Genomic DNA, 72,089 nt, shown 5'->3' with positions numbered 1-72,089 from the left:
TGCACCCACAACAATTGAATATTGCATTGCAGACTTGAACCAAATAGTTAACTAAACACCACAACAAATGAACTAAACGTTAACTGAGCACCCATTGCACAATGTATAACATACTAGAAGATCAGACAGTTAACCAAACCAAGCATGCTTGACAACTTGGAAATATAGCAATTGTATTTGTTTCTCATGTATTTTGTAAAGGAAAATTTGATTTATTTCTCACATGGAAGACAATACAAAATTGCACCCTGAAGAATTGAACATCACATTAGCAGAATTAAACCAAACAGTTAACTAAACACGACAACTAATTAACCAAACAGTCAATAAGTGAGCACCATATTGCACGACATATAAAACATACACACTAGAGCAATAAATTGCATGGTAAAAATAGATAGCACAATTCACTAGAATTTGTTAAGGAAAGGCAGTAGCTAGCAAACTGAACATGGGTCCTTATAGTGAGCTAATAAGACAAGCTAGTCCTCATTGTCAGAGATATCGATGACGATTGGCTCCTTGGACATGAAAGAGGGCGAGGCCTCCGCATCGTGGGTGGCCTCGTCTTAGTGGTGAGTTGCCTGAGCCGCTCCGGGCATCAACCTACTGGCTCTCGAGTTGAGGTAAGCACGTGCATGCTGAGAAAACACCTCGTAGTCTTCGTCGAAGGCACCGAGGGTGGCCTCGAGAAAACGCCACGAACTATTGTTTAAAGTAGCCAACCGTGTCGCGGCGTCAGCGCGTGAGGCATCAATGGTGGCCTCGATGGCGAGGTGCTCCTCCATGATCTGGGGGTCGGCACAAATGGCAGCCATCGCGACCTCATCCGCTCGTGCGGCCGCGATTTGCTTCTCTGCTGCCAAATGCTCCTTGAGCTCCTGGCTATACTTTGTGCACCATGGCTTAGGGCGGAGCTTATTTGGTGGAGGGGTCGGTGATTTGGGTGGAAGGTGTTGCGCCGGCGGTCGGGGCATGTGGGATGTGGAAGGAGGAGGAGGATAGGGGTCGGGTGTGGATTACCTGCCTGGATAGACGAGGCCGAGCAGCGTGAAGGAGGGTCGCCGGCAAGGAGGCGGCGCTGCAAGCAAGGAGTGAAGGTTTCAACTTGGAAAGGAAGGTGGAAACAGGGGAAATGTGGCTTTTGGTAAGGGGGAGGGGGCGGGGAGGTAGATATTTCTGCGGAAGCCAATTTTTTTGAATCGGTTCAGCGAAAAAACTGGCGCGCAAAGTGTCATCAGACACGGTCCCTTATTCAGCACTGTGTATGATATGTGAACATCACAAACGATTCAGATAGCTTAACCCGTGTGTGATGAGTTTGAACGTAAAAAATTTTGGTTCGAATTTCCCTGGTTACAGTGGTCATCCACGTCATTGCATAATTTGCGTACACAAAGGAGACTACAACACCCCCACACTTCTTAATCGAGAAATTTCAGCAATTAAACAGAGCTAGCTGACCTAAACATTACTCTAACAAATTAAAGACCGTCACTCTTAATTAAACAAAACAAAGAGTACTACTACGGCTGGTGCTCGTCGATCTCCGCCGCCTCCTCCATGTCCAGCTCGCGCCTGACGATCTCCTGGGGAAGGGGCTCCATGGCATCCATCACACCATACTCGACAAGCATCTCGCCATCCACATCCGCCATATCTTTGGAATAGGCCGCCACGAGCTTGGCGTGGGCGGCCGCGATCTTGGCTTGGGCGGGCTCCGTCGTGGCAAGGTATGCCGCACAGGAACGGAGGGCTGCTCGAACGCTCTTGGCGATTGCCAAGTCTTCGGCCGTGGGTTGCCGACCATTGTCGCAGAAGCTTCGTTCGATTTGTGTGGTGACCGCCATGAGCTAGGCGTGGGTGGCCTAAACATGGTCGTGGGCGGCCTCCAACAGGGCTAAGGCTGCCGCTGCGGAACGGACAGCTGTTGTGCCGCTCTCACCAGTTGCTATCCCCGAGGCAGATGTTGCTGCCGCCACCTGAGAAGCAACAACGGCCGTTTGGGCTGCCTTGGCCGCCCGGTCACAGATTGCGGCCGCGCTCACAAAGCTTCTTAGCACGCGCCTCGCGGCTGCGGCGACGCTCTCGCCAGAGTGGGCCGCCGAAGTTGTCCTCACGAAGCGGGTCCACGTCCCCATCTTTCACCGGCGACGATTGAACTGTGAAATGATATTTGAGGAGCGAGCTAGTGTGCTTGACACGCCGGCTGTGGACTATAGCCGATGCACCTTCTCGCGTAAGGCGTATGCATACTATACACCGACGGTGCTCCAGGATATTTTGTACTGCATCTCACACAGTTGGTGATAATAAACCGTGTGCGATCTACTTGATTTTTCGTCTTGATTTGAATTACATAATGGGGTCACAGTTGCAAAGGATAGTGTTTGAATTGCTAGAACTTTTATTTGCAGTTAACATGCAACTATAGGTGTGTCGTCAAAAAAATTGGAATTATTCAGGGTTCGTTTGGACATTTTTATACATTAACTTGGTTTACTGGGCATTTTAGGTGCACAATTAAAAATTAAACTATATGCACATGCTCCGGTGCACCAAAATGGGTTGTAAAATGATATATTTCTCCATGGGTCCATGCTTATGTCCCATTGAAGAAATGGGGATGAATTTCAAACACCACGGCACCGTGGCTCTCCGGCAAACGTTGAGGTGCTTGCTCTTGTAATTGTAGTAAATAGAAAACTCGTCTAAAATTCATGAACCTTGGCATGCTATCCTGGAACGGCATCAACATGCTGGGGTAAAAAAATATTGTCCCATTTGGGGCAGGTTATGGTATAAGCTTCTCGCAAACCAGAGCTTCTCTCACAACAAGCCTGATGGTTTCGGTAGGGAACGTGCCACCTTGGGGGACGAAACGATATCTGTTGCCTCTTCTTACTTTCAAATTTTTTCTCGTGTCAACATAGAACAACAGGAGTGCTGTGCAATTTTTGGGATTTTTCGGGGTTCGCTTGGACATTTTTATACATTAACTGAGTTTTCTATGCATTCATGTGCATAATTCAAATTTGAACTACATGCACATGCTCCAGTGCATATAAACGGTTGAAAAATCAAATGTGTGTCCTTGGTTGCAACCTTAGGTCCCATGCAAGAAATAGGAATGAACGTCAAACACCTTTGCCACCGTTGCTCGGCTGCTAACATTGAGATACATGGTTTTAAAATTCTAGTAAATCGAAAACTCGTCTAAAATTCATGAAACTTGACATGCTATCATGGAACAACATCAACATGCAGTGGTAAAAATATTGTCAGATTTGGGGCAGGTTGGGGTATAAGCTTCTCACAAACTAGAGCTTCTCGCAACAAGCCTCATGGTTACGGTAGGGAACGTTTCACCTTTCATGACGAAACGATATCCGTTGCCTCTTCTTGATTTCAATTTTTTCTCTAGTGTCTACATAGAACAACAGGAGTGTTGTGTTAGACTTTGGAATTTTTCAGGGTTCGTTTGGACATTTTAATACATTAATTGAGTTTTCAAGGCATTTATGTGCATAATTCAAATTTTAACTATAGGCACATGCTCTAATGCATATAAATTGGTTGAAAATTCAAATATGTGTCCTTGGTTGCATGCTTAGGTCCCATGCAAGAAATGGGAATGGATGTCAAACACCCTGCCACCGTCACTCGGCCGCAAACATTGAGATACCTGGTTTTTAAATTCTAGTAAATCCAAAACTCGTCTGAAATTCATGAAACATGGCATGCTATCATGGAGCGACATCAACATGTCGTGGTAAATTTTTTGTCCCATTTGGGGCAGGTTTGGGTATAAGCTTCTCACAAACCAGAGCTTCTCACAACAAGCCTGATGGTTTCGGTAGGGAACATTTCATCTTTCTGGACGAAACGATATCTATTGCCTCTTTTGATTTCAATTTTTTTCCTCTAGTGTCAACATAGAACAACAGGAGTGTTGTGTTAAATTTTGGAATTTTTTGGGGTTTGTTTGGACACTTTTATACATTAATTGAGTTTTCAGTGCATTTATGTGCATAATTCAAATTTAAACTACAGGCACATGCTCTAATGCATATAAATTGGTTGAAAATTCAAATCTGTGTCCTTGGTTGCATGCTTAGGTCCCATGCAAGAAATGGGAATGAATGTCAAACACCCTGCCATCGTCACTCGGCCGCAAACATTGAGATACTTGGTTTTTTAATTCTAGTAAATCCAAAACTCGTCTGAAATTCATGAAACTTGGCATGCTATCATGGAGCGACATCAACATGTCGTGGTAAATTTTTTGTCCCATTTGGGGCAGGTTTGGGTATAAGCTTCTCACAAACCAGGGCTTCTCACAACAACCTTGGTGGTTTCAGTTGGGAACGTGCCACCTTTGGGGACGAAACGATATCCGTTGCCTCTTACTGCTTTCAAAAATTTTCTAGTGTCAACATAGAACAACAGGAGTGTTGTGTTAAATTTTGAAATTTTTCGGGGTTCGTTTGGACATTTTTATACATTAACTGGGTTTTCTAGGCATTTTATGTCCATAATTCAAATTTGAACTACATGCACATGCTCCAGTGCATATAAGTTGGTTGAAAAAAATCAAATCTGTGTCCTTGGGTGCATGCTTAGGTCCCATGCAAGAAATGGGAATGGATTTCAAACACCAGGGCACTGTTGATTGCCAGCAAAATGTTGAGATACTTTGTTTTTAAATTCTAGTAAATCAAAAACTCATTTGAAATTCATGAAACTTGGCATGCTATCATGGAATGGCACCCGACATGCTGTGGTATTTTTGTGTCCATTTTTAGAGAAGGCGCACTTGAATAACAACAAACAAAGGCATTTTGAAACAAATAGCTGCCACTCTAACATCGCAACCATTTTAGGTAGAACACCCATATGTAAACGGACAGCTTCCCTAGTAAGCCAAGGGAAAATGTGCCGAGCAAGATTTGTGCAGCTCTTCATCGCAAATGTTTTAGATAGAACACCTATATGCAAAGTGAGAGCTATGGTCTTCTGCAGTAAGCCAAGGGAAAATTTGCCGCACAGGATTTGTGCATCTCTTCAACGCAAACGATTCAGATTGAATAATCTATGCAAAGCGAGACTTCAGCGCTAAGCCAATAGAAAATTTGGCATGGTTTTTCCAGATGACCCGTGTGCAACCACGTACAGACAATTTGGTAAGATTTGCATCTATCATATTGGGTATATTGCCATTTGTCAAACTGGAAAGATTGACATTTGTTGATCTAGTAACATTGCCATTTGTCAATCCTTATGACATTGCGATTTGTCAAAATATGCAGCTAAAAATCACTAGCACTATCTAATTTGTGCAACTAAAATTCAGTAATTAAGCATAGATTTCATTCATAGATTAAGCAGTCGTTCTTAATTTATACAAACAGTTCAACTCGACAGCTGAAATGACCAAACTTTTCCCCAATTGTTGTCAACCACGTACTGAAATAGCTAGCTCAACTATATATACTAGCTAATTTTAAGTGCGTTGTACAGTTCCACCACATCTATAGTCAGATGAACTGAACAAAATAGCCCCTAAATACTACTACTACTACTACTACTACTATGGAGGGGCTTTGTACTACTTCCGGCAGCCTCTCCTTTGCCGAGCGCGCTCAGTAAGAGGAAGAGGGGGAGGAGCCTACCGACGAGCTGGACAACTGCAATATGGTGCCTGCCACTGCTGCACCTTCAGCGACGCTCACCTCGAACGCCCTCTGCCGCTCTGGGCGACCCCTCTCGAAGCGGCCGGACTGCTCATAGATCTCCTGATTCCTCGCCTCTATGTTAGCGTGTGTTGCGGCCACGGCTGCGGTACGGCTCTTTGCGTGCTCGATGAGGCGCTCCTCCTCCTCCCGCAGGAACTTGATGTAGTGTGCAAGGTCGCTGACGCACATGCGGGCCTCCACCTCCGCCTCCTTCCTTCGGGCGGCGGTGGCGGAGCGGGTGATGATCCCGGCGGTCGACGGTGGGCTGGCGGCCACGACGACCGACGATGGGGTGGCATCAACGACCAGCACCTCCCGCCTTCGGGCCGTGATGGCAGAGCGGGTGATGGCCACGGTGGCCGACAGTGGGGTGGCGGCCACGATGGCCACCTCCCGCCTTTGGACCGCGGAGACATAGCGGGCGATGGCCCTGGCTTTCGACGGTGGTGTAGCGGCAACGGTGGCCGGCAACAGCTGCCGACGGGCAGCGGTGGCGGAGCATGTGGTGGGTGTTCCGCGCACACCCAACAGGGACGCCACACGCACTACACTACGCCGGGGACTGCGCCGCCGCCGCGGTGTAGCCTCCCAGCTGGAGCTATCCTCTGATTACGGCGGAGTGGCAGAGCGACGATGACGGACCGGTGCCATTGGTGATTGTGGGAGAAGCAGACGAGATAAGCTACAGGGAGGGAGGGGAAAATACGACACAGGACTCGCCGGCTGTGAGGGTTTATATAGTAGGCTAGTAAGCATTGGGATTTTGGGGAATTTCACCAAGTCGGGCGGGAAGCTTGCGTTGGAACCTGCGCGGTTGTGTGGGAATAGGCTCACCACTGTTTGGCAAAAAGAACGCACCCGCGCGCTGCTCAAGCTTGTGCTCGAAGCCGTCCGCGGCAGCGGGGTGACAAGACATGCGAGAGGAGGACGAAAGGACACGTACACATACGTTTAATAAAAAACCTTTGCGATTTAATTACCTACTATACCCCCGTCCTGGTTTATAAGTAGGATTTAACTAATAAAGTACGAATTCATGTCGCCAAAGATTATATCGTTGGATTAGTATTTGAACATAGTTTTGAGTTATATAATTTTTGTAACATGCATTAACATTTTGTTGGTTAAATTTAAAGTTATATACCAGCAAGTGTTTGCCCACAACACACACGGCTTATTCCATCACAAACATCTCGGATGGATCAACTGCATGCCACATATCGCACATGCAACTCTAATCTGATTTGTGCTTGACGTCTCGAACATCGCTCACACAGTTCATCTTATTTGCCACGTATCACTATGCCGGCCTCTGCTCGCGTCCCTCGGCAAGCTCTGCTCGCCGTTAGGTGCCGCATCGCGCTATGCTCGCCATTAGGCGCCGCGGCATGCTTTGCTCGCATCCGTCGGCGCGCTCGGCTTGTGGACAGCTTTTCCTTGCGTGTTCAACTGCTATATGCATATATATGGTTGCTCGCCATTGAGGCGAGCGCAGAGCGCTCTGCTCGCGTCCCTCCGCGCGCGCTCTGCCAGTGGTTGGGCCTGCGCACGATCACGTCGGGGGCCCCATATGAATGCGGTTGCATCGCGCACGTTACCATGCGATGCAGTTACGTGCGGCACGATGGACTTACACAGTGAATTAGAACTGCCATCAGGGCGTGCCGATATTCCAGTCCGTCTGGCTTCCCCTTTAATTCCCGCGGCCATTATAACCTTAGTCTCTTCAACCTTTCGATCGCGCCCCACAACACAACAAGCACACCCACGATGACACATAGAGAGGGGATGTCTAGCGGCGCTCCAATGGCGTTCGTCGAGCATAAAGTGGAGACCCACGCGAGGGAGACAGATCTCTCGGTGGTGTACACCATCGACCCGGCCTTGGTGGATGACTACATCAACACCGTTGAGCAGTTGCTTGCTCGAGACAAGTACAAGGTGGTCGACATCGACCTCCAGTACACCGCCGGTCATCCCAACATAGATTAAAAGGTTGCCATCACCCAGTTGTGCGTGCGCCGTCATGTCCTCATCTACCACTACTGCATGGCGACAGAGCCTTCCGACCGTTTCGCCAGGTTTGTCAACAGCACCGACTACAAGTTCGCTAGGGTGGAAACCACCGATGATGTAAAAGCGCTCAGGGTTACGGGCTTGGCCTGCAAGAACCTTGCCGAAATCTGTGAGCACTACAGGGTCTAGGGCAGCACAAAGAAGGACTCCTTGGTTGAACTCGCCTCGGCCATCATCGACCCATACTACGACAAGATGAAGCAGGATGCCAACAGAACACGTCCCGTATCCTGGCACGAGGCCTGGATGCGGCAACTGGATGAACATCACCTCAGGTTAGCCGCCAAGAGCTTGTACACATGCTACGAGATGCACAGGCGGATCGTTGACATGAGGAAGTGCCTCGTTACCCTCGACAAGGCCGGATCGAGCCACAAGATGATCAGATGATCGTTTATCCTAGTTAATCATGCATGTAATATATAGTTTACTTTGGTGTGTGGAAATGTCATGTGTGTAGTAGCCACCTATGTAATTATGCATGTAATAGTTTACTTCGGTGTGCGCAAATGCCATGGTTGTAGTAGCCACCTATGTAAGTGGATGTTAAATTTGGTTATGCAACCATGTCCTTATAAGTGTGTGTATATATATATGTTGTTGTTCTGTATGCAATCCCATCGCACAACACACGTGTCTTATTAGCAGCAATCGTCTATGTTATTATCGGTCTTTGCACACATTTCTGATTACAGACCTATTTGCCGTGTATCACACACATCTTGTTATATTGAACCATTTCCGTTCTCTTGTCTCAACGCAAACAGTTCATCCGAGTGAACCGCATGCCGTATATCGCACACACCTTGACCTGGCTGACCGTGTCTTTTGTGTTGCCTAATCACAAACAGTTCATCCGAGTGAACTGTATGCTGTATATTGCACACACCTTCATCCGGCTGCCTGTTTCTTTTATTCCCCCTCATCGCAAACAGTTAATTGAACTGAACCATATGCCCTGCATCGCACACGCAACTAAAATCTGAACTGTGTTTGATGCATCCATCATCGCAAACGTTTTGCACCTTTTTTGACGGTTTTTTTACACCACCGTTTGCGATTATTGCATCACACACAGTTTCGTCGAAGGGTCTCTAATCGTGGTGCCGCGTTAGCAGCATCCTGCAGTAGTGTCTATTCATGTAGGAATATACCGCATCTTTTTATCCTTAATAGCAATGATACATGTGTGCCTCGCTACCCCTTCTATCACTTGGTGAGGACACCACACGATCGAAGCCATCACAAAGCACCTCTTCCCATTGTAAGAAAACTCAATCAATTTGGCCTAACTAAACCAAAGATTCGAAGAAGAAATACGAGGCTATAACAATCATGCATATAAGAGATCAAAGAAAACCCAAATAATATTCATAGATAGATCTGGTCATAAACTCGCACTTCATCGGATCCCAACAAACACACCGCAAAAAGTCATTACATCAAATAGATCTCCAAGAACATCGACGAGAACATTGTATTGAGAATCAAAAAGAGAGAAGAAGCCATGTAGCTACTGCCTACGGACCCGTAGGTCTATGGTGAACTACTCACGCATCATCTGAGGAGCACCAATGAGGATGATGAACCCCTCCGTGATCATGTTCCCCTTCGGCAAGGTGCCGGAATAGGGCTCTAGATTGGATCTCATGGTCCTGGAACTTGCGGCGGCTGGAATTGTGTTTCGTCGATTCCCCTAGGGTTTCTGGAATATTTGGGTATTTATAGAGCTGACAGGCGGTGGAAAGGACTCCCGTGGGCTCCTCCACCCGCCTGGGTACGCCAGGGGCCTCTGGCACGCCCTGGTGGGTTGTGGGCCCCACGGGCCTCACCTCTGGTGCTTCCTTGGCTCCCAAGTTGTCTTCTGGTCCAAAAAAATCTCCAAAATGTTTCGTGGCATTTGGACACCGTTTGGTACTGATATTATGCGAAGTAAAAAACAAGCAAAAATAGCAACTAGCACTGGGCACTATGTCAATAGGTTAGTCCAAAAAATAATATAAAGTTGCTATAAAATGAATGTAAAACATCCAAGAATGATAATATAATAAAATGGAACAATAAAAAATTATAGATACGTTGGAGACATATCAATAACAGTACATACGCATCGACCTGGTGGGTCCCAGCTGTCGGGGGTCATCAATTTTTTGCACGCAGTTAGGAGGCACTTCCTTGCGTGTGAAGGTAAAGCCGGTGGGTCCCAGCTGTCAGGGGGACGTTTTTTTGCGAAATACAGAGGCTCTTCCGGTGGGTCCGAGCTGTCAAGTGGAGGAATCATTGTTTTGCGAGTAATAAGGAGGCACTTCCTTGCATGTGGCCATGGACCCAGCTGTCAGCCTCTCCACGTACAGTACTCTTCGGATGGTTGTCGTTCGTTGACCACATTGACGATCTCGTACCGAGATCACCAAGGTGGTGGACGATGGCGCGACCTAGGAAGGAAACGACATGGAGCCGGGGAAGTCGCGACTGTGGATGCCCACACGGAGGGGAGTACGAGGGTTGACCGGTTCGGCTGCGGTTTGAGGCTGCCACCGCCGGAGAATAACATGGGGTTTAGGTGTGTAGAGGGAAGGCCTGACCAACGGTGGGAGTAGGGTGGGGCGGCGAGGCCTGCGCGACAGCACAACCAACCATGGGAGGCAGGAGCAGGCGGTCCCACCGGCGCTGGTTTGGGCGGTTGTTGCAAGAAGATCAGAGATTGAAGAAGCAACACGACCGTTCGATTAACATCCAACGATCACTGTTGCTAGAATCGTTTTTTGACTGAGTTGACAAAGCCATGCGTACGCGTCAACTTAGTAGGCCCACATGTCAGCCTCCGAATCAGGTGACTCCTAGCTGTCATGGGGAGGAATCATTTTTTCACGTAATAAGGAGGCAATTCCTTTCATGTTAAGATAAATCTAGTGGGCCCCACATGTCAAAAGGAGGAATCATTTTTTCGCGTAATAAGGAGGCACTTGTTTGCGTTCGGCCATGGACCATGGGGGTCCCTACTGTCAGCCTCTCCACTACATCCCTATTCCGATGGCTACCGTTTGATGGCCATGTTGAGGGATGGCCAAGCTAGCGGAGGGAGTAGGGTGGGCCGGTGAAGCCTGCGCCACATCACAGCCGACCATGGGAGGAGGGAGCAGGCAGTCCCGCCGGCACTGGTTTAGGCAGCTAGAGCAGGAAGATCAGAGATTGAAGAAGCACGACGGCTGTTGAATGGACATCCAACAGTCACTGCTGCTAGAATCGTGTGTTGACTATAACTTGACAAAGCCTTGCGTAAATAAGTCAGCCTCGAAATCTGTGGCGTGTACAACCCATTTGCTATTATTTTTATAATTTACAGCCCATTTGCTAATTCATATGGAATTTATTGCAGCCGATTTTGTACTTTTGGAATTGCTGCCATTTTCTGGTCAGGACGAGGGTTAAAAGTTGGAACTAAAAATATGCAAAATTTTCAAAATTTTGCATATTTTTGCTGGGGTACTAAATATTTTTAATCCCCAAATTAGGAGCCATATTAAAAACTAATTTTAAAATAAATTAATATTATGTTAAAATCAATGAAATATAAAATCTCAGTGAAGAACATAAACAACAAAACTAATTGCCCGTTTACTATTTTTCTTGGAATTTGCAGCCCATTTCATATTACTTTTAAGATTTACTGCCCATATTCTGGCCAGGCCGAATGCAACTCTCCTCGTCTTGATAGATTTATAGCCTAGTAAGTTGGAGAAAACAAATAGGCCTAGGTTGGCACTACAAAAAAGAACCACTTTCGTGATGATACGTGTTTGTCACAGTAGGCCACGTTTTCTGTCATGCATGTACATCCATGACGATGTTATGACAGAATCAAGATAGTCATACCTGTGATGTCGTAGAAGTGTTCCATGACAATACCAAAATTACCATCATAAAAGTGTCCACTTCCATGACGATAAATGGCGCGTCATGGAAGTGCTTTTGTCAAGGGTAACCGACACGTGGCATCCACCATAACGGGTCGTTGTTAAGCTATCGGGTTCCGGTTTGGATCTGATAACCCGTTAACAGCCCGAACCAATGGGGATTTTCCACGTGTAAAATTATCATTGGCCGGAGGAAACACATGTCGCCTCCGCGGTGGGCCAGAAGTCGTCCATTCAATGGAGGAGACATGCCTATGATACGTCGACACATGGAAGGGCCCAACAGAGGCCCATATAGGTTAAAAAGGCCGACCCAGTCAAAGGCCCGTTTGATTTACTTAGGTACTAGTGGGCCGGCCCACTAATGGCCTGGTTAAACATGCCCATTTGCGGCCCAATGCCAGATCTGGCCCGTTAATTGTTCGCCGAGTATTTGGCCCCAATTACGGCCCAATGAGATTTCGGCATGTTAGAGGCCCGATGTAGACATGGGTCCATTTCAGCTAGGTGTGTCTTTCGGCCTGGGAATAGCCCATGCTGCCCATGGGCTATATATGGTCCGACGCACATCCGCCCCACTAACAGCCCGTGATCAAGGTGGCAACAGTTCAGCCCAACGTGACTTTGGGCCTATTATATGCTTGTCATATAATTCGACCCATTGATGCGTCTACTAAGCTTTCGGCCTCTTAAAGGTCCATGATATCAGTGGGCCAACAAAGGCCCGTGATATGTTTCTTCGGCCTGGTAACAACCCATCATATAACTGGGCCAATAATGGCCCGATCTACATTTTAGCCTGCTAAAGGCCCGTGGACAACTATTGAAAATTGAGGCCCAACATGCATTTTGTCCTGCTAAAGGCCCATGGTATCTTCTGGGTCGTAACAAGCCAACAAAATATTTAGCCTGTTAATGGTCCAAAGCTACATGGGCCAAACTAAGCGCTGGGTCCACTAAAGGCCTAACTAAACTTTGGGCCCAATGAAGGACCATGTAAGTTGTGGGCCTGGCGCACAATGTACATGAAGGGCCCCAATGGCCAGGCAGCGCAGGCCCAAGAAAGTTGCGGGCCAGCACAATTGTGGCCTGCTAAAATGCAGGCCCGTTAGAGGTGAATGTTTCGGCCCGGTCGACTACATCGGATTTTCACCATTTTTTTGTCGGATAGCGAATGATGGCATATACGGTAACTAGTAGGAATTAAGAACAAACCTACTCTATACAATAAAGAAATTACGGCATAGTAACTTTGAATAAACCTACACTATACAATAAAGGATTTATGGTATATTACATCCACTGGGCATCGAAGTTCGCTACCAGTGATCATAAAGTGCAACGAAGAAGCAGATTACAAAAACTGGGCGCCATTGCAGCATAACAAAATAGTACTAAACCAAGACCACTTCCAAGACAGTTCAAAAAAGGTTAGCCTTGTGCGGGAGCTGCTGCGTGATACGTCTCCAACGTATCTATAATTTTTGATTGCTCCATGCTATATTATCTACTGTTTTGGACATTATTGGGCTTTATTATTCACTTTTATATTATTTTTGGGACTAACCTATTAATCGGAGGCCCAACCCAGAATTGTTGTTTTTTGCCTATTTCAGAGTTTCGCAGAAAAAGAATATCAAACGGAGTCCAAACGCAATGAAACCTTTGGGAGCATGATTTTTGGAACTAACAAGATCCAGGAGACTTGGACCCTACATCAAGAAACAAAGGAGGAGGCCATGAGGTAGGGGGCGCGCCCTCCACCCTCGTGGGCCCCCTGTTGCTCCACCGACGTACTCCTTCCTCCTATATATACCTACGTACCCCCAAACGATAAGGGACGGAGCCAAAAACCTAATTCCACCGCCGCAACCTTCTGTACCCACGAGATCCCATCTTGGGGCCTGTTCCGGAGCTCCGCCGGAGGGGGCATCCATCACGGAGGGCTTCTACATCAATACAATAGCCTCTCCGATGAAGTGTGAGTAGTTTACCTCAGACCTTCGGGTCCATAGTTAGTAGCTAGATGGCTTCTTCTCTCTTTTTTGATCTCAATACAATGTTCTCCCCCTCTCTCGTGGAGATCTATTCGATGTAATCTTCTTTTTGCGGTGTGTTTGTTGAGACCGATGAATTGTGGGTTTATGATCAAGTTTATCTATGAACAATATTTGAATCTTCTCTGAATTCTTTTATGTATGATTGGTTATCTTTGCAAGTCTCTTCGAATTATCAGTTTGGTTTGGCCTACTAGATTGGTCTTTCTTGCAATGGGAGAAGTGCTTAGCTTTGGGTTCAATCTTGCGGTGTCCTTTCCCAGTGACAGTAGGGGCAGCAAGGCACGTATTGTATTGTTGCCATCGAGGATAACAAGATGGGGTTTTTATCATATTGCATGAATTTATCCCTCCACATCATGTCATCTTGCTTAAGGCGTTACTCTGTTTTCATGAACTTAATACTCTAGATGCATGCTGGATAGCGGTCGATGAGTGGAGTAATAGTAGTAGATGCAGGCAGGAGTCGGTCTACTTGTCTCGGACGTGATGCCTATATACATGATCATACCTAGATATTCTCATAACTATGCTCAATTCTGTCAATTGCTCAACAGTAATTCGTTCACCCACCGTAAAATACTTATGCTCTTGAGAGAAGCCACTAGTGAAACCTATGGCCCCCGGGTCTATCTTCATCATATCAATCTTCCGATACTTAGTTATTTCCTTTGCTTTTTACTTTGCTTTTATTTTACTTTGCATCTTTATCATAAAATACCAAAAATATTATCCTATCTTATCTATCAGATCTCACTCTCGTAAGTGACCGTGAAGGGATTGACAACCCCTTATCGCGTTGGTTGCGAGGATTTATTTGTTTTGTGTAGGTGCGAGGGACTCGCGCGTAGCCTCCTACTGGATTGATACCTTGGTTCTCAAAAACTGAGGGAAATACTTACGCTACTTTGCTGCATCACCCTTTCCTCTTCAAGGGAAAACCAACGCAGTGCTCAAGAGGTAGCAAGAAGGATTTCTGGCGCCGTTGCCGGGGAGGTCTACGCAAAAGTCAACATACCAAGTACCCATCACAAACCCTTATCTCCCGCATTACATTATTTGCCATTTGCCTCTCGTTTTCCTCTCCCCCACTTCACCCTTGCCGTTTTATTTGCCCTCTCTTTTTCGTTCGTCCTTTTGTTTGCTCGTGTTGCCATGTGCCTTCCATATGCTTGCATCTTCGCTTGCTGAAAATCTATTGATATGGATCCACTTAAAGTATTCTACTTGGATCATATTTGATCCTTATGCGCTCGTGCTGAAACCCCAACTAGCCTAGTTGATGGGAAATCTTTAGATGAGCATGCTCATTTTGTGCTTCATCGTTTGTCTGAAAAAGGGAAGCTCTTATGGTATCATATAAATAGTTTGCTATGCTATGGTTGGAATCTTTGTGAAATGTGTGATTTTACTTGTTGCTCTAAGAACCCTAAAAAACACCTTCCCTACCTATGTGAGTTCAATGATAATGAAATCTTATCTTCTTATGCAAAGGGTGTTTATAGTTACTATGATATCGAACAAATTGAAGAATTTGTCGTTTTTAAGGGTGCTCATGAAGTTGCTTCTTTGATTGAAAAGTATGATTTTGCTCTCAACAAATCTGAAAATTCCGTCATACTTAAATATTGCAATGAAAACTGTGCCCATAATGTCTATGTCCAAGAATTTATTGAAAGAATGACCGTTGCTTTGGAAGAAAATAATGATATGCATGAATCTATAGATAATGATGATTCTGATGATTTGGTTGAAATATCCCTTGATGAACATGATGCTTGCTATTCTTGTGGCCATGATGCCAATATTTATGAAGACGAATTTGCTATAGTTCCTTATGTTAAAAATAAGATTTTTGCTATTGCACCCATGCTTGATTGTTCCCTCGATGAAAAGCATGATTTCAATGATTTTACTATAAATTCTCTTGATGTCAATTGTGCTAATAATATGCAAAACCCTAAGCTTGGGGATGCTAGTTTTGCTATGTCTACTACTTGTTGCAATGATCATGATTGGGGTGATTCTTCTTATGATCTTGAAAATTTATTTAATCCCCATGATGAATATGAGATTGATAATATTGTTTGCAATAATATTGAAAGTGGGTTTGGAAGAGTGTCAACTTTAGATCCCACATATTTGGAGAATATTCAATCTTATGAAATTTTTGATAAAAGTGGGTTTGGAGAGGTCATGACTTTAGTTAATGATAATCCCACTATTTCGGAAGAGTGTCAACTTTGCATGCATGTGGATCGTGTTGAAAATATTTTATGTGATAGCTATTTTGTTGAATTTGCTTATGATCCCACATGTAATTATTATGAGAGAGGAAAATATGGTCGTAGAAATTTTCATGATAATAAATTACCTCTCGTTATGTTGAGATTGCTACTGTTTCTTTCCGCTTCCTTGCATATGCTAGTTTTTGCTTGCTATGATAATTTGTTTGCCTATAAGAGGCCAATGCATAGGAAGTATGTTAGACTTATATGTGTTTGTCACGTGTTTCATGATGCTCTCTTTGTGCTTCAATTCTTGTCTTTCATGTGAGCATCATTAAAATTATCAATGCCTATCTAAAAGGCTTTAAACGATAGCGCTTGTTGGGAGGCAACCCAATTTTATTTTTAGTTTTGTTTGCTTTTTGCTTCTGTTTAGGAATAAATATTTGTTCTAGCCTCTGGTTAGATGTGTTTTTATGTTTTAATTAGTGTTTGTGCCAAGTTAAACCTACATGATCTTCTTGGATGATAGTTATTTGATCTTGCAGAAATTTCCAGAAACTTTCTGTTCACAAAAATAATTGTTAAAAATCACCAGAACGTGATAAAATACTGATTCCAATTGCTGCTGATCAATAAACAAATTGTCTAGGTCGATGCCCTATTTTGGCTGATTTTTTGGAGTTCCAGAAGTTTGCGTTAGTTACAGATTACTACAGACTGTTCTGTTTTTGACAGATTCTGTTTTTCATGTGTTGTTTGCTTATTTTGATGAATCTATGGCTAGTAAAATAGTTTATAAACCATAGAGAAGTTGGAATACAGTAGGTTTAACACCAATATAAATAAAGAATGAGTTCATTACAGTACCTTGAAGTGGTCTTTTGTTTTCTTCCGCTAACGGAGCTCACGAGATTTTCTGTTGAGTTTTGTGTTGTGAAGTTTTCAAGTTTTGGGTGAAAGATTTTGATGGATTATGGAACAAGGAGTGGCAAGAGCCTAAGCTTGGGGATGCCCATGGCACCCCCAAGATAATCTAAGGACACCAAAAATCCTAAGCTTGGGGATGCCCCGGAAGGCATCCCCTCTTTCATCTACTTCCATCGGTAACTTTACTTGGAGCTATATTTTTATTCACCACATGATATGTGTTTTGCTTGGAGCGTCTTGTATGATATGAGTCTTTGCTTTTTAGTTTACCACAATCATCCTTGCTGTACACACCCTTTGAGAGAGCCACACATAATTTGGAAATTATTAGAATACTCTATGTGCTTCACTTATATCTTTTGAGTTATATAGTTTTGCTCTAGTACTTCACTTATATCTTTTAGAGCACGGTGGTGGATTTGTTTTATAGAAACTATTGATCTCTCATGCTTCACTTAGATTATTTTGAGAGTCTTAAATAGCATGGTAATTTGCTTAAATAATCCTAATATTCTAGGTATTCAAGAATAGTAAAAACTTTCTTATGAGTGTTTTGAATACTAAGAGAAGTTTGATGCTTGATGATTGTTTTGTGATATGGAGGTAATAATATAAAAGTCGTGCTAGTTGAGTAGTTGTGAATTTCAGAAATGCTTGTGTTGAAGTTTGCAAGTCCCGTAGCATGCACATATGGTAAACGTTATGTTACAAATTTGAAACATGAGGTGTTCTTTGATTGTCCTCCTTATGAGTGGCGGTCGGGGACGAGCGATGGTCTTTTCCTACCAATCTATCCCCCTAGGAGGATGCGCGTAGTGCTTGGTTTTTGATGACTTGTAGATTTTTGCAATAAGTATGTGAGTTCTTTATGACTAATGTTGAGTCCATGGATTATACGCACCCTCACCCTTCCATCATTGCTAGCCTCTTCGGTACCGTGCATTTCCCTTTCTCACATTGAGAGTTGGTGCAAACTTCGCCGGTGCATCCAAACCCCGTGATATGATACGCTCTTTCACACATAAACCTCCTTATATCTTCCTCAAAACAGCCACCATACCTACCTATTATGGCATTTCCATAGCCATTCCGAGATATATTGCCATGCAACTTTCCACCATTCCGTTTATCATGACACGTTCATCATTGTCATATTGCTTAGCATGATCATGTAGTTGACATAGTATTTGTGGCAAAGCCACCGTTCATGATTCTTTCATACATGTCACTCTTGGTTCATTGCATATCCCGGTACACCGCCGGAGGCATTCATATAGAGTCATACTTTGTTCTAGTATCGAGTTGTAATCATTGAGTTGTAAATAAATAGAAGTGTGATGATCATCATTTTCTAGAGCATTGTCCCAAGTGAGGAATGAAAAAAAAAGAGAGAGAAAGGCCATAAAAAAGAGAAGGCCCAAAAAATGAGAGAAAAAGAGAGAAGGGACAATGTTACTATCCTTTACCACACTTGTGCTTCAAAGTAGCACCATAATCTTCATGATAGAGAGTCTCTTGTTTTGTCACTTTCATATACTAGTGGGAATTTTTCATTATAGAACTTGGCTTGTATATTCCAACAATGGGCCTCCTCAAGTGCCCTAGGTCTTCGTGAGCAAGCAAGTTGGATGCACACCCACTTAGTTTCTTTTGTTGAGCTTTCATACATTTATAGCTCTAGTGCATCCGTTGCATGGCAATCCCTACTCCTTGCATTAACATCAATCAATGGGCATCTCCATAGCTCATTGATTAGCCTCGTTGATGTGAGACTTTCTCCTTTTTTTTCTTCTCCACATAACCCCCATCATTATATTCTATTCCACCCATAGTGCTATATCCATGGATCACGCTCACGTATTGCGTCAAGGTTGAAAAAGTTTGAGATTACTAAAGTATGAAACAATTGCTTGGCTTGTCATCGGGGTTGTGCATGATGAGAGCATTCTTGTGTGACGAAAATGGAGCATGACTAAACTATATGATTTTGTAGGGATGAACTTTCTTTGGCCATGTTATTTTGAGAGGACATAATTGCTTAGTTAGTATGCTTGAAGTATTATTATTTTTATGTCAATATTGAACTTTTATCTTGAATCTTCCAGATCTGAATATTCATACCACAATTAAGAAGAATTACATTGAAATTATGCCAAGTAGCATTCCACATCAAAAATTCTGTTTTTATCATTTACCTACTCGAGGACGAGCAGGAATTAAGCTTGGGGAAGCTTGATACGTCTCCAACGTATCTATATTTTTTTATTGCTCCATGCTATATTATATTCTGTTTTGGACATTATTGGGCTTTATTATTCACTTTTACATTATTTTTGGGACTAACCTATTAACCGGAGGCCCAGCCCAGAATTGTTGTTTCTTGCCTATTTCAGAGTTTCGCAGAAAAAGAATATCAAACAGAGTCCAAACGGAATGAAACCTTCGGGAACGTGATTTTCGGAACGAACATGATCCATAGGACTTGGACCCTACGTCAAGAAAGCTACCAGGAAGCCACGAGGTAGGGGGGCGCCTACCCCCTGGGCACGCCCTCCACCCTCGTGGGCCCCACGTTGCTCCACAAACGTACTCCTTCCTCCTATATATACCTATGTACCCCCAAACAATCAGATACGGAGCCAAAAACCTAATTCCACTGCCGCAACCTTCTGTACCCGTGAGATCCCATCTTCCGGCCTATTCCGGAGCTCCGCTGGAGGGGGCATTGATCACGGAGGGCTTCTACATCAACACCATAGCCTCTCTGATGAAGTGTGAGTAGTTTACCTCAGACCTTCGGGTCCATAGTTATTAGCTAGATGGCTTCCTCTCTCTTTTTGGATCTCAACACAATGTTCTCCCCCTCTCTTGTGGAGATCTATTCGATGTAATCTTCTTTTGCGGTGTGTTTGTTGAGACCGATGAATTGTGGGTTTATGATCAAGTTTATCTATGAACAATATTTGAATCTTCTGAATTCTTTTATGTATGATTGGTTATCTTTGCAAGTCTCTTCGAATTATCAGTTTGGTTTGGCCTACTAGATTGATCTTTCTTGCAATGGGAGAAGTGCTTAGTGTTGGGTTCAATCTTGCGGTGTCCTTTCCCAGTGACAGTAGGGGCAGCAAGGCACGTATTGTATTGTTGCCATCGAGGATAAAAGTCAAGAAATTCTCATCGAAACATCGAGAAATTGTGCATATAGAAAACTCTAAAGAAAGAAAAAAAGGAGACCCACTCATCAACAAATGCAGCTTCCCAAATTGGGTAAAAGTGCAATCCGATCGCGGCGAATCCACTTTGAATTTGATAAATGTATTGCTTGTGAAGTATGTGTTCAGAACTATGAGACAGAATATTCTGTTTTCTTATTTACTCTTTACTTTATTTTTTCTATTTAAAGTTGATCAATTTACAGGAACTCTGAATAGTTGTTTGAATACCGAGTTACATTTCCGTACGATTCGTGCTAATATTGATCCTGAACACCACGAAAGAAAGCGTACTACTTTTCACCGTTATAGTTACGGCCGCCGTTCACCGGGGCTTCGGTCGCCGGCTTCCCTGTCATCAGTTCACCAACTTCCTTGAAAAAGGGTAGGGTGCCCCCTTTTTTTCCTAGTAAATAGTTCATTTTCTCATTTTCTATTGAATCGGATTCTAAAATCATTGCTTAAAGTGGAAACCCGCATAAAAGAGGACTCCACTTATAGACATTAAGGATATGCTTGAACAAAACGAAAGATATTATCGATAAATAAAAGCACGTCTTGCTGAAATGATACCCTGGGATGGATGTAAAGCCAAGCAAATTGCTTCCGCGCCGCCCTTCCTTTCAGGAAGAACGTGAAATTCTTTTTCCTTAAATGGGAGCGTTTATATCATATTGCATGAGTTTATCCCTCTACATCATGTCATCTTGCTTAAAGCGTTACTCTGTTCTTATGAACTTAATACTCTAGATGCATGCTGGATAGCGGTCGATGTGTGGAGTAATAGTAGTAGATGCAGGCAGGAGTCGGTCTACTTGTTTCGGACGTGATGCCTATATACATGATCATGCCTAGATATTCTCATAACTATGCTCAATTCTGTCAATTGCTCAACAGTAATTTGTTCACCCACCGTAAAATACTTATGCTCTCGAGAGAAGCCACTAGTGAAACCTATGGCCCCCGGGTCTATTTTCCATCATATTAATCTTCCAACACTTAGCTATTTCCGTTGCCTTTTATTTTGCTTTTATTTTACTTTGCATCTTTATCACAAAAATACCAAAATATTATCTTATCATATCTATCAGATCTCACTCTCGTAAGTGACCGTGTAGGGATTGACAACCCCTTATCGCGTTGGTTGCGAGGATTTATTTGTTTGTGTAGGTGCGAGGGACTCGTGTGTAGCCTCCTACTGGATTGATACCTTGGTTCTCAAAAACTGAGGGAAATACTTACGCTACTTTGCTGCATCACCCTTTCCTCTTAAAAGGAAAACCAACGCAGTGCTCAAGAGGTAGCAGCGGCCCTGCCTTATCCAGCCCAATTACTGCGGCCTCCTCCGCCCCGCGCGCTTCCCAAAATTCGAATCCCGCGAGAACCGCGGGCAGCAGAACAGCCTGTCAGACGAAAGATCTTCTCCATATTAGCACTCGAAGCTCTTTCAGCAAAAGTTCACTCGACAAAACCAGGAATGGACCAAGGCGACTGAAAAAGAAGTTGGTGTCATCACGCCGGTTCGTCGATCCAAACAAGACACACCCGAAGCGCGAAAAGTGAGTCGGAAGTATTTTCAACTCCTTCTCCACTCGAACCCTGATCCATTCGGGGGCTAATGATGAAGCTATGTACCTAGGGTAGGGTCATAGGCCTGACCTAGATACCCTCCCCAAGGACATCACCCTAAAGTCAGAAGCGTTCAAAGGATACCATGATCCACTCGACCAGAGACTTTCCACTTGGAAGGATCAACGCCACTCGACCGCGACAGAAACCACTCGACGCACAGAAGACCTAAAGTCACTCTACTCAGCAACGGTCGGGAGCATTTACTCTTAGACTTAATAGTCATTTATAGCACTTTAATACGGACGTTACCTGTAACGCTCCTTCTTTATGAACATTGAACCCTGTGTAACGGAGGGGAGCTGGGGTCCTGGCGCACTCTATATAAGCCACCCCCCTCCTCTGGGACAAGGGTTCGCACCCCTGTAAACACACATATACATAATCCAGTCGACCGCCTCCGGGCTCCGAGACGTAGGGCTGTTACTTCTTCCGAGAAGGGCCTGAACTCGTAAAACTCGTGTGTACAACTTCGACATAGCTAGGATCTTGCCTCTCCATACTTACCCCCCTATTCTACTGTCAGTCTTAGTACCACGACAATTACTGCGTTCCCCAACAGAAGGTTCCTCCTCTCAATTGCTTCACTTGAAAACCGAGGAAGAACTTTAACTCTCCCATCATGCTCATAGCAAATTCCTTAGTCATAAGATTCTCAAACTCAACGTTAATAGCATGTTTAGTGGACCCAAAGATAATATCATCAACATATATTTGGCAAACAAACAACTCTCCTTTTACCCTCTTTGTGAAGAGAGTGGAATCTATTACCCCAATCTGGAACCCCTTCTCGCTTAGGAACGCCGTAAGGTAATCATACCAAGCACGAGGTGCTTGTTTGAGTCTATAGAGCACCTTATGGAGTTCATAAACGTGAGAGGGGTGATCAGGGTCTTCGAAACCGGGAGGTTGCTTGACATACACCAACTCCTTAAGAGGACCATTAAGAAATGCACTCTTCACATCCATTTGATATAATTTAAAATCATGATGAGAGGCATAAGCAAGCAAGATGCGAATGGATTAAAGACAGGAAACGGGGGCAAAAGTTCACCAAAGTCGAAACCTTCAACTTGGGTGAAACCTTGTGCCACTAACCTTGCCTTGTTCCTTATTACTTGTCCATGTTCATCTTGTTTGTTCTTGAAGATCCACTTTGTTCCAATGACATTATGATGCTCTTTGGGTCTTTCCACAAGGGTCCATACTTTGTTGCGGGTGAAGTTGTTGAGTTCTTCATTCATGGCATCTATCTAATCCGGATCGTCAAGAGCATCTTCTACCTTAAGGGGCTCAACACAAGAGACAAACGAGTGATGCTCACAAAAGTTTGCCAAATTTCTACGAGTAGTTACCCCTTTTTTATGCTTCCATAGATGTTCTCGGTGAGATGTTGAAGATGCTTTAGCTTGGCGGACACTTTTTGCTCTTTGATTGCAAGCTCTTCTTCACTTGGTTTTGGACTTGAGGAAGAAGCTTGTCCTTGAGATTGTTTTAGCCTTGGAGACACCCTTCTCTTTGCAACCACAAGTTATTGCTCATTGGGAAGTGAAGATGATGAAGAAACTTGCGGTTGGGGTTGATCTTGATCACGAACTTGAGCTTGATCTTGAGCCTCAATAATTGGTTCTTCACCATTTGAATGAGCTTACCCTTGATCTTGCTCGGGAATATGATGGACTTGATCTTGTTCTTGGATATGTTCATGATATCTCGTAGCATCTTGTACAAGAGGTGCCGGTGATGACTTCCCTTGTGGAGACTTCACAAGAGGGGCTCTTAATCCTTCTTCTACTTGGACTTGGGGTGTTTCTTGTGGAAGAATGTGGACTATCCCCATCGTCCTTATAGCTCGTGAAGGATCCTCATCACCTACAACACTAGGAACAATTTGCTCCACACGAGAGCCGTTATCTTCATCAAACTCCACATTTACCGTTTCCTCAATGCATCCGGTGGATTTATTGAGAACTCGGTAAGCATGAGAGTTTGAGGCATATCCAACAAATATGCCCTCATAAGTTCTAGGCTCAAACTTAGCTAACTGGGATTTCTAGTTTAGAATGAAACACTTACAACCGAATACCCGAAAGTATTTGACGTTAGGCTTTCTCCTGATTAGGAGTTCATACAGGGTCTTGTTATTGAGCTTGCGAAGATAAAGCCGGTTTGAAGCATGACACACGGTGTTGATGGCTTCGGCCCAAAGCTTGTATGGAGACTTGTACTCGTCAAGCATGGTCCTAGCCATCTCACTAAGAGTCCGATTCTCCCTCTCTGCAACACCATTTTGTTGGGGAGTATATGGTGCGGCATATTGATGCTTTATCCCCTCTTCACTCAAGAATTCATCCATCGTGTAGTCCTTGAACTCTGTGCCATTGTCACTTCGAATTGCCTTGATTTCACAATTATGTTGACGTTGAGCTTCTTTGGCAAAGTTGATGAAGGTTTCTTGAGTTTCATCTTTGGTCTTGAAAAAGAATATCCAAGTATATCTTGTGAAGTCATCGACAATGAGAAGGCAATACCTCCTCCCTCCCAAACTATCATAAGTTGGAGGCCCAAAAGGATCCAAATGGATAAGCTCAAGGGGCCTCAAGGCGGTGATGATAGTCTTCACTTTATGAGCTTTTTCATGTAGCTTTCCGACAATGCAAGCACTATAAGGACGACCTTTGGCAAAACACACATTGGTTAGTCCAAGGATGTGCTCCCCCTTTAAGAGAGCTTGTAAATTTCTCATGCCAACGTGGGCTAGCCGCCGGTGCCATAGCCACCCCACGTCGGCCTTGGCCATTAGGCATGTTCTATATTTCTCATGCCAATATGGGCTAGCCATCAGTGTCACGTAGGCATAGCAAGTTGTGTGGGCGTTAGAGCGCTCGCCCACATGACCCGCAGCGCGTGGTTGCCGGCTGTGCCGTGTGAGCGAACCAGTCCCCCCCGCACCCCCACACACACACTCAACATCTAGTCTGCCCGCGTGTCGCCGGTGTGGGTGAACTGCTCTTCGCCCACAAGATGCTCATACGTTAATAGATGGCAACTGCAGTTACGCGTACGTGGCAAGCAAGTAAACACACATGGCAACTATAATTAACCATACATGACAACTATGGTCGGACCACACGTGGCAACTGCAGTTGCGCGTACGTGGCAACCAGGTAAACACACATGGCAACTAGGTAAACACACATGGCAACTATTGTTTGACCACATGTGGCAAGTAGTTAATCACACACGGCAACTATGATTTGATCACACGCGGCAACTACCATAAATTAGACATGGCAACTATAGTTAACCAAAACAGAGAGAGTTGTTATGCTTTTACAACCACATTTGCCATCCCGGATAACTAAAGTTGCCATCCCGGGGTAACTAAAACGTCATCCCGCGGGTAACTAACGCCGGCACGCGCAGGATGCCAGGACGTGTGGGCATATTTGCTTCGTGCCACACGCGCAGGATGAGGATGAGTAAATACTTGTTAGGCGTGTGACACGAAGTAGTTTGCGCCTACCCGTGTGGGCAGTTTTAATGTTCGCCCATACATGCCCCGTGTGGGCTGCCTCCTGCTTACGCCACACACAGTGTATGTGCGGATATCTAATATGCCACACGTGGGAGAGTTATCAGCGTCCGAAAATAGTTTGAAAGAAAAATCAACTACTAGTGTTCTTTTATCCAGCAAAGAAATGAACAACACATCCGTTATGGGGCAGAGCGAGGACAGGAGAGGAGCTCCACGCTGGGCTTGGCCGTAGCCCCTGGTTTTCTCGGCTGTCAGTCTTGGGATCCCTCCTGTCCTGTCCGTCCGTCCTCCCGTCCGTCGCCACCGTTTCTTTTTGAATCCCTCGAGAGCACATACGCACCAAACACCAATGAAACAGTAGCCCGGCCATCACGCAGCGGTAACCGCGCCGTGCTACGGCTGCCCGCGCCAATAAACATTTGGCGCTTTGTCAGGCCAGTTGCACTGCGCTACACTGCACCACGGCGGAGCAGCCGCAGCTCGTTTTCAACGGTTGGTAAACCGTAAACAAAGCGAGTGAGAGCCGAGCGAGCCACGGGAAAGCGGCCCAGCAAAGCAAGCGAGCCCCCCTCCCCCATCCCTCTCTCTCCTGCGCGTGGTGTGCGCAGTGTGTACGCTGTCCCTGCTGCGGCTACAGCCGCTGTCTGGAGGAGCTCGAGCAGCCGAGCGCCCAGTAGTAGCACTAGACCACTGCCTGCTGCTGCTACCACTACCACCTACAGGCCTACTCATTCAAGAATCTCCTAGCTTTCCCCAAACTCCCATACGGCCTCCTGATCCGCCGGCCTCTGCTCTGAATCCGGAGATCGCAGCCAATCCATTTGCTTTTTTCCATCCGGCGCTCTTCACCTCTGCTGGGCCTGGAGAAATGGGATGCGGTGCAAGAGACGCTTCTTGAGCCAGATGCTTCTTTGATGCAAGGTCGGCTACACCATCCTTCCTCCCTCCTGTATTGGATTGGATGCTTCCTTTTTCCTGATTAGCTTACGTTGTTTTCCTTCTTTTGCGTGTTCTATGTATGGATGTGTTTCAATCTGAGATTTGATGGGGATATTTGTTGCTTCACCTTCCCGATTCCTACGGATCTCATTCGAACACGGAGATACTGCTTATTATTATTATTTTGGTGGAAATGATATATACTGGTACTTAAATCCAACCCCGGATTAAATTGTAAGCCATCGGTCCTTTTTCTTGCAGATTTCTAGATCAAGGTTTTAGCAGCCAAAAATCTTGCTTCCGAGAAGTAACCCAGACGAGCAGAAGCAGCTGCACCAAGCAGTTGAGCATCGAGTTTGTCCGGTAATAATTTCTCAATACATCTACAGAGGAGGCACTGCTGGATTGGATCAATGGGTAGGGGAAGAGGCAGAGGAAGGAAGCCCATCGCCAACGGCAGGAGCCATGAAGACAAGATGAGCAGCGGCGAAGAGGTCGTGCCTGCGAGGAAGAGGAGAGGAAGGCCCCAAAAGCAGCGCGCCCCCGACAAGGTCGATCTAGCAGAACCCAAGAACTCGGCAGCGGGCGTTCATGGCGACGCAGAAGGAGACGACGCAAAGCTCAAGGAGAACGACGACCCTGAAGGCAATGGCAACAAGAGGAACAGGGCGCCCAAGGAGGAGAGCTCGAACCTCGACATGGAGGAGAACAGCTCGAGCACCCGGTCCAGCAACGACGAGTCGACGACGACGACCAGGTCCAGCGGCTTCCGGCAGAACGGGAGCCGCCGGAAGAGCACGCCCCGGCGAGCAGCCGAGGCGGGCCTGTAGCTGGAGGAATTAATGGAGCGGCGGCAACACGCGCTCTTGGATGGATATCTGTTAGGCATGCAGCTGCTCTTCAGTTTTGTCAACTTTATAATTTAGTAGCAACCTTCGTCTTCGTGTTTACATGGCTCTAGCTACATGGATGGATGTAAACATATACTCATTGCGAACTATTGAAGTTTTGCTTATGGTGATTGAGAAGAGTGTGACGCACTTGAAGTTCACAATTAGCTGCTCTAGGCTACTACTGTTACATCACATCAGTTGATATGGTGTGCTGTTTCATCACATCAGCATCAGCTCTTGGCAAGTTTAGTCCATCTTTTGCACATTTTGTTTGCCTATTCATCACAGCTAATCCTCCATGGTGGTATTGGCAAGTAATCATGGTTCCTACTAAACCACGATACCAAGACTGTTGGCTTAGGTATTATCTATTACCTCCATTAGGAAATAAGTGGCGTGGTTTTAGTTCGAACTAAAACCACTCAACTTATTTCCAAACGGAGGGAGTATTTACGTGTGGTGCGATAAGAATGTAAGATAAATTAAATCACCCAAGTTCATTCTACCCATTGGTGAAATACGGACATACTGGATTCAGATGATCTGTGTCCAACATCCACTGTGCCTTGTGCCGGCTCGGGATACATACTCTTGGATGTGCGACATTGCAAGATACTCCCTCCATTGCATGTTTTTTGTCGGTTTTAGTTCAAAACGAGAAAATTTATGGAACGGAGGGAGTATCGATTCAACACTGATGACCTTGTCGAAGAATGTGACATTCTACACTCGGGACATCTCTCTCCTCTTCAAACCGTAGGGAGGATAAAAAAAATTGGCGCACCATGTCACCACACCCTCCTACGCCATTAGGTCGTCGTCCCGCCTCCTTTTGCACCAGCTCTCCTGTCTACAGGATAGAGCTCTAGTTTTTCCCCGCCTTAGGGTTTTTAGTAGGGTTACACAATGGTTTTTTTTTGGTGGTGGTGGCAGCAGCGCCGATCTGGCAAATATAGTTGTTTCGAGCCTCCTCATCTCAACTTTGTCAGCTACATGGCTGTTGATGGCTCGTTTGGTGTAGATTCATGCCAGCCTCTCTGACCGGTGAGGTTAGCATTTGCAGAGTTTGTTGGTGTGGTGTCGGCGGCAGCTTCCATTGGCAATTTGGTCCTCTGGCCCCCTCTTCATCACGTTGGTGCAGCCTCTGGTGCCGGCTTGAGGCATGTGAGTTTTTTTGGAGGTTAGAATCTTGGATCCGGCGATCTTCCTCCAATAGTTTGTTCTCCAGGGCGGTAATCCAGCAGGACTGCGCTCCGGTGATGAAGAGGCGGCGGCGGCAGGCCATCAGCTCTTTTAGAACGAAGTAGGAGATCAGCCCTCCAAAGACCTTGATGTATTTTCTTTATTTATTTTTATTTAAGGATGCGTGCATTGCTGCTTTGATCCATAGATCTGAGACCTTTTGGTCCGAAAAAAGGGAAGAATGTGACGTTCCATTCAATTTGATCACTGCTCCTTGAGCTATAACAACATCATTATTGTCCCATCTGAAGCAACTCAACACAGTCGCAGCAACCAGCAAGAAACGATCCAGACACCATCATGTCCTTCCCACGGAGCCGTGCGCGGCCTTCATGATTCTGCGTGAATGAATGCGTTTAACCGCAGGGGTCACGTCCCGGCCGGGTGGATGGATGGAGGGCTCGAGTTTAACCTGTCACTTCGAGTGCAAATTGCAGCGCACGCACCACCCATGGCCTGATTTGGCAAGTACCATGGGCCTCGAGCTCGTCCGGACCGTCGAAATTTGGGGGCCTCCGAAAGGTGATTTCCGTGGATGGAATGTATGAGCTCACTTGTGCGTTGCTCTGCTCCGGCAAGCCGTGGTGCCGGTGCCCTACTCTAGAGCAAAAAATAACGATTTACTAGATCATGGGTGCCGCCGTGCCGGTACTGTTAAAGATTGGATAGGCGTGATTATTAGTCTTTAGGAGGAGATCGTGCTTGGGTGCTGCTGATATAGGAAGGTGGCACTTTCTGCCTCCCCTAGATCGGCGACTCCGGTGGTGCCTGGGAATGGCTGGTCGTGCATGGGACCAGGAATGTGATGCCTTTTTGCTGCTCCTTCGATGCTCAAGACTAGAATTTCAATCAAATCAAACGTCGATAATATTCTTTTCACGACAAGTTATTCGAGTATATACATAAGAAACACTCATGAGGACCGGCTTGTTTCATGTGTTCACGTGTTCTAGCTCTCATGGACAGTATCCAAATATCGCTTATCCAAAGACCCTTTATTTAGAATAGACCACATATTTTCTTATGAACAAGGCATATTGTTTATCCGCTTAAATACATTTTCCAGCGTCGTTAAGGATTTTTTTTTATAAATCCGCAAAAAAAAAAAAACAGCATAAACTTTACGACTACTATCAGATAAGGGAATACCTGAACCACCGAACACGTACCGACGAAATACAAGGCTTCACCCATGGATTATTATGTGCTCCATCAGCGATTCAGCGCGGCAAAGTTTTCGCTGATGACTGTTCGCTCAGTGGCATCACTGGCGCGACTTGTAAAGGCAGGCAGCCGGGCACAATGATTTCCGCTTCTTCCATCACCCAGTTGCTCTCCAGAAACAGAAACACCCTATACATAGCCAGCCGCGGTGAGCACATTAGCACACGGAGAGAAAGAAACCAGAGGAGGACGTGCAGCCATGTCCCTGCTGCTCATGATCTTGCTTTCCTCGACGGCGGCGCGGGCCGACGCGAATCCAGGCAAGATCGGGAGGAGTCAGTTCCCCAGGGACTTCCTCTTCGGCACGGCCTCTTCGGCGTACCAGGTAAGTTCTAGCACAATCTGGAGATTGCTGGAACGAAAGAGTTAGAAGCTCTGATGCACCTTGTGTGACGCTGATGCAGTACGAAGGTGCTGTGAGGGAAGGCGGCAGAGGACCCAGCATCTGGGACGCCTTCACTCACAATCACCCAGGTCGTTGTTTCTGCTCAAGATCACACACACACACACACACACACACACACAGCGTTTCGTCTTTGTTTTTTTTTTAACTGTGCTTAATTTGTCATAAACAACTAATGCATTCCTATTCTATTATTTTCTGTATAGTTGCCGCTACTTACCAAGTTACCAGGGTACATGGCATGCGATGCCTCGTAATTTACAAAGTAAACGTCACAACTTGCCTTTTGGACGTAGCCTCCTTCCCAGGAGGGCTCTTCCCAGGAGGGCTAGCACACAAAATGAAGAACTTCTAATCCTTTCGTTCCAGTACTAACGAGAAGTATGAATAACTGAACAATAATAAGTAAACATAAAACTGAGAGAGGCTAATCACTTGAAATTTCTCAAAAGGAAAAGCAAAAACAAAGCACTTGCCGCTCGACTTCCTAACAAGCAAGCGAAAATGATAATTTTCGAATGAACAAGCACATATAATCTACCACCTCTGCACCAAAATATAAGACGTTTTTGTTAGCTAAACTAGTCTACGAAAACGTCTTGTATTTTGGTACGGATGGAGTAGTGATTTCTACTAGCATGGTACTACCACTTTTTTAGCTGGTTCAGTTCACTACATTAAAGAAAACTAGTTCAGTGTTTTTTTACCATAACATGTGAATAACCTTAAATGGAAAAAACATTGATATAACATGTGGACCTGATTTATAGAATTTTAAAGTACTTTTCATACAAAAAGCAAATTTAATTAGGACTTAAAAGTGGTCTTCACCCATCTGGTCACTGATCTGTGAGGAACCAAAGGTAATTCATTATTCAGAAAGGTCATAGGCTCATAGCTGGTAAAGGGGCAACAATGCTCATACGCACCTACCGACAAGCACAGCAAAAGACAAAAGGAAGCGCAAAGGAAAAAAAACAATTTGAACGTCTAATAGTTTAAACAATCACTCTTCGTATGCCATACTTCAGTTACATCATGTGAAAATACCAACAAACAAAAAACTTTATTTTTTGGCTTTGGCTCACTGCTGTGCCCCTAAGGCCTTGTACAATGGGAGATGCTTAGGAGAGGTGCTTAGAGAAATAAACCAGGATTTTCTTGAGCACCAGTGCTTATTTGTACAGGGTAGACGCTTAACTAAGCGTCTCTTCTATAGAAATAGGCACCGGTGCTTCAGAAAAACCGGTTTATTTTTCTAAGCACCTCCCTAAGCATCTCCCATTGTACAAGGCCTAAGAGAGCATCCGCACCCTTAGCAGCCATACTTTGGACATAAGATAGACAAATCAGTTTTCTATGTCCAATTACATCTTTAAGCTTCATTTGCCATATCTCCTAGCGCCACCTGTAGGTGTTAAGGGCCTAAAAAAATCATTTACACTGAAAAACGATATGCATGAACTGATTTAAATAACTTTTTAGCTTTGTGCTGTAATGCTAAGCTTAGCGCTGCCGGCAAGCATTTTGACCTCATATCCCTTAGCATTGATGCTGGCCAGTGTCTCACCTTTAGCATCTGCTCCATAACTCAAGACGGTTTACCTATGCATGAAAGAAGTGCTTCCATAATCTCAATGAAAGAAGTACTTCATTCATGTTCAGAGTTTCAGACTAGCTATGGTGATTTGTAATCAAAGTTTCTCTAATTTCTAAATTCAGAAAAGATAGCAAATGGAAGCAATGGAGATGTAGCAATAGACTCCTACCACCGGTACAAGGTAGTGCTTATACTGATTATGCTAACTAGTGACCACTAATATATATTCACCTCAATGCCTAATACTATCAGGTGTCATCCACCTTGTTTGTGTAGGACGATGTCAACATCATGAAGGATTTGGGCTTTAATGCCTATAGATTTTCTCTTTCTTGGTCACGTATTCTGCCTAGTAAGTATTCTCATAACCTTTATTCTGCCTAGTAAGTATTCTCTTAGCCTTTTACAGTTTTCTTATACATGTAGGGCTTATATTCTCGGCTAATGGTAAAAGAATCATGATGACCTTATAGTTAAATACACTCCAGATGTGAAGGGCGCAACTAATCCCACACGTTTTGACAAAGCCAGCTAACCATTCGTTACTACAGCGGTACAGCCAAAACTTGCAAACCTTTCCCACTGATATGTACCGAAACCCTGACACACTTCTAACTGAGAATCGATCTAGATTAACAAGAAATAGATATTGATCACAATCAACTAGCTCATGCAATGGTACCATGGGTACAGGTGGGAAATTGAGTGGAGGGGTCAACATGGAAGGAATCAATTACTACAACAATCTCATCGATAAACTCATTTCGGAAGGTAAAAGTTGTTTTTCTGGTATTATTATGTGTTTGCATCCTATAATGTCTAACCAACAATGCAGGTATTGAACCATTTGTGACCCTTTTTCACTGGGACTCCCCGCAAGTATTAGAACAGCAGTATGGTGGCTTCTTAAGCCAGCTTATTGTGTAAGTAAAACATGACCTATACACTCATGAATATTTGTTCATGGATCCAAACTCATTACTCTGATCAACAACAAGAAACAAGATGATATTCTAAGAAAAAGAAAACAAAACTGAACTTATTCAAGCTGTGCCAACATTATCAGGGAAGATTTCAAGGACTATGCCAGCATCTGCTTCAGGGAGTTTGGTGACAGGGTAAAGTACTGGATAACATTCAACGAGCCTTGGAGTTTCAGTATTGGTGGCTATTCTAGTGGTACATACGCACCTGGTAGATGCTCGTCTTCGGCAAAGCCAGGTTGTAGCATGGGAGACTCGGGAAGGGAACCTTATATAGTAGCTCATAATCAACTTCTGGCTCATGCAGCAGCAGTTCAAGTGTACAGAGACAAATACCAGGTACGACTTGGATTTCTTCACTGTGGTTATTTTCAGTAACAAAATACAGGTGAAGAACTATGGTAAATAGATTAAAACACATTCTAGCATGTGAACAGTATATACAGTATTAGCATAAATCTTCTAACTTATGGCCATATGAGGTTCCTTGCAGTAGAACCAAAACACCAGAAACATTGCCTACACAATCTACTCTCAGAAGTAAGGACTGGCAGTTTTCGATGTATACAAAACTGTCAGTTGCCACAGATCTTCTAGTTAAATATCGACCATACAAAATACAATGGTATCTCCTAACAGGAACAAGGAAAGTCTAAATAGTTTTTATTAACAAACATCCATACATTTTGCCAGCTTGTTATTTTACAGTGATAAATCAATTAGTCATTAATCACACAGATAGAGCAAAAAGGGAAGATCAGCATTACAATAGTAAGTAATTGGATAATTCCCTACTCAAATTCCAAAGAAGACAAGGATGCTTCCAAGCGTGCATTGGACTTCATGTATGGGTGGTGAGTTCAGTAAATCCAACATGTACTTCAGGTTTATCCATGAAGTTTCAAGCCACTGCAATTGGCAAATTATTGAAACTTTTTTATTCACATAACTCATTCATAAATTGAACAGGTTCATGGATCCCTTAACCAAGGGACATTATCCACTCAGCATGAAAACACTGGTTGGTAACAGATTACCAAAATTCACAAAAGAGCAGGCAAGGGCTGTAAAAGGATCATTTGATTTCATTGGCCTTAATTACTATTCAGCAAGATATGCTCGGAATACTAAACACAAAAGCAATACTAAAGAAAGCTACAGTACTGATTCACAAACTGATCAAAGAGGTATGTAAGCTATCTGATCTTTATTCTGCTTTCGAATAGATCGGATGAGCTAATAGTTTCTCCGCATGCAACAGTGGAAAGAAATGGAACGTATATTGGCCCAAAGGTATGACTTGCTCACAGACATATCATCTTCATTCATGTTGGACATTTGTAACCCGGTCTAGTTTTATACTATTTAACGGAAATATATTTGTCTCCAGGCTGGCTCTTCTTGGCTCTATATCTATCCAAGAGGAATAGAAGAACTACTGCTATATACCAAGAAGACATATAACAACCCTACTATCTACATCACAGAAAATGGTAGAAAAGCATAACTGCAAACAATGCCAATTTGCTCCACTGCTTACTTGAAGAAACACTTGTATTGCAGGTGTTGATGAAATTAACAATGAAAATTTACCTCTTCAAGAAGCCTTAATTGACAATACCAGAATAGAATTCTACCAGCAACACATATTCTATGTTCAAAGAGCCCTAAAGTGAGTTTGAAGATTGACTACATGTAGATAATTAGATTCGTTAATAACTACTCCCTCCGTCCCATAATATAAGAGCATTTTTTACACTAGTGTAGTGTCAAAAACGCTCTTATATTATGGGCGGAGGGAGTAATATCACAATGCTTTAACTCGATTTATGCCAAAACAATGAAGTATCTGCATGACATGTCAGGCAAGGAGTTGACGTGCGAGGATACTTTGCATGGTCGCTATTTGACAACTTCGAGTGGGTGGATGGTTATAGTGTTCGGTTTGGTCTTAACTACATCAACTACAAGGATGGTCTGAAACGATATCCAAAGCGATCAAGCCAATGGTTTCAGAAGTTTCTTCATCACTAAAATTTATGTTGTATAAGCCTAACTCTTTTATGTAGTACAGTGTCAGCATAATGGATACATCCTATTGTGATAGCTAGCATTCATCAGTATAATACCCTGAGTAGCTCACTTGTACCTAATATAGTATGGGTAACTTCATTGTAATTTCCCGAACATGCTACTGTTTCCAATGTAATAACATTTAAGTAAGGGATAACAGATGTAGTCCGCCTTGATCGCATACCAATTTAAAAACGTATTGGAATGAAAACATGGCATCTGTAAGCACTAAACAAGCAATAGATGTTCCAGTTGCTTCCAGTAAATCACAGCATAGCAATAGTTTAGCACTGAAATCAGGCCTTATCATTTGCTACTTAGGTCATATAAATACTTATGTTGGGTGAGCGATCAAATACCAGCTAGCATTTTTCAGGAACTTGATTGAAATGATTGATAAAATTGAACTTTTTGAAACGACATGACATTATTCACCGGCCAATTTAACTGCATTCTGTACTGCACTCATGTTGCGTTTCTAGTGCCCTATTATGTAGACTGCAGAGCATATTCATAAGGCTGAGTCTGATATTCAAAATGCAATTAAAGCCATACATAGTTTAAGAAGATTTATGGCAGAAAATCATCACAAGAACAAGGACTACACGTTGCAAAAGTATATACCATAAGATATTCAACCTGCTTTACATATCGTTTATTTTAGTTCAGGGACGAAGGTACAATCAATCAAATCACCCAGCTAACTGACTAACACTTGAACTCAGTAAATTATTAATCTCTCCGATTATATGCACTGGTCTGCTATCGAACATAGATGAAAGCGTTGCCTCAGAGTGCTTCTTTAGTTCCCTTGTTTTTGTAATTGCTGCCTCCTAACATTAGAAAAGTAAAATTGTTAACATACAGGTTGAGTACAGAAAGCACAAGGAAAGTAATAGTGTTTGGATTTATTAGCCCACGATGGACCAAAACTAGTCCTTCAGCAAATTTAAATTAGAAGTAAGAATGCGGTTCTTCACAAGACCACTTTGGATGGAAAGCTTTTAGGGTAAGTGACGGAAGTGCGGACCACTGAGAACAATAATATACGTGTAATCAAACGCTATGATAGAAAAAAAAATATCACATACTTGCTTCGGCCAGGATGATGATAGTGCATTTTGCAGCTCCATACGCTTAACTGACAAATCACCTAAGCCTTCTCGCAGTTTCACCTCATGATGTTTCTTTTCCTCTAAGGTTGACACCAATCTATCCAAAAACCTTGGAACAGGAAAGGAAGCAATGTCAGTTAAGGAAATGTTAGAAGGAATATGTATTTGCTAGGGAAAACTGTGTTAATTTGAGCCTTCGAGACAACGCTACAAGGAATAATAAGTGCACTACTGTAGCAACAATGGAAGACACAAGTCAGTATCATTTGTTTAGGTATATAGGATAAGCAAGAGTGTGAACTTTCAAGGTAAACCTTCTTACCTTTTAGAGTTGAGGATCATTATAAGGTCAAGAGTTTTCTGGTTGGTGAGCAGAGAGATTGCTGAGGAAACTTCTACAAGCATATTCTCCAAACGTTCAGGAGCATACTGTTGGAGAACGAAAGGTGAGACTGCTTGCACCTGATGCTGTAGAGATGATGTATCAGCATTTCTCATCTCCGCTGAGCGCAGGATCAAAAATGATTTTACCTGTTTCAAGTGTCAGAAATCATGAGCTAACCTCGGACAAAAAAAAGAAGCTAAAATATTGGTTAATTTGCTTATTACTAAAAAGGGACAGGTTGGCAAAGCAGCCTTGTACAACATAAGACCTTAGAATGGATAATTGTTGTAATTATACGACATGCATCTAAAGCATTTACACTTATAAGGTCTAGAAGGGGGCATTAAAAATGTCAAATACCTCAAGTAAATCATCCACGATATTATTTCTGTACTCCTTCTCCAGCAACTGACTTCTTTCCTCAGTTAAACATTCATATTGCCCTGATTCAGTTGGGGCGTTCTCGATAGTAGCACTTTCTTCAGGATTATCAGTTGAGATGTCCCAGCAAATCTGATTCTCGGATGTATCGCACGTAAGGCCTTCTTTGTCTGCAGATGGATAGGCTGAAGCACCAACACCGTAAGTTTCAGAGTCTGCCAACTCTATATTGGCATCAATAATTTCATAAGACCCAAAACCATTGCCAGATTCTTCCACAGGTTGTTCCACCGCACCAATGTCCCAGTCAATACCATTATTATCCACTGAAATGTCCCAATCAATATCATCTGCAGGAACATTAGAGTCGATGGGTTCTCCTCCGTCCATTGCTGTTCCAAGTGAATTCTGCACCTCTTTACATACTGAGACGTGCAGGGAAGGAGGATTAGCTTGCAACTGTTTCAGATTGTGTACCACAGACTTGTAGTTCTCCTAAATCAATAAACACAGGGTTAAAATTCACAGGAGTTGTATAGCAATTTCCAGAACCAATATCTGTTATGTTCCTCGTAATACTGGCTATACCTTATCCTCTGTATGGCAGTCCCTAACAAAAGTTGTATAGTACTCCATGGCCTGTGAGACAGTATCACTGTTCAGGACTTCCAAGATTTTGCTAAATGTTGATGGAAGTGTTTTTGCAGATTCTATCAGTTCTTGCCGCACATCTATCCCCTACAGATAAAAGTCAAAGCAAGCAGCACATGAATACAACACAGTAAGCAACAATACCAACACCCATGAACCCAAAAGGCCAAAAGAGTTTCTCTCAGATAGAGAAGCTAACCTGCAGACCAAGCTCCTGGCAAGCTTCCGCATACCTAGTTGCTGAAAGAGCAGCAAGTCGCTTAATGTCAGCCTCCCTGCGGTCCAGTTCTGCTAGCTGCTGCTGAGTCTTCTGCATCTGTTTCCTCTGATATGGTCTTGAGGTAACGAAAATAACAGATTAAATTTAAACATGAAAGATGCTAGGTTAAGCACAAAAATAACCCAAATGAGAGATCAAGGAAAGACTTAGTACATGTCATAGTTCACATTCTGGACCATGATCTGAGCTGCCTCTCCAAGGAAAACATGGTCCTTCTCATAAGCTTTAACGATCGACTCCCATTCGCCCTAAACATAGCATATGCATCAGAACATATGTCAACCCCCATGCTCGCAGGTACATTTATCTAAACAACAAATTAATAAATCGTACCGCGGAGCCTGTCAGGCGGCCAAAAATGTTCCTGCTATCGGTGTTGGATTCCAGGAGTATGCTGTATATCTTCTTTGCCTCAAGGTACCCAATTTCTACCGGACGAAAGGAGAACACAAGTATAGAATTAGATTCCACGCATACAGAAATAGTGGGCTGCGGAACTAAGGACACTCGTAAAAGTGACTAGGCGAGGGTTTCGCCGTGGGGATTTCGCCAAACTTATACAGACGCTGCGCAACCGAACCGAGAGCTAAGCCTGAGAGGGAGGGGTTACCTTCGAGCTCGAGGGTTTGGAGGTAGGGGTGGAGGTCCCGCGGGAGGGAGGAGAAGGCGGCGGCGAGGCGGGCGCGGATGGCGGCAAGGCGCTTCCGCCAGTCCTGCGGCACCCGCTTTCGGTCGACCAGCCACTCCTGCAGGCGGGCGAAGGCGATGTCGATGGGGAGGCTGCGGATCTCCGCCGGGTCGCGCATGACGGCCACTGGGTCGGCGGATCGACAGCGGGGAGGGGGCGGGACGCCGGCCGGAGCTTTTCGGGAAGATGGGGACGAAAGCATGAACTGTTTTTTTAGTGGAGCGAGTCTGATTTGCAGCGTTGCAGAATTCGGCTTACGCGAACCTAGTGGGCCAGATGGTCTTGGGTCTCTTCTGCTTATGCTAATGGGCTGCTGCTGGGCCGGCCGGGGGACGAGATTCCGGTTCGCGTAGACGGCACGCGGGGCGATGGGTGGGTCCGACCCGTCAGTGAGACAGAGACAGAGGAGAATCCGAAGAAATAAATATTCAGGGCACGCCATCCCGTAGACCGCGGTAATAAAAGAGTCGGCCGTCTTCTTTCCTCGGACTCCCCAGCAATCCCCATCTTCCCCCCCTCCAAGCTTCCAATCTTCCTTCTCGCCTGTCGCTGCCGAGATGACGGTGGAGAAGGTCGACGCGACGGTGGCCGACTTCGACGGCCACTTCGAGAGGCTCTTCGCCAGCGACGACGGCGGCAAGCTGAAGCTGCTGCTCTTCCTCGCCGACCGCGAGCCCTCCTCCTCCCTCACCTGGTGCCCCGGTAACCTACCCATCCCCTTCCCCAAGTATCGAATTATTAAACACGACCCCTGCTGGCTGATCCAAAAGCGGATTCGGGCGGCGTGCGTGCAGACTGCAACGTGGCGGAGCCGGTGATCTACGAGAAGCTGGAGTCGCTGGGCAAGGACGTGGTGCTCCTGCGCGCGTTCGTCGGCGACAAGCCCACGTGGAGGGACCCAGCCCACCCGTGGAGGGTGGACCCGCGGTTCGCGCTCAAGGGCGTGCCGACGCTGCTGCGGTGGGACAAGGGCGCCGCCGCGGGCCGCCTCGAGGACGACGAGGCCAACGTCGGGGCCAAGATCGATGCCCTGCTCAATTGAGTCGTTAATTATGCGCTGAGGGCAGTCTCGTCTACTTAATCCAAGTGCCAAGAGAATGCTTTGGCGGCAGATGTTATCTATCTGAAATCGTGCTGTTATTGTAACCAGTCAGTTCGTGAACCAAATAAAACAGGGGAACACTTACCATACCTAGCTGGTGATAATAGATGTTGGTGAATGTTATTCCTGCTTTCATGTTTTTGTTTTTGAGCACGGAAAATTCTCATTCCATTAACAAAGTTGCGGAGAAAGCAAAAGTAACCAATTGTGCAGCGTCGGTTTCCACGATGGCATGGCATCATGGCTCTCCTTCAGTCTGTAGGCGGCCAAGTTCACTGTTTTGACCCTTTATCGTTAGTCCTTTTTCGTTAGTTTAGCAGGATCTGACCCTATATGTAAAAGTTTTTTGATCTGACGCTTTTTCTAAGGCCATTGTCTTTGGCGGTAACTCAACCTACCGCCAAGGTCTTTGGTGGCAGGACTTACATGCAACGTCATCTCCGTTTTTTGCAAAAAAGACCCTACCACCATAGTCATGGCGGTAGGATGTGTTACCCAACCGCCAGGGTCTTCTTTGTAAAAAATGAATGCCTTTATTATAATTACATGCATGTTCCTACCACCAAAGACTATGGCGGTAGGGTCTTTTTCACACCGAACAAGCGTGACGGTGTAAGTAAGTCCTACCGTCAGAGCATGACGGTGTAAATAAGTCCTATCGTCAAAGGCCTTGGCGATAGGATATGCTACCCTACCGCCACAAGGCAATGGCGATAGAAAAAGAGTCAGATTCGAAAAACTTTTGAACATAGGGTCAAATCGTGCTTAAGTTAAGGAAAAGGGTCAAAACAGTGAATTTGGCCTCTGTAGGGCATCCTGTGCATGGTCAATACGACAAGCTCCAGACCCCATCAGTGCACCACATCTCCATCTGTACTAGAAACTAACGCGCACTTTGCTGCGCCATTCTTCATAATAGGGTTCACACCCCCCCCCCCTCTTGCAGGCGTATTGTCAGCCATGATCCAACCCACAACAGATTTGGGATCTGAAAGCAAACAAACATCTACCAATTCAAAAAAAACTAGAACTAAAACTTTTAGAAAGAAGAGAAGGAGGCAAGACATCTCTAGATCAGTCTAGCTCTGCCTTTGTGTGCACCATTGGTTACCATGAGCAAAGATAATTGAAGTTGCTAGGAGGGTCCTGCAGTATCTAGCTCAAATAAAGACTGATAACTGCTACATTCATGCAGTAAGGAGGTGTGACGCCCGGATAATTAAGCTACAGTGAACCTATGCTAATGATGCCACGTCACCTCTATTACTGTCGCTAATCTCGTGTTAGTTCAATACGATTCAAATTCAAATTTGAAATTTTGTCAAACAGCAAAAAATTCCAAACTTTAAAACAAAAATGTTCGGGATGTGCTAATTAACGCTTAGGAAATTATGGTGAAGAACCCTGTTTTTACAAAATGCATAAATACTTTAAAATGAATTAAAATAGTAAAAGAAATATAATTAAAACAAAAAAAGGGGCAAGGTCCCCCCTCTCCCTGGGCTGTTTGGCCCAGCAGGCCACTACGCCCGCCGGCCCAGCCTTGGCCTATATGGCCCCGCTCCCACCCCGCAAACCCTAGCTCCCGCATCATCCCCCACTCCTCCCACACGACCCCAACTGCCCCGACCGATACCCCACTCCCTCTTGTTCTCTTGCGCCAGGCCCCTGCGCCCCATCCCCATCCCCTGCCGCGCCGGAGCCCCACCACCGCCGCCGCGCCTACGCCCGGGGATCCGCCGCCTATCGTCGTCCTCGCGCCCCCGCCACGCAGACGCCCTTGCCATGGCCGCACCCGCCTGGTCCTCCACGTCTAGGCCACGCCAAGCCGCCTCCTCGCCGGAGAGGGACGGATCCGTGAGGCCCCGTCGCGAATCCGACCTCCCTCGTGTTGCTCCCCTCGCCAGAGTCCCCTCGTCGACCGGCGCCCCCCTCCTCCGACACCGTCGGACGCCGCCGCGAACCTCGTCGTCGATCCGCTCGGCCTCGACCTCCTCCGGCTCCATCGAGCATGCTGCCGCTTCCGCTGTGAGCCTCCGGCCCTCCACGGCCTTTTCCCCCTCCTCCCTGTGCCTCCAGCGCCGTTTGCCGCTAGCTCCGCCGTAGTCGCCGCCTCGCCCCGGTGTTGTTTCAGCCGCTCCTAGCTCCAGACGAAGGCACGTCTTGACGCGGCGCCTTGCGCTTATCCGTTTGGCATCCGGGGCTGCCCGTTTTGGTCGCCGGAGTCGCCGGCTCCGCGCGCGCCGCCATTCTCTGAACTCGCCGACGGGCACGCACGCGCGCACGCACGTTCTAAGAGTGGGTTGACCCACTGACGTGTGTGCCTGCCCGGTTTAACCATTCCCCTGACCACCTAATTAGAACCTAATAAAACAATTTATTTAACTGAAAATGACATGTGGACCCATTTCATTTAAAAGCCTGTTTAAAAGTATTGAAGTCAATGACATGTGGCCCCCATCTAATCTGTTAAATTAATTAAGCTTTTAAACACTGTGTTACACACTGCTGGGCCCCACAGCTAATAACACTAATTAACATAACAGAACTTTGTTAATTGAAATGTCTCACTAACACATGGGTCCCACTGGTCTTTTGACCAGTAAAATCGCTGACTGGGCACTCCAGTTAGTGACAGGTGGGACCCTAGCGCCCCCTTGACCAGTCAATTGCTGACTGGGCCCACATGTCAGTCTCATGCGCACCACTTCCGGGTACACTTATGTGTACCCATAGCAATTTCTCTTTTATTTTCGAATTAAAATAAATCCTGGAAATTCAGAAAATTATTTAAACTTAGAAAAATCATATAAAATAATCCGTAACTCGGATGAAAATACTTTGTACATGAAAGTTGCTCAGAACGACGAGACGAATCCGGATACGCAGCCCGTTCGTCCGCCACACATCCCTAGCATAGCAAACATGCAACTTTCCTCCTCCGGTTCATCTGTCCGAAAACGCGAAACACCGGGGATACTTTCCCGGATGTTTCCCCTCTTCGTCGGTATCACCTCCTACCGCGTTAGGGCATACCTAGCACCGCGTGTTGCCTCGTTATGTTTTGTGATGCTTTGTTTGCTCCGTATTTATTGTTTCTTCCCCCTCTTCTTCCCCGGTAGACCCCGAGACTGGCGCTGATGCCACCGAGTATGACTACGTCACCGACGACCCTTCTTCCTGTACAACAAAGCTTCCAGGCAAGCCCCCGCCCCCTTGATCACCAGATATCGCCTATTCTTCTCTCTACTGCTTGCATTAGAGTAGTGTAGCATGTTACTGCTTTCCCTTAATCCTATCCTGATGCATAGCCTGTCCTTGCTACTACTGTTGTTACCTTTACTTGCAATCCTACATGCTTAGTATAGGATGCTAGTATTCCATCTGTGGCTCTACATTCTTGTCCGTCTGCTGTGCTATACTATCGGGCTGTGATCACTCGGGAGGTGATCACGGGTATATACTATATACTTTATACATGATACATGTGGTGACTAAAGTCGGGTCGGCTCGTGGAGCACCCGCGAGTGATTCACGGATTGGGGGCTGAAAGGACCTTTGTCCCGACGGCCCTCTGGGTGGATCTTTGTGGCGGAGCGACAGGGCAGGTTGAGACTGCCTAGGTGAGAGGTGGGTTTGGCCCTGGTCGGCGTCCGCGGTTACTTCAAAATAATACGCTTAACAAGTTCTTGGTATTTGATCTGAGTCTGGCCACTGGCCTATACGCACTAACCAATTACGTGGGAACAGTTATGGGCACTCGACGTCGTGGTATCAGCCGAAACCTTCTTGACGTCAGCGACTGAGCGGCGCGCGCCGGATTGGACCGTAAGCCCGCGCTTGTATTAAGGGGGCTAGGTCTGCTTTCGGCCGCCCTCGCAACATGCAGGTGTGCAATGGGCGATGGGCCCAGACCCCTGCGCCATAGGATTTAGACCGGCGTGCTGACCTCTCTATTGTGCCTAGGTAGGGCTGCGACGTGTTGATCTTCCGAGGCCGGGCATGACCCAGGAAAGTGTGTCCGACCAAATGGGATCGAGCGTGTTGGGTAATGTGGTGCACCCCTGCAGGGAAGTTTATCTATTCGAATAGCCGTGATCTTCGGTAACAGGACGACTTGGAGTTGTACCTTGACCTTATGACAACTAGAACCGGATACTTAATAAAACACACCCTTCCAAGTGCCAGATATAACCCGGTGATCGCTCTCACACAGGGCGACGAGGAGAGGATCGCCGGGTAGGATTATGCTATCCGATGATACTTGGTGAACTTACCATCTACTCTCTTCTACATGTTGCAAGATGGAGGCTGCCAAAAGCGTAGTTTCGACAGGACAAGCTATCCCCCTCTTATTCTGGCATTCTGCAGTTCAGTCCACCGATATGGCCCTTTACACATATACCATGCATATGTAGTGTAGCTCCTTGCTTGCGAGTACTTTGGATGAGTACTCACGGTTGCTTTTCTCCCTCTTTTCCCCCTTTCCTTTCTACCTGGTTGTCGCAACCAGATGCTGGAGCCCAGGAGCCAGACGCCACCGTCGACGACGACTCCTACTACACCGGAGGTGCCTACTACTATGTGCAGCCCGCTGACGACGACCAGGAGTAGTTAGGAGGATCCCAGGCAGGAGGCCTGCGCCTCTTTCGATCTGTATCCCAGTTTGTGCTAGCCATCTTATGGCAACTTGTTTAACTTATGTCTGTACTCAGATATTGTTGCTTCCGCTGACTCGTCTATGATCAAGCACTTGTATTCGAGCCCTCGAGGCCCCTGGCTTGTATTATGATGCTTGTATGACTTATTTATGTTTTAGAGTTGTGTTGTGATATCTTCCCGTGAGTCCCTGATCTTGATCGTACACGTTTGCGTGCATGATTAGTGTACGATTGAATCGGGGGCGTCACAAGTTGGTATCAGAGCCGACTGCCTGTAGGAATCCCCCTTCCAAACCTCCTTGGCCGAAGTCGAGTCTAGACATTGCTAAACTTTTACTAACATGGCTGTGTGCCTTACGGGCCCACGTCGCCATTGGGTGGTATTAGGATCTTTTACTCCTCGTATATACTCTGGGACTCTGATCTCTCTTCTATTCGGGATAAATGAATTTTGCTAAATCTAACATGAGGATCTCGTTATCTCTTTCACCCGGAGAGCACCTTATTACCGATGGTCGTCTGCTGCACCAGAAGACCCTGAAGATACTCTTCGCTGTTAACCCGAGAACTTGTGTTCATCGCGTTTGCAATTCCCCTTCCACCGTCAACCCTTATAGATAACTACATACAGTTGTCATTCTTACATCCATCCCCAGTTGGTCTTGTTATTACAAGATACCCCAAAATACTCGTCGTTGTTTCGATAATCCTTTGTGCCTACTGCCTTGCAGTTCCTTGTCGCTTGAATACACCTACAAATTAATCCTCATACTTACCGAGGATTTGTTTCTCCCAAGTTGTTCAGGTGTTCCACAAAATTCTTCGAAATATTATCCGATCTTTCGAGAATTCTCTGCAGCCTATGGCTCTAGAAATTCTTGTCTGCCTGCATTATGGTTAAATCCAAATGCCTAGCATTATTCATTGACATCCTTTGCACTATCAATTTGAGACCGTTGATTCAATATGATGCGGATGTTCGCAATCATCAGTCACAATTAGAATTCATCCTTCCGGCTCAGACGTCATTTTTCAACATGAGCTGGTTCTCGACCAATCAAATTGTCGTCGATTGTACCCCTAAGCTTACTCATCTTATCCTTCCTTAATCAGAGCGTTTGCTTCAGATCCCTTGATTTGGAAATCATAATTTCTTTGATTTTTGAGCTTTCAATCAATCAGTTGTTTCTATAACTGATATCCTTACATTCTTTCTTCCTCTGGTTGAGTACCGATGATCACATCAAATCCCTTGAGGACCACCGGGTCTTTTGTTGGATTTTATCCGACAATGTCCTTCATAATCAATCACTTTGGAAGTTATTTATCTGATATACAATGCCATTGGTAAATCCTATCCTCTGATTGGTCAACCATGCCCTGCTATCGAGCTGGTGATAATTACTCTCGAAGCTTGTAGTATATGTTTCTTAGATGCCCTGATGGGTTGAACCTATGCCTTCCTTAATATGTGTGAACCCGAAAGTTTTCCAAGGTTCATACTCCTCTAGTAATTCACCAGGTAGATCTTCGCACTCAAATCATTATTAGTAGAGCCGTGAATGAAAGGTTATGCGTTGAATAGGTGGGAGTCGACCTTGAACCCTGTGTTCATGCCCATGGACACGATGTATACCTAATCATGGAAGCTTCTCTTAAAATAATTATCCCCTTATTATAAGTTCATCTTGTATCTGTGGACATGGTTCCGACCATGTTTCTCCTTGATTCCATTTCTCATGCTAGTTTGATCACTTGTCTTCTGCAGAGCAATACCCTAGTCCAAACTATACTTTGATCTGTCGTCGAGTATTACCCCCCTGGTATCTCGAGATTATCATGGAACAACATCATCAAGTACTACATTCTCACTGATTCCAATTTTTCACGGGCTCTGAGTTACTAAACACTCAATGACACTGATAACTGAACCGAGTCCGCATCGCGATTAAACAACTCTTAGTAATCTTCTTTACTTACGAGTTCAATAAACCTTCAAGTCATCCCAAGCCTGATCGGATATATCTTTATCGTGCTAAATTTTAACTGTGCTACTTGGTCCTTCCCGGAGCATAATTTTTGACGATGAGCTAAGCTTACGTCGATCTTCCTCATCATGTTAATTTCTTCTTGAACAACAAACTTGATTTCGAGTTTGTGTCCTACTCCTGGTTCCAATAACCTTTCGCTTCATCATTCATTTGACTTGATGTCATCGTCGATCGATTACATCTTCGTGAAATCTCTCGACAAATGTGTCGTGATCATCATCAGTGTTCCGAGCTTTTCCAGGATATCAATTGAATTCATGATGAGAAATACCATCCTTGCCTCGATGATTTGTGTTATCATCGATCACTTTGTTGTCTTCCCTCTAACACAAACTTGTTCGTGTTTTGTGTTATACCTTGAGTTCCTTGCTACCCATCATTTGTTCTTCTTTACCTTGAAGTATTACCACCTTTTATGTCAAGAATGTTGTGGGAATTTTACCACCTCTTGAGAATTCTTGATATAGTAATATCTCTCGCCATTTGCGTTCATTTCTTGGTCTCCGTGTTGTTTCTAACCGGAATACCGAAAAGTGGGTTGTGATGTGTAAAATTCAAAAACTTCTAGCAACCCTATTGATTGTAAGTTAATGAATGATAGCTTCATTCTTTGTGTATTGATTATTGGATCACCATTCTAACATTGATCATGCTACCTAAGCCCATATTTCGGGTGCACCTTTCAGCCAATGTTTAATTGTGTATGTTTTTGCTCTAGCATACACCAATATATCATTTGATATGACAAATGTTATCTCCTTGTTCACATAATTGTGGAAATACATCTTTTTGGAAATCTCGATGATATGTCGATGAGTCCATCAGCCACCTCCTCATCCTCTCCTTGGGTTAATGCTAAACTCTGGTTTCGGAACTGGCTTCCATGGTTCATTTCCCGAGAATCTTAAAATGTCTTTGTGTCAACTATTGTTGCACCTTTTCTTCTCGGGCATCCTGAGTCTGAGGTATCCTAACACCGATCAGATCTGAATCTCGGTCAGATATGATGGTTGGAACATTTTTCCAAGAGTTATAACACTGGTCTTTTATGACCCGGTAAGGTGATGTCATGCCCAGCACACCTGGCCGGAGGACCTACTATTATAGTTTCCTTATTAGCAAGGTTATCCATTCTTCCATGAGGAAATTGTGAGACTTATTCTATAAGTTGTTCCTGATGAATCCTTTGTATATCCAAGTCCGACCTTTGCTTGAAGACCATGTCAATGCTATCTCAAAGCATGTCTGTGGTACTCCGATTTTCAACAAGAACATTTGAAGCCCAATGCTAAATGTTTCCTGCTCAATTATCCAAACACCACTGTATGGGTAATGTCATGAAGTTTCTCTCCCCTTACCTAAAGGGTTTTCTACATTATATCTTGTCACAGATATCAGGCTCTGCTTGTCCTTGGGAAGGATATGCCCCTGAAATATGTGTTTAAACACATTTTTCCTTTCCATTGTTCTATTTAATCTGATAATCATATTTTCCTTTCCATTGTTTGGTTTAACCTTTCTTCTGATCTATATGATCTAAGCAGTATTATTCTCCTGCTTATGTAAACACCACGGTGTACAATTCTGTCAGCAAGACCCTATTACTATTGTTGATGACAAGCCACCGATGGACGAGAACTTTGCCTATTGTTCCGCCTCGTTCAACGAGCAAGATAATGGTTCTCTTCGTCCCTCGCCCTTGGTACCGATGTTGTTGCCGACATAACTGACAGGCTATCCTCTGACATGCCTTGCTTACATGATCGTGTAAGACGTCATCGCCTTCCTACTTTTAACCCACATGGTGGGCCCATAACCCACAGATCCACAGGATCAAAACCTGACTCTCCTGTACACCCTGTTGTCAAAGTTATTCCTCGAGATTGACTTCATATGTAATTCACGGGCCACATGCCTAGTAATCTATTCTGGTATCAGACGCAATACTTACTCTCGTCGCTCTGAACCCCTTTCACACTCTGGTTCAGACTTCGAGCAACTATCTATCCGCTGGGAACCTCTTATTGTACCTTCGTACCTTACTCTCGATGTATTTTATATGTTCAACTCGAGAGATAATCTTAAGCTCATCCATGGGTTAACCCCAGATTGTTTTCCCTCATAAGCATTCTGTCGTAGCCGAGCTGCCCCTTACCTATTCGTAAGTACGTTGGAGTTCCCGAAGAAAAGGACGACTTCACCATGATGACCTGAAGCAGAGAAATGAAGACGTCAATGTAAGGGATCGACCTCTTCGAGAAGATCCGTTAGAATTTCGTAACTAGACCTTTCCCCCCTTCTCTACCTCTGAAATCTCGGACGAGATTTCTTGTACTGGAGGAGAATTGTGACGCCCGGATAATTAAGCTATAGTGAACCTATGCTAATGATGCCATGTCACCTCTATTACTGTCGCTAATCTTGTGTTAGTTCAATACGATTCATATTCAAATTTGAAATTTTGTCAAACAACAAAAAATTCCAAACTTTAAAACAAAAATGTTCGGGGTGTGCTAATTAACGCTTAGGAAATTATGGTGAAGAAACCCTGTTTTTACAAAATGCATAAATACTTTAAAATGAATTAAAATAGTAAAATAAATATAATTAAAACAAAAAGGGGCAAGGTCCCCCCTCTCCCTGGGCTGTTTGGCCCAGAAGGCCACTACGCCGGCCGGCCCAGCCTTGGCCTATATGGCCCCGCTCCCACCCCGCAAACCCTAGCTCCCGCATCATCCCCCACTCCTCCCGCACGACCCCAACTGCCCCGACCGATACCCCACTCCCTCTCGTTCTCTTGCGCCAGGCCCCTGTGCCCCATCCCCATCCCCTGCCGCGTCGGAGCCCCACCATCGCCGCCGCGCCTACGCCCGGGGATCCGCCGCCTATCGTCGTCCTCGCGCCCCCGCCACGCAGACGCCCTTGCCATGGCCGCACCCGCCTGATCCTCCGCGTCTAGGCCACGCCAAGCCACCTCCTCGCCGGAGAGGGACGGATCCGGGAGGCCCCGTCGCGGATCCGACCTCCCTCATGTTGCTTCCCTCGCCAGAGTCCCCTCGTCGACCGGCGCCCCCCTCCTCCGACACCGTCAGACGCCGCCGCTAACCTCGTCGTCGATCCGCTCGGCCTCGACCTCCTCCGGCTCCATCGAGCATGCTGCCGCTTCCGCTCTGAGCCTCCGACCCTCCACGGCCTTTTCCCCCTCCTCCATGTGCCTCCAGCGCCGTTTGCCGCTAGCTCCGCCGTAGTCGCCGCCTCGCCCCGGTGTTGTTTCAGCCGCTCCTAGCTCCAGACGAAGGCACGTCTTGACGCGGCGCCTTGCGCTTATCCGTTTGGCATCCGGGGCTGCCCGTTTTGGTCGCCGGAGTCGCCGGCTCCGCGCGCGCCGCCATTCTCTGAACTCACCGACGGGCACGCACGCGCGCACGCACGTTCTAAGAGTGGGTTGACCCACTGACGTGTGTGCCTGCCCGGTTTAACCATTCCCCTGACCACCTAATTAGAACCTAATAAAACAATTTATTTGAATAACTGAAAATGACATGTGGACCCATTTCATTTAAAAGCCTGTTTAAAAGTATTGAAGTCAATGACATGTGGCCCCCCATCTAATCTGTTAAATTAATTAAGCTTTTAAACACTGTGTTACACACTGCTGGGCCCCATAGCTAATAACACTAATTAACATAACAAAAATTTGTTAATTGAAATGTCTCACTGACACATGGGTCCCATTGGTCTTTTGACCAGTAAAATCGCTGACTGGGCAGTCCCAGTTAGTGACAGGTGGGACCCTAGCGCCCCCTTGACCAGTCAATGTTGACGTAGTCAATTGCTGACTGGGCAGTTGACTGGGCCCACCTGTTAGTCTCATGCGTACCACTTCTGGGCACACTTATGTGTACCCATAGCAATTTCTCTTTTACTTTCGAATTAAAATAAATCCTGGAAATTCAGAAAATTATTTAAACTTAGAAAAATCATATAAAAAGCCGTAACTCGGATGAAAATACTTTGTACATGAAAGTTGCTCAGAACGACGAGACGAATCCTGATACGTAGCCCGTTCGTTCGCCACACATCCCTAGCATAGAGAACACGCAACTTTCCCCCTCCGGTTCATCTGTCCGAAAACGCGAAACACCGGGGATACTTTCCCGGATGTTTCCCCTCTTCGTCGGTATCACCTCCTACCGCGTTAGGGCATACCTAGCACCGCGTATTGCCTCGTTATGTTTTGTGATGCTTTGTTTGCTCCGTATTTACTGTTTCTTCCCCCCTTCTTCCTCGGTGACCCCGAGACTGGCGCTGATGCCACCGAGTACGACTACGTCACCGACGACCCTTCTTCCTGTACAACAAAGCTTCCAGGCAAGCCCCCCTTGATCACCAGATATCGCCTATTCTTCTCTCTACTGCTTGCATTAGAGTAGTGTAGCATGTTACTGCTTTCCGTTAATCCTATCCTGATGCATAGCCTGCCCTTGCTACTGCTGTTGTAACCTTTACCTGCAATCCTACATGCTTAGTATAGGATGCTAGTATTCCATCTGTGGCCCTACATTCTTGTCCGTCTGCTGTGCTATACTATCGGGCTGTGATCACTCGGGAGGTGATCACGGGTATATACTATATACTTTATACATGATACCTGTGGTGACTAAAGTCGGGTCGGCTCGTGGAGCACCCGCGAGTGATTCACGGATTGGGGGCTGAAAGGACCTTTGTCCCGACGGCCCTCTGGGTGGATCTTTGTGGCGGAGCGACAGGGCAAGTTGAGACTGCCTAGGTGAGAGGTGGGTCTGGCCCTGGTCGGCGTCCGCGGTTACTTCAAAATAATACGCTTAACGAGTTCTTGGTATTTGATCTGAGTCTGGCCACTGGCCTATACGCACTAACCAACTACGTGGGAACAGTTATGGGCACTCGACGTCGTGGTATCAGCCGAAGCCTTCTTGACGTCAGTGACTGAGCGGCGCGCGCCGAATTGGACCGTAAGCCCGCGCTTGTATTAAGGGGGCTAGTGCTGCTTTCGGCCGCCCTCGCAACATGCAGGTGTGCAATGGGCGATGGGCCCAGACCCCTGCGCCATAGGATTTACACCGGCATGCTAACCTCTCTGTTGTGCCTAGGTAGGGCTGCGACGTGTTGATCTTCCGAGGCCGGGCATGACCCAGGAAAGTGTGTCCGGCCAAATGGGATCGAGCGTGTTGGGTAATGTGGTGCACCCCTGCAGGGAAGTTTATCTATTCGAATAGCCGTGATCTTCGGTAACAGGACGACTTGGAGTTGTACCTTGACCTTATGACAACTAGAACCGGATACTTAATAAAACACACCCTTCCAAGTGCCAGATATAACCCGGTGATCGCTCTCACACAGGGCGACAAGGAGAGGATCGCCGGGTAGGATTATGCTGTGCGATGATACTTGGTGAACTTACCATCTACTCTCTTCTACATGCTGCAAGATGGAGGCTGCCAGAAGCGTAGTCTTCGACATGACTAGCTATCCCCCTCTTATTCTGGCATTCTGCAGTTCAGTCCACCGATATGGCCCTTTACACATATACCCATGCATGGGTAGTGTTGCTCCTTGCTTGCGAGTACTTTGGATGAGTACTCACAGTTGCTTTTCTCCCTCTTTTCCCCCTTTCCTTTCTACCTGGTTGTCGCAACCAGATGCTGGAGCCCAGGAGCCAGACGCCACCGTCGACGACGACTCCTACTACACCGGAGGTGCCTACTACTACGTGCAGCCCGCTGACGACGACTAGGAGTAGTTAGGAGGATCCCAGGCAGGAGGCCTGCGCCTCTTTCGATCTGTATCCTAGTTTGTGCTAGCCATCTTATGGCAACTTGTTTAACTTATGTCTGTACCCAGATATTGTTGCTTCCGCTAACTCGTCTATGATCGAGCACTTGTATTCGAGCCCTCGAGGCCCCTGGCTTGTATTATGATGCTTGTATGACTTATTTATGTTTTAGAGTTGTGATGTGATATCTTCCCGTGAGTCCCTTATCTTGATCGTACACGTTTGCGTGCATGATTAGTGTACGATTGAATCGGGGGCGTCACAGGAGGCTCCACATGCACCACATATATGATCTAGATTATGCATCCCCAGGCTAAATTACTACTCGGACAACACCAGGCTGAATTACTACTCGAACAACCTTGTTCAAAGAACTAAGATTAAATTGTAGCACATATTCACAACAAATTCTGAAATTATGCATGGGTGAACTTGACTCAACTAAATGGAAATTAAATCAAGCTTCTCTCTAGACATCACACATATATCGCAGGACCTATCGCAGGGGATGGAACTTCTGAAGCTCACACTATGAATTACTGCAATCTGGACACCACGGTTAGCTGATACTATGTTGTTTACCGCCAGGCCAAATTTTAATGACCTTTTTCCATAGTTGCTTCACATAGGGATAAGACATCTATAACATGTGCGCGGGTTGCTCTTGAAGGAAATATGCCCTAGAGGCAATAATAAAGTTTTTATTTTATATTTCCTTATTCATGATAAAGGTTTATTATTCATGCTAAAATTGTATTAATCGGAAACCTTGATACATGTGTGCATACATAAACAAACAAGGTGCCCCTAGTGAGCCTCTACTAGACTAGCTCGTTAATAAAAGATGGTTAAGGTTTCCTAACCATGGACATGAGTTGTCATTTGATAACGGGATCACATCATTAGGAGAATGATGTGATGGACAAGACCCATCCGTTAGTTTAGCATAATGATCGTTCAGTTTTATTGCTATTACTTTCTTCATGTCAAATACATATTCCTTCAACTATGAGATTATGCAACTCCCGGATACCGGAGGAATGCCTTGCGTGCTATCAAACGTCACAATGTAACTAGGTGATTATAAAGATGTTCTACAGGAATCTCTGAAGGTGTTTCTTGGGTTGGCATAGATCGAAATTAGGATTTGTCACTCCGAGTATCGGAGAGGTATCTCTGGGCCCTCTCGGTAATACACAACATAAGCTTGGAAGCAAACGACTAAGGAGTTAGTCACGAGGTGATGTATTACGCAACGAGTAAAGAGACTTGCCAGTAACGAGATTGAACTAGGTATGAAGATATCGACGATCGAATCTCGGGCAAGTAATATACCGACGGACAAAGGGAATTATGTTTGTTGTCATAACGGTTCGACCGATAAAGATCTCCGTAGAATATGTAGGAGCCAATATGGGCATCCAGGTTACGCCATTGGTTATTGACCGGAGAGGTGTCTCGGTCATGTCTACATAGTTCTCGAACCATAGGGTCCGCACGCTTAACGTTCGGTGATGATATATTGTTATATGAGTTATGTGATTTGGTGACCGAATGTTGTTCGGAGTCCCGGATGATATCACGGACATGATGAGGAGTATCAAAATGGTCGAGAGGTAAAGATTGATATATAGGATGATGGTATTCGGACACCGGAAGTGTTCCGGGGTACCGGGTACATATGTGGTCACTTGAAGGGGTTCCGGGCACCCCCGGCAAAAGATATGGGCCTAATGGGCCAAGAGGGGAAACGCACTAGCCACAAGGGGCTGGTGCGCCCCCCATATGGGCCGAACCAGAGGAGAAGGAAAGAGGGGAAGGGAGAAGGAAAGGGGGTGGTTCGGCCTCCCCCTTCCTTTCCTCCTCCCTCCTCTTTCCTTCCCCCTCCGGCAAATAAGGAAGGGGGCGCCGGCCATGGGAAGACCCCAAGTAGGATTCAGCCTACTTGGGCGCCTCCTTGGCTGCCTCCCCTCACCCTCCCACCTATATATATGTGGGGGGGAGCCCCTAGCACACCCCAGACAATTGCCTAGCCGTGTGCGACGCCCCCCTCCATCGTTTACACCCTCGGTCATATTTTCGTAGTTCTTAGGCGAAGCCCTGCGAGGATCGCTTCACCGTCACCATCACCACGCCATCGTGCTGACGGAACTCATCTAGTACCTCGACGTCTTGCTGGATCAATGATAATCCCCAAGTGCAGGGAATCATCGTAGCAATTTCCAAAGGTGGAAGTGATAAGTATGGAGTGTCGAACCCACAAGGAGCTAAAGGTAAGATCAATATTCTCTCAAGCCCTATCTGCCACTGATATGACTCTACGTACACCGAACGTTTGCTTCCAACTAGAAACGAGAAATAAAACTACGTTGTGGGTATGAAGAGGATAACTTTGTATGGTATCAGAGAGCTAAAATATAAAACTAGGTGTTGTTACCATAAAGTTAGAATATATTACTAAGTATTATAAATAGCGAGTGTGGAATAATGATGGATCGGTGTGCGAAATTGTCCTAGGCAATTGTTAATTAACAAGACCGGTAGTCATCATTGCAATTTCATATGAGGGAGAGGCATAAGCTAACATACTTTCTCTACTTGGATCATATGCACTTATGATTGGAACTCTAGCAAGCATCCGCAACTACTAAAGATCATTAAGGTAAAACCCAACCATAGCATTAAAGCATGAAGTCTTCTATATTCCCATACGCAACAACCCCCTTACTCGGGTTTGTGTTTCAGTCACTCACCAACCCACTATAAGCGAATCATGAACGTATTGCAACACCCTACAACGGGAATCCCTCACGCTTGCGCGACACGGAGGGCACCATAGGACAACACCAAAATAAAACATACAACTCGTACCAATCTAGATCATCAATCAACCCAAAGACAAAGGATATATACTCAAAACATCATAGGATGGCAACACATCATTGGATCATAATATGTGGCATAAAGCACCATGTTCAAGTAGGGATTACAGCGGGGTGCGGGAGAGTGGACCGCGTAAAAGAGATGAGGATGGTGATGATGGTGGTGATGTTGATGAAGACGATCACCGCGGCGATGATTCCCCTCTCGATGGCACTCCGGTGCCACCAAGAGAGAGGAGGAGAGGTTCTCCCCCTTGTGCTTCCTCCTCCATGGCCTCCCCCCTGGATGGGGAAAGGTTCTCCCTCTGGTCCTTGGCCTTCATGGCGATGATGGCCTCTCCGGGATACTCCTCCATGGCTACCGGTGATGATGGCCCCCTCCGGTAGGGTGCCGGAGAGGGCCTAGATTGATTTCTCATGGCTACAGAGGCTTGCGGCGGCGAAACTTCCGATCTAGGTTTCTTTCTGGGAGTTTGGGTATATATAAGAGGTTTTGGCGTCGAGAACAAGTCAAGGGGGGTCTCCGGGCTGTCCACGAGGCAGGGAGGCGCGCCCAGGGGGGTGGGCGCGCCCCCACCCTCGTGGGTAGCCCGGGACTCTTCTGGCCCAACTCTTTGACTCCGTGGCCTTCTTATGGTCCAAAAATAAGCTCCGTCAAGTTTCAGGTCAATTGGACTCCGTTTGGTTTCCCTTTTCTGCGATACTCTAAAACAAGGAGAAAACAGAAACTGGCACTGGGCTCTAGGTTAATAGGTTAGTCCCAAAATCATATAAAATAGCATATAAATGCATATAAAACATCTAAGATGGATAATATAATAGCATGAATACTTCATAAATTATAGATACGTTGGAGACGTATCAATCAAGAAGGCGTGGGACGTCACCGAGCTGAACGTATATAGAACACGGAGGTGCCGTGCGTTCGGTACATGACCGGTTGAAGCGCGAAGAAGTTCGACTATATCAACCGTGTTGAGAAACGCTTCCACTTACGGTCTACGAGGGTACGTAGACACACTCTCCCTCTCATTGCTATGCATCTCCATGGATAGATCATTGCGTGTGCATGGAATTTTTTTTGTTTTCCATGCAACGTTTCCCTACAGTGGCATCATGAGCCAGGTCTATGCGTAGATGATATGCATGAGTAGAACACAAAGAGTTGTGGCCGGTGATAGTCATACTGCTTACCACCAATGTCTTATTTTGATTCGGTGGTATTGTGGGATGAAGCGGCCCGGACCAACCTTACATGTCCACGCACATGAGACCGGTTCCACCGACAGACATGCAACTAGCTTTGCATAAAGGTGGATAGTGGGTGTCTGCTTATCCTACTTTAGTTGAATCGAATTTGACTCATGTCGTTCCTTGAAGAAGGTTAAAACAACAAACTTGACGAAACACCATTGTGGTTTTATGCGTAGGTAAGAACGGTTCTTGCTAGAAGCCCGTAGCAACCACGTAAAACTTGCAACAACAAAGTAGAGGGTCTAACTTGTTTTTGCAGGGCATATTGTGATGTGATATGGTCAAGACATGTTGTGATAAACGTTATTGTATGAGATGATCATGTTTTGTAAGTTATCGGCAATCGGTAGGAGCCTTATGGTTGTCTCTTTTTTGTATGAAATGCAAACGCCATGTAATTGCTTTACTTTATCACTATGCATTAGCGATAGTTGTAGAAGCTATAGTTGGCGAGACGACAACGATGCTACGATGGAGATCAAGGTGTCGAGCCGGTGACGATGGAGATCATGAAGATGCTTTGGAGATGGAGATCAAAAGCACAAGATGATGATGGCCATATCATGTCACATATTTTGATTGCATGTGATGTTTATATTTTATGCATCTTATTTTGCTTAGTACGACGGTAGCATTATAAGATGATCCCTTCACTAAATTTCAAGGTAAAAGTGTTCTCCCTGAGTATGCACCGTTGGTACAGTTCGCCGTGTTGAGACACCACGTGATGATCGGGTGTGATAGACTCTACGTTCACATACAACGGGTGCAAGACAGTTTTGCACATGCGGAATACTTGGGTTAAACTTGACGAGCCTAGCATGTACAGACATGGCCTCGGAACACTGGAGACCGAAAGGTCGAACGCGAATCATATAGTAGAAATGGCCAACATAGAGATGTTCACCATTTATGACTACCCCATCTCACGTGATGATCAGACATGGGTTAGTTGATTTGGATCACGTATCACTTAAATGACTTGAGGGATGTTTATTTAAGTGGGAGTTCATTAGTAATTTGATTAATTGAACTTAATTTATCATGAACTTAGTCTTGATAGTTTTGCATATCTATGTTGTAGATCAATAGCTCGCGATATAGCTCCTATATATTTTTTATATGTTCCTAGAGAAAACTAAGTTGAAAGATGATAGTAGCAATGATGCGGACTGGGTCCGTGATCTGAGGATTATCCTAATTGCTGCACAGAAGAATTATGTCCTTGATACACCGCTAGGTGACAAACCTGTTGCAAGAGCACATGCAGACGTTATGAACGTTTTGCAAGCTTGATATGATGACTACTTGATAATTTATTGCGACATGCTTTACGGCTTAGAACCGGGACTTCAAAAACGTTTTGAACGCCACGGAGCATTGATACGTCTCCATCGTATCTACTTTTCCAAACACTTTTGCCCTTGTTTTGGACTCTAACCTGCATGATTTGAATGGAACTAACCCGGACTGACGCTGTTTTCAGCAGACTTTCCATGGTGTTATTTATGTGCAGAAACAAAAGTTCTCGGAATGACCTGAAACTCCACGGAACGTCTATTTGGAAATAATAAAAAATCCTTGCAAAAGATGAAGACCAGGGGGCCCACACCCTAGCCACGAGGGTGGGGGGCACGCCTGCCCCCCTAGGGCGCGCCCCCCTACCTCGTGGGCCCCCTGGAGCTCCTCCGACCTCAACTCCAACTCTATATATTCACTTTCGGGGAGAAAAAAATCAAGAAGAAGGATTCATCGCGTTTTACGATACGGAGCCGCCGCCAAGCCCTAAAACCTCTCGGGAGGGCTGATCTGGAGTCCGTTTGGGGCTCCGGAGAGGGGAATTCGTCGCCATCATCATCATCAACCATCCTCCATCACCAATTTCATGGTGCTCACCGTCGTGCATGAGTAATTCCATCGCAGGCTTGCTGGACGGTGATGGGTTGGATGAGATTTATCATGTAATCGAGTTAGTTTTGTTAGGGTTTGATCCCTAGTATCCACTATGTTCTGAGATTGATGTTGCTATGACTTTGCTATGCTTAATGCTTGTCACTAGGGCCCGAGTGCCATGATTTCAGATCTGAACCTATTATGTTTTCATGAATATATGTGAGTTCTTGATCCTATCTTGCAAGTCTATAGTCACCTACTATGTGTTATGATCCTGCAACCCCGAAGTGACAATAATCGGGACCACTCCCGGTGATGACCATAGTTTGAGGAGTTCATGTATTCACTATGTGCTAATGCTTTGTTCCGGTACTCTATTAAAAGGAGGCCTTAATATCCCTTAGTTTCCATTAGGACCCCGCTGCCACGGGAGGGTAGGACAAAAGATGTCATGCAAGTTCTTTTCCATAAGCACGTATGACTATATTCGGAATACATGCCTACATTACATTGATGAATTGGAGCTAGTTCTGTGTCACCCTATGTTATGATTGTTACATGATGAACCGCATCCGGCATAATTCTCCATCACCGATCCAATGCCTACGAGATTTTCACATATTGTTCTTCACTTATTTACTTTTCCGTTGCTACTGTTACAATCACTACAAAACACCAAAAATATTACTTTTGCTACTATTACCTTTGTTACCGTTACCACTACTATCATACTACTTTGCTACTAAATACTTTGCTGCAGATACTAAGTTATCCAGGTGTGGCTGAATTAACAACTCAGTTGCTAATACTTGAGAATATTCTTTGGCTCCCCTTGTGTCGAATCAATAAATTTGGGTTGAATACTCTACCCTCGAAAACTATTGCGATCCCCTATACTTGTGGGTTATCAAGACTATTTTCTGGCGACGTTGCTGGGGAGCATAGCTCTATTCTTTGAGTCACTTGGGATTTATATCTGCTGGTCACTATGAAGAACTTGAAAGACGCTAAGACAACAATTTACCCCTCAACTACGAGGGGAGGTAAGGAACTGCCATCTAGCTCTGCACTTGATTCACCTTCTGTTTTGAGTAAGCTTGCGACACCTAAACCTGCTTCTGCTATTTGTTCTGATATGTCGCATGTTATTGATGATGCCACTTCTGCTATGCATGATACTTATGATGAAACTACTTCTATGCTTGATACTACTGTGCCACTTAGTGAATTTCTTGATGAACAAATTGCTAGGGTTAGAGAGAAAGAAATTATTGAAACTGGTTATATTGATGAAAGTGATGATGAAGACTTGCCTGTTATTCCTGAGGGTTATGTTTTCGAAAAAGAAGCTACTTTAGCTATTTTAGCTTGCAAAGATAGATATGAACTCAAGAGGTTATTAGCTAAATGGAATCAGCAATCTCTTAATGCTAGAATGAAACCTGACCCTACTTTTGCTACTTCACCTATCTGTGTTACTGATAAGGATTATGAATTCTCTGTTGATCCTGACATAATTACTTTGGTTGAATCTGATCCTTTTCATGGCTATGAATCTGAAACTATTGTGGCACATCTTACTAAATTAAATGATATAGCCACCCTGTTCACTAATGATGAGAGATCTCGCTATCTTTATATCCTTAAAATATTTCCATTCTCATTAAAGGGTGATGCTAAGATATGGTTTAATTCTCTTGATCCTGGTTGTGTGCGTAGTCCCCAGGATATGATTTACTACTTCTCTGCTAAATATTTCCCAGCTCATAAGAAACAAGCTGCTTTAAGGGAAATATACAACTTTGTGCAAATTGAAGAAGAGAGTCTCCCACAAGCTTGGGGGGGGGGGGCTTCTCAAGTTACTTAATGCTTTGCCTGATCATCCTCTTGAGAAAAATGAAATATTTGATATCTTTTATAATGGACTAACCGATGCTTCCAGAGATTACCTGGATAGTTGTGCTGGTTCTGTTTTCAGGGAAAGAACACCGGATGAAGCTGAAATTCTATTGAATAATATGTTGACAAATGAAAATAATTGGACACTGCCTGAGCCAATTCCTGAGCCTATTCCTAAACCAACTCCGAAGAAGAGAGGTGTTCTATTTCTCAGACCTGAAGATATGCAAGAGGCAAAGAAATCTATGAAAGAAAAAGGTATTAAAGCTGAAGATGTTAATAATTTACCACCTATTGAAGAAATACATGGTCTTAATTTACCGCTTGTTGAAGAAACATATGATCTTAATCCATTACCTATTGAAGAAACTCATGGTCTTGATAACCCGACACAGGTAGTAAAGGTAAATTATCTCTATAGATTTGATGAAGGTGATATTCCTCACTATAAGTCTGCTAGACAATGCTTAGAAGAGTTTGATAATTTTATTGTCAAACAAGAAAACTTCAATGCTTATTTTGGTAGACAATTGAAATACAATTCCGATACGCTTGAACACTTGAGTAATTACATGGCTAATGTTAAAGGTGAACTTAAACTCATTAGTAAACATGCTTCTATGGTTACCACTCAAGTAGAACAAGTGCTTAAAGCTCAGAATGATTTGCTCAATGAATTGAATAGTAAGAAAAATGATTATGCTGTTAGAGTGGCTACTAGAACTGGTAAAATGACTCAGGAACCTTTGTATCCTGAAGGCCACCCTAAGAGAATTGAGCAAGATTCTCAGAGAAATAATATTGATGCACCTAGTCCTTCTAAAAAGAAGAAAAAGAAAAATGTAGGACTTTGCATGCTTCTAGTGAACCTATTGCTGAACCACCTGAGAATCCAAATGATATATCTATTTCTGATGCTGGAACACAATCTGGTAATGAACATGAACCTAATGAAAATGCTAATGATGATGTTCATGATGATGCTCAACCCAGCAATGACAATGATGTAGAAATTGAACCTGCTGTTGATCTTGATAACCCACAATCAAAGAATCAACGTTATGATAAGAGAGATTTTGTTGCTAGGAAACATGGTAAAGAAAGAGAACCATGGGTTCAGAAACCCATGCCTTTTCCTCCCAAACCATCCAAGAAAAAGGATGATGAGGATTTTGAGCGCTTTGCTGAAATGATTAGACCTATCTTTTTGCGTATGCGATTAACTAATATGCTCAAAATGAATCCTTATGCTAAGTACATGAAAGATATTGTCACTAATAAAAGAAAGATACCGGAAGTTGAGATTTCCACCATGCTTGCTAATTATACTTTTAAGGGTGGAATACCAAAGAAACTTGGAGATCCAGGAGTACCCACTATACCATGCTCCATTAAAAGAAACTATGTTAAAACTGCTTTATGCGACCTTGGAGTCGGTGTTAGTGTTATGCCTCTTTCTTTATATCATAGACTTGATTTGAATAAGTTGACACCTACTGAAATATCTTTGCAAATGGCCGATAAATCAACTACTATACCTGTCGGTATTTGTGAGGATGTGCCTATTGTGGTTGCAAACGTTACTATTTTAACGGACTTTGTTATTCTTGATATTCCCGAGGACGATAGTATGTATATTATTCTCGGAAGACCTTTTTTGAATACTGCAGGGGCTGTTATTGATTGCAACAAAGGCAATGTCACTTTTCATGTTAATGGTAATGAGCATACGGTACACTTTCCAAGGAAACAATCTCAAATTCATAGTATAAATTCTATTGGAAAAATTCCATCGATTATTTTTGGAGGTTTTGAATTTCCTCTTCCTATTTTCAAGAAGAAATATGATATTCTTATTATTGGGGATGTGATATCCCCGTTGAGGTAACATAGTGTTATTCGAAATTTCTCCGGTTTCATGTTATTCAAAATGAGTTTGTTAACAAGACTTGATCAACCTTGTTAGTGGATTCCTTTTGATGAGCATGAGATGGATGAAACTAGAAGCACAATCTTCTGTACCCTCTCTCTACTTTCTGTTATTTAGTTGAAATAAAGTAAAAACAGTATTTTCCTGTCTGTTTCCTGATTTATCCGTGAAATATAAAAATACCCCGAAAATAAAAGTTCTCCAAGAATATCTGGCACTGAGAACACAGCAGGAGGGGCAAGCACCTGGCCACGAGGGTGGAGGGCGCGCCCTACCCCCCTAGGCGCGCCCCTGCCTCATGGGCCCATGATGGCCCCCTCCACTTATTCCTGCACCCACACACTCCTTCTTCCTCCCACAAACACCAATATCCAGCTCAAGCACGAGTTCTAGCTCATTTTGCTGCGATTTTCGATCTCCTTGCTCAAAGCACCTCTCACAAAACTTCTTGGGGAGATTGTTCCTTGGTATGTGACTCCTCCATTGGTCCAATTAGTTTTTCTTCTAGTGCTTTATTCATTGCAAATTTGTGCTGCCTAGGTGACCATGTTCTTGAGCTTGCATGTCAAATTTATATGGTTCCAAGTAGTTCTAATGCTTGATATAGGCTCTAGGCACTTGTAGGAGTAGTTGCTATCAATTTTATTGAGCTTGGTTCACTTTTGTTTGAAGTTACTAAAAATTTCAGAAATTTTTCAGAGGAAGAAATATGCTTAGGAAAATGTTCCAAGGTGGTTCTTCAAGGAAGCAAGGACCCAGGCTTGCAATGCGTGATGCTGATGATGAGCCACCAAGAGACGCTCCAGTGCGGCCTTGTGAATGGCCTTCAGAAAACTTTATGGATCGAGCGGGAATCAAGGAAGAATTTAACGCATATTTGCGTAACGCTGATCTTGTGAGCTTCGAGGCAGAGAAGTGCCGCCAATACCACTATCTCACTAGTTCATTTGTGAGGAGGTTTGAATTTTCATCTTCACGTAATTCTCCAACTGTCCTGTTTGATCTCTATGAAAAATCTTATACTATGGACTTAGAGGATTTTACCGCTGCTTGCAAACTTCCACAATGGGGTAGTGTTAGTGAACCTCGCAAATCTGAATTTAGAAATTTTCTTGCTAGTATAACTGTGGGGGAATCTAGAGATATAGCACAGGCTACCATAGGGAGCATTCATTTTCCTGATGTACATTATTTTGCTCTCTTTATAGGTAGGTGCATAAATGGTAAAGATGAAGCATGTCACATGTGTGTCCCTGATCTCAGTATTCTTAGGAGTGCTGTGTTAGGAGACAAAACTTATAACTTGGGAGCCATTGTTGCACGTAGGTTGCACCATAATAGATTTAATGGAGATTTCTTTGGAGGAATTTATGCAACCCGCTTAGCTGATTTTCTTGGTGTGGACATTCGTGAGGATGATATTGAGTTGCCTCCTACTTATTTAGACTATAATGCTATGGTCCACCACCAGTTTATTGAGAGGAATGAATCACCTCTCCGGTATCGCTTAATCTTTGACAAACGTCGTGCTGTCTGTATTACTCTCCCTGCTCCTGCCTTCTTTGATTATCAGGCAAAAGGAAGATATGTTATTACCAAAGAGGAGGCAGATGAGTACGAGAGGAGGGCGGAGGCAGCTCGCCGCCACGCTGCAGCTCAGGAGGCAATAACTGCCGCAGCTCAGTACGACCCTGGCTACAACTATGGATATCCGCCAGGCCATCCATGGCAATAAACCAACTTAGGCCAAAAGCCTAAGCTTGGGGGAGTACGTATTTCCCACCGACATTACATTTATGTTTACACACACTCATTGCTAGATGTCGGTGCTCATACTCTTTCACTGTAATATCCATGACTAGTTTATTTTCTTTTTCTTGCTTTCTTCTTATGTGTTTAATAAACCTTAAGAAAAACCAAAAAAATTTAGTTGTAGTTTTAAGCTAGTTTACTTTCTTGCTGTAGTAGTAATAATTAAAAAGGAAACCCAAAAAGATTTCCCGTTCTTCTTTTGCTTGTTGGGAGCTTTCCCGTGTAAATAGTTTTTATTTCTTTTCTTTTCTTTGGGGGTCGATAGGAGAAGACCATAATTAAATTGTTGAAGTGGCTCTTATATGCATTATTGTTGATTTAACCAAGAGCCCATATTGCCTTGTCTTCTCCTGTTTATTGAATGCTCGCAGATTCCAGCTTAGTCCAATGCACGTGCACTCTTATTATTTTCAGATCGTTCAGTCGTGCAAGTGAAAGGCAATTATGACGATATATGATGGACTGACTGAGATGAGAAAAGCTGGCATGAACTCGACCTCTTTTGTTTTTGTAAATATGATTTGTTCATATCGTTCCTGATTCAGGCTATTATGAATAAACATGTTTGCAATGACAATTAGAGATCATAGTTGCTCGTGCCATGCTTGATTAGCTATGAGTTATAATGGTTTACCTTGCGTGCCAACATGCTATTAAAATGGTTGTGATGTGGTATAGTGGGGTGGTATCCTCCTTTGAATGATTTAAGTGACTCGACTTGGCACATGTTCACGCCTGTAGTTGAAACAAATCAACATAGCCTTCATGATATTTATGTTCATGGTGGATTATATCCTACTCATGCTTGTACTCAATGTTTATTAATTTTAATGCATGTTCATGACTGTTGTCGCTCTCTAGTTGGTCGCTTCCCAGTCTTTTGCTAGCCTTCACTTGTACTAAGCAGGAATACTGCTTGTGCATCCAATCCCTTAAACCCCAAAGTTATTCCATATGAGTCCACCATACCTTCCTATATGCGGTATCTACCTGCCATTCCAAGTAAATTTGTATGTGCCAAACTCTAAACCTTCAAATGAAATTCTGTTTTGTATGCTCGAATAGCTCATGTATCAACTAGGGCTGTCCATATCTTCCATGCTAGGCGGGTTAATCTCAAGACGAGTGGACTCCGCTCCTCATTCACGAGAAAATGGATGGTCTCCGGGATGCCCAGTCCCATGCTTTATGCAAACTAAATCAAAATAATTGCAAACAAAACTCCCCCTGGGACTGTTGCTAGTTGGAGACACTCGTTGTTTCGAGCAAGTCATGGATTGATGCTTGTTGGTGGAGGGGGAGTATAAACTTTACCATTCTGTTTGGGACCCGCCTATAATGTGTGTAGCATGGAAGATATCGCTATCTCTTGGTTGTTATGATGACAATGAAAGTATGCCGCTCAAAATATTATTTATCTCTTCTTTAAAACCGAGCTCTGGCACCTCTACAAATCCCTGCTTCCCTCTGCCAAGGGCCTATCTATTTACTTTTATGTTGAGTCATCACCCTCTTATTAAAAAGCACTAGCTGGAGAGTGCAGCTGTCATTTTCATCCATTACTGTTAATTTATATTGGGTATGACTATGACTGGATCTCTTTTACCATGAATTACAATGTCTAGTCAGTCCTTAATCTTTAAAGGTGCTCTGCATTTATGTTTTGCGGTCTCAGAAAGGGCTAGCGAGATACCATCTTGTTATATCATATTATGATTGTTTTGAGAAAGTGTTGTCATCTGAGATTTATTATTATTGATCGCTAGTTGATTATGCCATTGATATGAGTAAACATGAGACCTAAGAGTTATTGTGAATATGGTTAGTTCATAATCTTCGCTGAAAACTTGAATGCTGGCTTTACATATTTACAACAACAAGAGCAAACAGAGTTTGTAAAACTTTTTCTTTATCACTTTCAGTTTATCAACTGAATTGCTTGAGGACAAGCAAAGGTTTAAGCTTGGGGGATTTGATACGTCTCCGTCGTATCTACTTTTCCAAACACTTTTGCCCTTGTTTTGGACTCTAACCTGCATGATTTGAACGGAACTAACCCGGACTGACGCTGTTTTCAGCAGACTTTCCATGGTGTTATTTATGTGCAGAAACAAAAGTTCTCGGAATGACCTGAAACTCCACGGAACGTCTATTTGGAAATAATAAAAAATCCTTGCAAAAGATGAAGACCAGGGGGCCCACACCCTAGCCACGAGGGTGGGGGGTGCGCCCCCCTACCTCGTGGGCCCCCTGGAGCTCCTCCGACCTCTACTCCAACTCTATATATTCACTTTCGGGAAGAAAAAAAAACAAGAAGAAGGATTCATCGCGTTTTACGATATGGAGCCACCGCCAAGCCCTAAAACCTCTCGGGAGGGCTGATTTGGAGTCCGTTCGGGGCTCCGGAGAGGGGGATTCGTCGCCATCGTCATCATCAACCATCCTCCATCACCAATTTCATGATGCTCACCCCCGTGCGTGAGTAATTTCATCGTAGGCTTGCTGGACGGTGATGGGTTGGATGAGATTTATCATGTAATCGAGTTAGTTTTGTTAGGGTTTGATCCCTAGTATCCACTATGTTCTGAGATTGATGTTGCTATGACTTTGCTATGCTTAATGCTTGTCACTAGGGCCCTAGTGCCATGATTTCAGATCTGAACCTATTATGTTTTCATGAATATATGTGAGTTCTTGATCCTATCTTGCAAGTCTATAGTCACCTACTATGTGTTATGATCCGGCAACCCCAAAGTGACAATAATCGGGACCACTCCCGGTGATGACCATAGTTTGAGGAGTTCATGTATTCACTATGTGCTAATGCTCTGTTCCGGTACTCTATTAAAAGGAGGCCTTAATATCCCTTAGTTTCCATTAGGACCCCGCTACCACGGGAGGGTAGGACAAAAGATGTCATGCAAGTTCTTTTCCATAAGCACGTATGACTATATTCGGAATACATGCCTACATTACATTGATGAATTGGAGCTAGTTCTGTGTCACCCTATGTTATGATTGTTACATGATGAACCGCATCCGGCATAATTCTCCATCACCGATCCAATGCCTACGAGCTTTTCACATATTGTTCTTCGCTTATTTACTTTTCCGTTGCTACTGTTACAATCACTACAAAACACCAAAAATATTACTTTTGCTACTGTTACCTTTGTTACCGTTACCACTACTATCATACTACTTTGCTACTAAATACTTTGCTGCAGATACTAAGTTATCCAGGTGTGGCTGAATTGACAACTCAGTTGCTAATACTTGAGAATATTCTTTGGCTCCCCTTGTGTCAAATCAATAAATTTGGGTTGAATACTCTACCCTCGAAAAATGTTGCGACCCCCTATACTTGTGGGTTATCAAGCATATGAAATGTTCCAAGAACTGAAAATTGGTATTTCAGATTCATGCCCGTGTCGAGAGGTATGAGACCTCTGACAAGTACTTTGCCTACAAGATGGAGGAGAATAGCTCAGCCAGTGAGCATGAACTCAGAATATTCGGGTACTACAATTGCTTGAATCAAGTGGGAGTTAATCTTCCAGGTAAGATAGTGATTGACAGAGTTCTCTAGTCACTATCACCAAGCTACTAGAACTTCGTGATGAACTATAATATGCAAGGGATGACAAAAACTATTCCCAAGCTCTTCGCGATGCAGAAATCGGCAAAGGTAGAAATCAAGAAAGAGCATCAAGTGTTGATGGTTAACAAGACCACTAGTTTCAAGAAAAAGGGCAAGGGAAAGAAAGGGAACTTCAAGAAGAATGGCAAGCAAGTGCAACTCCCAGGAAGAAGCCCAAAGCTGGACCCAAGCCTGAAACTGAGTGCTTCTACTGCAAAGGGACTGGTCAATGACAGCGGAACTACCTCAAATACTTGGCGGATAAGAAGGATCGCAAAGTGAACAAAGGTATATTTGATATACATGTTATTGATGTGTATTTTACTAGTGTTCATAGTAACCCCTAGGTATTTGATACCAGTTCAGTTGCTAAGATTAGTAACTCAAAACAGGAGTTGCAGAGACTAGTTAAAAACAAGGTGACGATATGTGTTGGAAATGATTCCAAGGTTGATGTGATCACCACCGCATACTCCCTCTACCTTCGAGATTAGTGTTGAACCTAAATAAATGTTATTTGGTTTTTGCGTTGAGCATTAATATGATTAGATCATGTTTATTACAATACGTTTATTCATTTAAGCCAGAGAATAATTGTTGTTCTGTTTACATGAATAAAACCTTCTATGGTCAAACACCCAATGTGAATGGTTTATTGAATCTCGATCGTAGTGATACACATATTCATAATATTGATGCCAAAATATGCAAAGTAGATAATGATAGTGCAACATACTTGTGGCACTGCCGTTTAGGTCATGTTGGTGTAAAGCGCATGAAGAAACTCCATGCAGATGGACTTTTGAAATCACTTGATTATGAATCATTTGATACTTGCGAACCATGCCTCATGGGCAAGATGACTAAAACTCCGTTCTCCGGAACAATGGAGCGAGCCAATGACTTACTAGAAATAATACATACCGATGTATGCGGTCCGATGAGTGTTGAGGCACGCGGCGGGTATCGTTATTTCCTAACCTTCACAAATGATTTGAGAAGATTTGGGTATATCTAATTAATGAAACACAAGTCTGAAACATTTGAAAAAGTTCAAAGAATTTCAGAGTGAAGTGGAGAATCATCGTAACAAGAAAATAAAGTTTCTACGATCTGATTACGGAGGCAAATATTTGAGTTACGAGTTTGCCTTCATTTAAAACAATGTGGAATAGTTTCACAACTCACGCCACCTAGAACACCACAGCATAATGGTGTGTCCGAACGTCATAATCGTACTTTATTAGATATGGTGCGATCTATGATGTCTCTTACCGATTTACCACTATTGTTTTGGGGTTATGCGTTGGAGAAAACTGCATTCACGTTAAATAGGGCACCGTCTAAATCTGTTTATACGACACCGTATGAACTGTGGTTTGGCAAAAAACCTAAGCTGTCGTTTCTTAAAAGTTTGGGGTTGCGACACTTATGTCAAAAGGCTTCAGCCTGGTAAGCTCAAACCCAAATCGGAGAAGTGCGTCTTCATAGGATACCCTAAGGAAACAATTGGGTACACCTTCTACCACAGATCTGAAGGCAAGATCTTTGTTGCCAAGAATGGAACATTTCTAGAGAAGGAGTTTCTCTCGAAAGAAGTGAGTGGGAGGAAAGTAGAACTTGATGAGGTAATTGTACCTTCCCTCGAATTAGAAAGTAGCACATCAGAGAAATCTGTTCCCGTGATGCCTACACCAACTAGAGAGGAAGCTAATGATGATGATCATGAAACTTCAGATCAAGTTACTACTGGACCTCGTAGGTTGAACAGAACACATTCCGCACCAGAGTGGTACGGTAATCCTGTTCTGGAAGTTATGTTACTAGACCATGGCGAACCTACGAACTACAAAGAAGCTATGATGAGCCTAGATTCCGATAAATGGCTTGAGGCCATGAAATCTGAGATAGGATCCATGTATGAGAACAAAGTGCGGACTTTGGTGCGAGCCATAGAGAATAAATAGATCTTCAAGAAGAAGACTAACGCTGATGGTAATTAATGTTACTGTCTACAAAGTTTGACTTGTCACAAAATGTTTTCGACAAGTTCAAGGGGTTGACTACAATGAGACTTTCTCACCCGTAGCGATGCTTAAGTCCGTCCGAATCATGTTAGCAATTGCCGCATTTTATAATTATGAAATCTGGCAAATGGATGTCAAAAACTACATTCCTTAATGGATATTAAAGAAGAGTTGTATATGATGCAACCAGAAGTTTTTGTCGATCCTAAAGGTGCTAACAAAGTGTGCAAGCTCCAGCGATCCATCTATGGACCGGTGCAAGCATCTCGGAGTTGGAATATACGCTTTGATGAGGTGATCAAAGCATATGATTTTATACAGACTTATGGTGAAGCATGTATTTACAAGAAAGTGAGTGGGAGCTTTGTAGCATTTCTGATATTATATCTGGATGAAATATTGATGATTGGAAATGATATAGAATTTTTGGATAGCATAAAAGGATACTTGAATAAGAATTTTTCAATGAAAGACCTCGGTGAAGCTGCTTACATATTAGGCATCAAGATCTATAGAGATAGATCAAGACGCTTGACAAGATTTTTCAATGAGTACATACCTTGACAAGATTTTGAAGGAGTTCAAAATGGATCAGTCAAAGAAGGAGTTCTTGCCTATATTGTAAGGTGTGAAGTTGAGTAAGACTCAAAGCCCGACCACGGCATAAGATAGAGAGAGAATGAAAGTCATTCCCTATGCCTCAGTCATAGGTTCTATAAAGTATGCCATGCTATGTACCAGACCTATTGTGTACCTTGCCATGAGTTTGGCAAGGGGGTACAATAGTGATCCAGGAGTAGATCACTGGACAACGGTCAAAATTATCCTTAGAGGACTAAGGAAATATTTCTCGGTTATGGAGGTGATAAAGAGTTCGTCGTAAATGGTTACGTCGATGCAAGCTTTGACACCGATTCAGATGACTATGAGTCTTAATCCGGATACATATTGAAAGTGGGAGCAATTAGCTAGATACTGGTACGCGTCGGTCCTATACAAACAGTTTTAAACCCCTTTCCGCGACGACATTTGGAACCGTCGCCTAGTGAGTGACGGCGATAGGGGGTCCTTCCCACACGACCCAGAAACCGTCGGGGATAGGGAGCTTTGATGCATACAGTTGTCCCTATATAATCGTTTCCGATATCTCGAATATCTCAAACGCTTCATCCTTGCTACTCGTTTGTGCTTGCATTGCCATCGCAGTCGGAGTTTTGTGGTTTTACCTAAATGTAGGCAGATTCCAGGCACAGGAGCTTTCCAGGCAGATTCCAGGCACGGGAGTTTTATGTTGCCAGGCACATCACAAACAGTTCATGACTATAAACCGTGTACGATAGGTAGACAATCACACACATTTAGTTTTCCTGCACCATATGTGATAGTGTCTGGCATCACACATGCTTTGCAAACGGCAACTGTGTGCATGCTTGCACATGTTTCCTCTCTGTGAACCGTCTCGGATTATGGTGTATATCGCAAACATTTGTGTTTTACCAATCGTGTGTGCCGTAATGACCTGCACACCATAATTTCGCCCTAATTTAATTGCTGCTATTTAAAATTGTACCTAATTTAAACTTGAAAGTAGGCTACAGCTTTATTCATATCCATCCGGTTCAAACAACCAATGCATTATTCGATTCACATGTACATATGTTTAAGAATTACATAAGCACCAAATAAAGAATGATGAACCAGGGTTCTATACTTCTACTATTATAGATGGTAAAGAAAGAGGCGACAGACATTCCGGTTGCTGGACAAGGTGAAGAGGAATGGCCCTATTGTGCTCTCCTGGATGCGGAAGGCATGCAGGACTCTAGTCCAACCCCTTGTGATGGTCGGCCGCCAATATGTAGTTTGAGAGGTAATCTTGAGTAAACTGCTTCAGGATCCAATGCAAAAGAAAAAAGATTCAGACATTGTCATCTAAGACAACTCATTACGGGCAGTAAAAAGAAGGCTACAAGGTTCTTACTTACCATCCTGCAGTTCACTGTTGTCTTGCATAAAGTGTAAACAAATAGTTCGATTGACATCTTTTGACCCATTTTAACAACAATCTTTATTAGTTTCATCACTTGATGCTAGTTCATGAATATCTCATTGCCCAGGGTCGAAGTGTGGATATTTGGCAATGATATATGTACCTAAAAGCACCAAGTTAATATTAGAAGCTAAACAACAATTGAAAAATGATGTAGTACAACACTCCCTCCATCCCATTATATATGATTTTATTACATGTATATCTAGACATCATCAGAACATTAACGTAACACTCTTCCTTGTATCTATGTAGCCTGGGATTGCATATTTAGTCATTCAGTACAATGCATGTTGCTATGTAGCCTCAGATATACTCCCTCCGTCCCAAAATTTCTTGTCTTAGATTTGTCTAAATACGGATGTATCAAGTCACATTTTAGTATTAGATACATCCGTATCTAGACAAATGTAAGACAAGAATTTTGGGACGGAGAGAGTATTAAATATGGCCCTAGTTAACCTACTGATAAATGGGTTACAGATATATTCAGTGAAATGTCCGATTCGACGATTAGTCCCTTATCAGCCCCAGGCTATATGGTACCACCTACCGATATCCTGAACAGTGTGTACATATAAGCAATGCGATGAAACTAACCTCGATGGAAAACAACATTGTTCTCAATATTGTCCTGCATGAGTACATATAAAGGCATGTTAAGCACAACAGGCTAAACATCAATCAAATATATCCATGGTAGACAACATAATCTACAAATGATAGCTTCAGTGTGCAGGCTTAAGCACGCTAGTTAAGCAAAACAAGAAGTGGAAAGGTGTGTTAACTGCATCAGGCATAACATTTAAAAACAAGCAAATAATCATTCAAACTAGTATTGTGCAGGTCTACAGTACACTAGTTATTGTTAAAAAAACAAAAGGCATGTTAACT

General features: G+C 44.2%; 3 protein-coding genes across 5 annotated transcripts; 2 read left to right on the top strand and 1 right to left on the bottom strand.

The window, feature by feature from the left end:
* The first annotated feature begins 25,765 nt into the window (after positions 1-25,765).
* On the top strand, positions 25,766-27,297 carry LOC109733551 (uncharacterized). The gene is made up of 2 exons (XM_020292772.4): positions 25,766-26,243; positions 26,523-27,297. Exon 2 carries the CDS (start codon positions 26,675-26,677, stop codon positions 27,089-27,091), a length of 417 nt encoding a protein of 138 aa, XP_020148361.1. The 5' UTR covers positions 25,766-26,243; positions 26,523-26,674; the 3' UTR covers positions 27,092-27,297.
* Positions 27,298-28,486: 1,189 nt separating this feature from the next.
* On the top strand, positions 28,487-34,874 carry LOC109733550 (beta-glucosidase 24). 3 transcript variants are annotated; one of them, XM_020292767.4, is made up of 13 exons: positions 29,684-29,945; positions 30,025-30,094; positions 31,746-31,804; positions 31,900-31,975; positions 32,317-32,394; positions 32,459-32,546; positions 32,690-32,945; positions 33,345-33,460; positions 33,576-33,793; positions 33,868-33,899; positions 33,997-34,099; positions 34,170-34,278; positions 34,472-34,874. In XM_020292767.4, exons 1-13 carry the CDS (start codon positions 29,820-29,822, stop codon positions 34,638-34,640), a joined length of 1,500 nt encoding a protein of 499 aa, XP_020148356.1. In that variant the 5' UTR covers positions 29,684-29,819; the 3' UTR covers positions 34,641-34,874. The 3 variants fall into 3 exon arrangements, with proteins under 3 accessions (XP_020148360.2, XP_020148356.1, XP_020148358.1); XM_020292771.3 differs by lacking the exon at positions 30,025-30,094 and having other exon boundaries at positions 28,487-29,945; XM_020292769.4 differs by lacking the exons at positions 31,746-31,804; positions 31,900-31,975.
* Positions 34,875-35,281: 407 nt separating this feature from the next.
* On the bottom strand, positions 35,282-39,191 carry LOC109733549 (CDK5RAP3 protein homolog). Its single transcript, XM_020292766.4, has 9 exons — positions 38,102-39,191; positions 37,825-37,919; positions 37,645-37,739; positions 37,411-37,546; positions 37,149-37,298; positions 36,540-37,055; positions 36,117-36,325; positions 35,771-35,903; positions 35,282-35,512 (listed from the first exon to the last, which is right to left on the bottom strand). The coding sequence occupies exons 1-9, from the start codon at positions 38,892-38,894 to the stop codon at positions 35,372-35,374; spliced, it is 2,268 nt and encodes a 755-aa protein (XP_020148355.2). The 5' UTR covers positions 38,895-39,191; the 3' UTR covers positions 35,282-35,371.
* Between the last annotated feature and the right edge of the window lie 32,898 nt (positions 39,192-72,089).

This window comes from Aegilops tauschii, chromosome 7 (genome assembly GCF_002575655.3).
Source record: "Aegilops tauschii subsp. strangulata cultivar AL8/78 chromosome 7, Aet v6.0, whole genome shotgun sequence".
NCBI lineage: Eukaryota > Viridiplantae > Streptophyta > Magnoliopsida > Poales > Poaceae > Aegilops > Aegilops tauschii.
Note: the sequence above shows the minus strand (reverse complement) of the source record. Positions and strands in the feature narration are given on the sequence as shown.

What these genes read in the sequence shown, in the direction of transcription:
- LOC109733551 (XM_020292772.4), top strand. Translation starts at nt 26,675, where the DNA reads ATGGGTAGGGGAAGAGGCAGAGGAAGGAAGCCCATCGCCAACGGCAGG.
- LOC109733550 (XM_020292771.3), top strand. Translation starts at nt 29,699, where the DNA reads ATGATTTCCGCTTCTTCCATCACCCAGTTGCTCTCCAGAAACAGAAAC. An exon ending in TTCACAAACTGATCAAAGAG is followed by an intron (nt 33,794 to 33,867) that starts GTATGTAAGCTA and finishes CGCATGCAACAG; the next exon opens with TGGAAAGAAATGGAACGTAT. An exon ending in TATCTACATCACAGAAAATG is followed by an intron (nt 34,100 to 34,169) that starts GTAGAAAAGCAT and finishes CTTGTATTGCAG; the next exon opens with GTGTTGATGAAATTAACAAT.
- LOC109733549 (XM_020292766.4), bottom strand. Translation starts at nt 38,894, where the DNA reads ATGGGTAGGTTACCGGGGCACCAGGTGAGGGAGGAGGAGGGCTCGCGG. An exon ending in GCCGCCTGACAGGCTCCGCG is followed by an intron (nt 37,740 to 37,824) that starts GTACGATTTATT and finishes TGCTATGTTTAG; the next exon opens with GGCGAATGGGAGTCGATCGT. An exon ending in CATCATCCTGGCCGAAGCAA is followed by an intron (nt 35,513 to 35,770) that starts GTATGTGATATT and finishes TTCTAATGTTAG; the next exon opens with GAGGCAGCAATTACAAAAAC.